This window comes from Mesoplodon bidens (genome assembly GCF_964165515.1).
Source record: "Mesoplodon bidens genome assembly, chromosome: 19".
Lineage (NCBI taxonomy): Eukaryota > Metazoa > Chordata > Mammalia > Artiodactyla > Ziphiidae > Mesoplodon > Mesoplodon bidens.
In genome coordinates, this window is record NC_138179.1 from 50,318,664 (window position 1) to 50,390,275 (window position 71,612).

Here is a 71,612-nt window from a genome sequence, read left to right on the forward strand (position 1 = left end):
TCACTTTGTTATACAGCAGAAACTAACACACCATTGTAAAGCAATTATATTCCAATAAAGATGTTAAAAAAATTGTAGATGTAATGTATGCTCATTGTGGAAATATGGAAGATACAGAAAAGATAGAAGAAAAAAATCGCATAATCTAAGAACAGTTAAGTCTCCCCTTAAAAAACGGTGTCTTCAGCTGCTGGCCTTCCACACCCCTTCCTAGCAGAAAAGGGCAGCGTGGATTTCCCCAGCAGGAGATGGGGCCGGCACTGGGGACCCCACAGTCATTTGGGCGTGAGCTACAGTACGGTGCAAATGACCAAATCAAATCCTTTTCTGGGAGTGGGAAGAGTTTTCCAGGGGTGGGAAGAGAAAAGAAAGAACGTAAGAAAATTGAGTTCTTAATGGAAAGTTGGGGGGCCCCACAGAGGGGAGACCCAGAGTCCAGGAAGTCCAAGAGAGCATGTTTTTTTTTTATTAGTTTCTGCTTTATAACAAAGTGAATCAGTCATACATATACATTTGTTCCCACATCCCTTCCCTCATGCATCTCCCTCCCTCCCACCCTCCCCATCCCACCCCTCCAGGCGGTCACAAAGCACCGAGCTGATCTCCCTGTGCTAAGAGAGCATGTTAAAATGGAGAACAGAGCCCCCAGAAACACCAGAAGGACCTGGCTCCTTCCCCACGTACTGACCCTCAGCCTCTCTGAGATGCAGTGTTTCCCTTGAGAATGGGCATCACCACATTTCATAGGGAACGGCACGTGCCACAAAATCCCTTTGTAAACTGTAGTGTCCAGCACAAATGGAAGGGCGTGCTGCTGTCCTGTGCATGTCCAGCTGGTCTGTGTCCCATATTTCAAGGACAAAGGCCACATTTATTCATATTTCTCCTCTGTGTGACTTCGTGCCCAGCACCGGGAAGGATGGGAACACAAACGTTTATTATGCACCTGCTGTGTACTAGACACCCTGCAGGGATCTCACATGAATGGGAGAAGGAACCTTGGGGTTCAGATCCACCCTCTGCACAGAAGGGGAAATCAAGGCTCACAGAGGTGACTTGACACTCCCAGGTAGTGACGGAGCCGGCACTCAGGCCCTGAGGAATGAGGGAGGGAGGGAGTGAATGGAGCATGAACAAGAGTGGATCCATAGTGAGTCTTAACCTTGCCTTTGCTCAGTGATCTGTGACCATAGCAGTACCGTTGTCTCTCCCGGGTGTGGACTTGTGCCAGTGGGCCTTGTCATGGGCTGCCCAGCTTTGTCACCCTGCTCTAGGAGCTCCAGCCTCTCCTTAGGGCGCAGGACACCACCCCCGGCCACTCTGGCCCAATTTCTTACAGGCTGCTCTGGGATGGCAGTGTCCCAGCACTGCTATAAATAGCATCTCTCCTGGGCCCCAGACGGCCAGTTGGCAAACACTGTAATTTGCTGAAAAGTTTGGAATGTGTCTAAAAATGAAGAAGGCAAATGAGACCAGCCTTGAGGGGGTGCAGCCAGCGTATCCATTTCAGAGAAGTGCTGAGCTTCTCTCCTGCCCCTCACTGACGTCTTTGTGAGGACACTGAAGGCAAGGCTTCAGGGACAGGGGACAAATGTGAGTCTAGAGAGTAAATATTATCATTTCCACCGACAGCGGCCATGTCCTGTATTGGTCTCACCCCTGACCTTCCTGTCTGAAGAGTGAGAGGGGCTGCCACCACTGGAAGGGGGTTGCCATGGCTTAACCCTTTCCTGGACGTGCGTGCTAAATCGAAGAGGGTGTGGTGAGCACGTAAGGATTATGAGAGCCAGAAGGAAACCCCCCAAATAATTTTATCCAGCTCCCCCAGTTTGCAAATGAAGAAATGATTTGACAAAAGCCAAACAGCAAATTGGAGCAGAACCAGATTTAGGCCGAGGTCTCTGGGATTCTGGTTTGGTGCCAAGTCTTGGACCCATGGCCTCCTGCGAGGGGCCACCTTTCTTAGGGAAGGGGGAGGGGTGCAGGGGAAGTGTCTGTGGCTCTCTGATCACACTGAACATTGACGAGTCTTTCTGATGTTCTGGTCGGACCCTCACTGCACTCCTGGAAGGCACAGCCACTGTTCTTCTCGTGGCCCCGGGGATGGACATTCATCCTCATCCACAAGCCAGAGAAAGGTCAAAGGGGAACTCACCCATCTGTCCTCAAGCCAGGATCAGGGTTTTTCCCAGCTCTGGATAGAACTCACTGACCCAAAAGCCATCTTTTATTGTTCTTTGTGCTGTATTCTGGGGTTTGGATTTTCCCCTGAAGGAAGAATCAGAGCACTGAAAGTAGTGGTACAACGAGAAGCAGGAACTCTGAGCTGGAGCCCCAGATCCAGCAGTGTCTCACTGTATCACCTTGCGCAAGTCACTTCGCTTCACAGAGCCTCAGTGAACCCATATATAAAATTATAATGACAACAAAAGCTTCCATTAGGGCTTCCCTGGTGGCGCAGTGGTTGAGAGTCCACCTGCCGATGCAGGGGACAAGGGTTCATGCCCCAGTCCGGGAAGATCCCACATGCCACAGAGCGGCTGGGCCCGTGAGCCATGGCCGCTGAGCCTGCACGTCCGGAGCCTGTGCTCTGCGATGGGAGAGGCCACAACAGTGAGAGGCCCGCATACCGCAAAAAAAAAAAAAAAAAAAAAAAGCTTCCATTGATGGAGGCCATAACCCTGTGCTTTACATGCATTCATTCTCTTTCTCCTCATAACAACCATACACACAAGATATATTCTTATCCCATTTTACAGATGAAGAAATTGAGGCAGCGAGAGTATATAACTTGTCCAAGACCACACCATTTATTTAAAAGTTTGAAACCCACTGCACTAGATGTTCTGAGGTCCCTTTCGACCCTCATAATTCTGCTTTTGGTGGCTCTAAACAAAATGGGAACTAGTAATAGCTCAGTTGGTAGCTCCCAGCTCTTGTCTGCTGAGAGGCTTTGAGGCAGGGGCAGGCCAGGAGCTGGGACAGTTCACATCTGTGGAGAGGCTATACATAGCGAAGGAACCGGGATACCGAGGCCTTGGTCCTTCAGCAAAGGCCATGTCTCTGCAGGGTCACATAGTGGGGAATTGTGGCTGAAAAGCTACATCTCGTGGCCAGTTTTAGAACTGCACCCCAGCAGAACTCCCTTCTTAATTTCCAGGGCGGTTCTAGAGGACAATGATGAAGTGGGGGGAAATAGTATATTATAAATATTATAGACTAGGGCGGTCATCTAAATTCTTTGTAGAGTTTTAAAAACACAGGCTTCAGGGCCTCAGACCTAGAGAACCAGAACCTCAAGATAAGGGAGGGGTGAGTCTGGTTTTTTGGCTCAGGTGATTCTGCTGCAGCCTAGCTGAGAACCCCAAGTATAGAGCTGTTAAGGGGGTGCCAGAGTGCTGGTCAGAAGACCTTCTCAGTTGCAGTGGTCCAATCTGTATCTCCCTCCTTTCTGAGCCCCTGGAATTTTCTAGGCTGCTGACAAAACTAAATCCATTAGGTATTTACAAAAGGAAGTCTAGTTGCACCTTAAATGTGACTTGTGCTTTACTAGGAAATAAAATGGCAGCTAATAAAGAAAATGTTCATATGGAAATGGAATCGGTCATTTTAGATCAATTTCAATGAATTTAGTCCATAGGCAGACGATACAGAAGTCTTTCTTTCTTTCTTTCTTTCTTTCTTTCTTTCTTTCTTTCTTTCTTTCTTTCTTTCTTTCTTTCTTTTTAATGTAGTGGTTCTCAACTGGCAGGGGGTGGCTCGATGAGTCCTTCAAACACCAGCAACAACAGAACTCGCATTGTGGTTTATACTTTTCAAAGCACTTTTCTTGTACTTTACCTAATTGATTCTTCCCAATCGTCATGACCTCCCGCTAAACCAATAAGCCTGAGTCTGAGGCTTGGGCAGTTATGACCACCTCAAGCCACAAAGTAAGTCAACAGGAGCATCTGTTTTCTCATGTGACCTGCTGCTTCTCGGTTCCTCCCTCACCCCCTAGTTGGATTGTCATCCCGCCCTTCCCCTGCTCAGGAAGCTGCTCTGGCTCCCCAGCAATCAAGTCCTAGTGCACAGGCCTGGTTTCGAGGCCCACACAGCCAGGAACGACCTTCTCTCCACCTGTATTTCCTGACTTTTCCCAGCTGGGCTCCTCCCCCCCTCCCCCTCCCCCTCCCCCCCCTTGCTGGTATGCAAGCTGTTCCTTTGCACAGCACCCCCCCGGAAGGGAATAGATGACACGGAGAGGAATAGAGGGAGTGCTCTGTGGGGTGGGGTGGGGGGGATGCTGGCAGTGGGTCCCCTTCACAGCACTCTCCAAATCCCCATGCATCACTTCTTCAGCCCCTACCAGTCCCTCCTCCTCCAGGAAGCCTTCCTGGCCTTGGTTGAATATCCACTGCCCAACAGGGCATCACAGCTGCTCATGGCCTCCTATCTGCTCTCCCCCACACGTATGTCACACATACTCCTGCCATTTGCCCTTTCTGCCCAGCACCTTAATTTTTTTGAGTTACTTCTCTTCGTCCCCTCTGTCACATGAGGGGGTGGGTGGATAAAAGAGTGCCACCGTCCATGCTGGAACCCACTGTGGGTCCGTGAACACAATGGCGGTGACTGACAGGGCCCCTCCCTCCTGCCACCCTGCATGCGGGGCATCGGCAGAAATCACTGCTGGCTACTGTGACCTCTAGGGCACTGGTCAGCACTACAGAGTGACCCAGGGGTCTGCTCTCTGGCTCTGGTTGTGAAATAATCAGAGCCAGTCTGGAGTCAGGAGGGCCAACTGGGAGTGGGGGGCTGGCATGGGGGAGGGGGCCGAGGGGCGTGGAGTACTCGCCACGTGCCACTCTCATGCCATCCCTGGGGCACAGAGGCAAATATTTTTACCCAGTACAGGTGAGGAAACAGAGGCCGGTGAGGCAGCACTGAAATTCACAGGCAGCCCTTTAACACCTGAGCTTGGCCCTGAGGCCAGTGCTTCTCAGCCCTGGCGGTGCAGTAGAGTCACCGGACGCCCTTTAAACACCCCAAGTCCCAGTCTGAACCCAGACCCTCTGTGGGTGGGACCCAGGTGACAATATTTTTCAGGTCCCCAGGGGATTCCGGTGTGCAGCCAAGGGGAGAACGGACACTAAGGGCTGAGATAGCACTTTGCAAACTGTCCCTTCGTGTCACTGTGTGGCCCCTCGTCCACCTGAGCCTCTTCCCTGGCCTGTGAAATGGGGATAATTGCAGTCCCCTGAGTTGATGAGTTGAAGTGCTTCCTTAGGTAACATCACGACCTGCACGCTTGGCTCCCTTTACCCCACTCTCCTTGCCAAAGCCCTTATCACATGCAATCATATTGTACTTTATATTTTCCAGATTTATCATGTTCACACATTCAAGATTGACACGCCTCTACCTCTGCTAGGACATGGTCCGCGTCAGGGCCGGGATCTTCGTCTTTGCATCATTTTATCTTTTGCTGGATCCCAATCACCAAGCAACTCACACAGCACTGGGCATATGGTAAGGGCTCAATAAATATTTGTTGAATGAATGAATGAATGAATCACTGTGCCTGGCACCACAGCCGGCCTCTAATAAATGTCACTGGCATCACTGCTGCTGCCATGGTGGTGGCCACAGCCTTCCAGCCTGAACTGCTCACCTCCCGAGCTGTGTGCCATCCTAAAGCCACCCAAAGTCAAGCTGACTCTCCCTTCCCCGAGAAACTTGCCTCTGTGCCCTGCTCCTCAGGCCCCTCCTTTCTGGGCACCACCTGGGAGGAGCGACAAAGTTTCAAGATTTCATCTGTAATTCTTCGTAGATGAAATGTCAGAAATATTGGAAAGGCAGAGTCATAAATCTATCCTAATATAGCATAGAGCTTATTAATGAAGAATAAATCACCGAGGGAAACCTCCCCAGAGTACTTTGCCAGGGCCTGCAGGGAGGATGGCATATTTATGTGCAAGTGTATCAGGTCTTTTACTTTCTCAGATATATGGCCAAGGCAGATTTGTCAGGGCATTAGCCTTAACATCCACCAATTATATTTTTTTCTAGTAAAAATTAATCTATTCTGTAGAAACCTCCTAAGCATTTATTGGATTAAGACCACATCCAAATGTAGAAAATTAAATATACACACACGGCACGACACACACCACTGTAGGATTTTGGCAGGCCTGGAAATAGAACGACTATACGCCCGGCCCCAAGAGGCTCCCCCAGCAAAAAAATCAGGTTGAAGGAGCTGGAAGGGCCCATCCTCACTGCACAGGTGGGGAAACCAAGGCCCAGACAGGGGACATGCCTTACTCATGGTCATGGTCACCAACTTGGCTAAGGCTGACGTGAGATGAGAAACCCTGGTCCTTATTTCTGCCCCGAAAAGATGTCCACATCCTAGGGGATTCCCTGGCGTTCCAGTGGTTAGGACTCTGAGCTTTCACTGCCAAGGGCGCGGGCTCCATCCCTGGTCGGGGAACTAAGATCCCACAAGCCATGTGGCATGGCCAAGAAAAAAAAAAAAAAAGTTCAAAAGATGTCCACATCTGAATCCTCTCAATTGCCCTAATGTGAATATGTTACTACATGGGAAGATAGACTTTCCAGGTGGGATTAAACCAAGGATGGGGAGATATCCTCCATGGGTCTAATATAATCAAAAGGGTCCTTGTAAAGGAAAGAGGGAAGCAGGAGAGTCAGAGAAGAAGTGAGAACAGAATAGAGGCCAGAATAATGTGGTGGCTTCTAGAAGCCAGAAAAGGCAAGGAAGTAGAATCTTTCTTAGAGCCACCAGAAGGAATGCAGCCCAGCTGACACCTTGGTTTTAGGACTGCTGACCTCCAGAACTGTAAGATATTAAATCTGTACTGTTTTAAGCCACTAAACTTGTGATCATCTGTTACAGCAGCAAGAGGAAATTAACATGGTGTTAAAGAGAAGCTCTGTCCCAGGAAACTGCACTGGGCAGTGTCTGCAGACAGTGCTAGACAGGGAACCCCATCCCTGAGGGTCACCCCACGTGATCGCCGGCAGCAGGTGGCTCCTCCTGTCCAGAGGCCATGGGCCACTGCCTCCCACCTGCTCTCTGTGACACTCTCACCCCTCCGTGCTGGGTTGCAATGGGCTCTTTTCCTGTTTGCTTGGTCCCTTGTCTGCAACTTTTCTGCAGCCTGACGCACCCCAATCTTGGGAGAGGAAGTCACTCCCCTCCAAGGGTTATCACTACGCCCCCCCCTTTTCTTACCTCTGAGAAGCTAAGGAAACAGCAAGATTGTCCAGGGCATCCTTCCCCCCAACCCCTGTAGCCTCTCCTGTTCTCAGCTACCAGCCCTGCCCCCCCTCACGACCTCGGGAGCCACAGAGCCACGAGGCCCCTTCTCGATGCCTCTTTGGGGACCTACTCCAGTCTGGCGATTGCTCTCTCCAACCCTGGGTCCTCAGGGACAGAGTTGTGGCTCAGGGCTCCCAGGGGGAGCACCTGGGGAACAGACCCAAATGGAGGGGAAGAGGGAAAGTGGAAATTTGTGAAAAAGAGGTTGGCAGTGGCTGTGGTAGTCGTTCTCGAAGTCTGGCCGGTGGCCTGCCTAGCCTGGCTGGCGGCTTATTAGAGTGCATATTCCTGGACACCCCTCTTTTTTATTAATTATGGAAAAGGTGTGAGGTCAGCCACTCCGGGCTGAGCCCTCCCAGTGTGGGAAAGTTAGGCAACCTCTCCAAGTCCCAGTGTCTCTTCCATAAGGAGGGGGTTCTGATTTGCACATGACAAGAATTATGAGGATTAACATAAATACATAAAGCACAGAGGCAGAGGCTGTGGTTACCTTGCCTATATCCCCCAGGGCCCCATCATCTTGGAGCCCAAAGGACCTAACTTCTGACTGTCTGCGGGCCTGGAAGTGCCACAGAATGAATGCCCCCGGCCCGCTCAGCAGGCTCACACAAGGACAGAATGGACTTGGTGTATAAATACCCCAGCTCCCTCTTCCCTCAGGCAGATCACTCTGAGGTGTGGCTCCCACACTGGCTCCCTAAGTTCCCCAGCGAGATTAAGCCCCAGTCACTCACAGGGGTAACCTGCCTAGTAACACACCCCTTGTAAGCTGCCTTCCTTCCCTGCCTCACTTCCCCATGCTCCTGCTGGAGCTGGCTGTGAGCACCTCTCGGATAAACAACTTGCCCTTCATTCCTTGTCTCAGGCTGGCATCCAGGGAACTCCAGGCTGAGATGAGCCCTAGCACAGTGTCTGGCAGCCAGGAAGTGAATTCTGTTTGACTCTCAGTGTGGAGATCAGGTTAGTCCAGATCAGGGGAAGTCACTGCAGGGCCTTAGGTAGTGCTGTGGCCTGGAGGGGGTTGTGCAATCACTGCTGTCCAGGAATCCGCAAGGATGGGCCAAATGGAAGAAAGCCATTGTGGTCCCAGGGAAGCCACTTACCCTTTCCTTTCTTAGATCCCCAGTTTCTGCTAGCCAGAGAGCTGAGCTATATTCCCAACTCCAATAAGCCCATCTCGCCTGATCCCAAACCCCTCCAACTGGATTCACCCCTAACCACCACCGTCTCTTGCCCCATCTCTTTTCTCAGTTCCTCCAACAAAGCAAACACTCTTCAGAGACACCTCGCCTCTAAATCTTGAAAGCGCCGTGCGAAGCCCCAGCTGCCTGGACCCCCAGCCACATGAATTCTAGTCCCTAGGGGCATTGAAGTCACCTCCCCGAGAAATCCCTATGATTTCATCTTCTATTTAATCTTTATTTCGCCTCATACTTTTTAGAACTTCAAATAATTTCTCATTTGTAGTAACTAGGAAGCCATAAATCGCCCCTTTATGTCTGAGGAAAATCAATTGTTATTTGACATTTTACCTTAATATTCCTGACTTCCTTCAACTGTAATAAAGCTTCCATCTGCCTTTTCTTTTACAGGCAATTAGTAAGTCACCTTTTAAAAATTTCTCCACATTTTCTATCAAATGAATGCCAGGATCAAAAGGCGAGAGCTGTTTTATGGGATTGAACTCACCGAGTAGAAGGGGTTTATCTGTAGCTTTCGAGGTAGCAACACTCATTAATGGGTTTTATTGATTCGGGGGCTTTTTAACCCTTAGCAATAATACAGGTGTCACCTGCCTGCGGCACTTGAGAGGGGGCAGGGATGCTGGGAGCGGCAGGGAGAAGCCCACAGTGTCCAGAGAAACCCTTTGAAATGTGATCACTCCCGGCCCAACTATACTCTCAGAGGTAAATCACAGACCAGACACCCTCTTTTTCCAAGAGAGAAAGTTTGGGGATTTTTTTTCTCAAATTACCCAGGGGAATGTGACACTGCTGCCCTGCCCCTGTGGGATCAAAAGAAGGAGGCCTGTTCTTGGGGTCTGAGGAGCTGGGCGTGTTTCCCGGGGCTGCCTCTTTGAGCCTTGGGCAGGTCATTGAAGGAAACGCTGAGGCTCAGTTTCCCCAGCTTCGAAGTGGGGAGAAGACTCTCCTCCCTGCCCCCTCCCAGGGCTGCTGGGGTCTGCCTGCCAGACCACATTGTGAGAAACGCTTGGAATAGCATGGAAGATGGAAGAAACTATACAAGGAACTAACCAGAACTATGGCCAAGGGTAGAAATCTCAGTCCACAAACTCCAGAATGACACTTCCTTGCTTTTCTAGAACTCACCCTAATTGATTCTTCACCTCCATTCCACAGGGCCTTTCCCCAGCATGTTCTCCAGAACCCCCAGCTGCCTTCCCCCTCATCCACAATGCCCTTTCCTGCAGGCCACTGTGTGACCCCAGAACACAGGAGGCCTTTCTTGGTCCAGACAGCAGGGCTGGAAGCTTTAGAGAGGTTAGCAAGAGATGATGAAGCAAATATAGGAAATGTTCTTGGTGGCAGGTGTTCAAGGGTGTACTCTAAAATTCTTTCAACATTGCTAGATGCTTGAGACTTTTGCATTAAAATGTTGCAGAGGAAAAAGGGCTCAGTCTGGGGCAAATCTCCCCCAGGTGGAGGGCCTGCATGTGATGGGAGAAGGGAACTGGTTTGAGCAGAGGAAGAGGAGGGCAAGGGCCTTCTGCATCCAGAGGAATCTGCTTGCGGGAACTGCTGCATTGTTTGCGGGCCCAATGCAAAATGAAAATGCAGGGTCCCTTCTTCATACATGACTAAGAATATCAAGACAGCAATAGTAGAGCATGAAACTGTAAGTGTGAGGCCCTTTTAAGGCAGGACGCACCCATGAGGCCCTGTCTGCTCGGATGAAAGGTCTGTTTTGACCACCTCTTTCCCACCCATCTCTCTATGTCTGATCTTAAAAGATCAGTACTCTGAACCTAGCATCTGATGCAAGTGAGTAGGTTGGGGCCTCTTCTAATAATAATAAGAGCTAATACTTATGCAGGCCTTGCCATGTGCCAGGCACTGTTTCAGCACTTGACATTGTATTAACTCATTTAATCCTCCCAACAACAGATGAGATTGGACTATTATGACTCCCATTTCACAGATGAGGAAACTGAGGCACAGAGAGGCTAAGTCTTGCCTCAGGTGTCAGAGCTGATAAGTAGTAGAGACAGGCTGACAGTCTGGCTCCAGAGTCTTGCTTTTAATCACTCCCCTCTGCTGCCTCTCTGAAAAGATAGCCAGGAAAAGCCCGACGGTGACAGCCCCCGGCTGGAATTTTTGCTTGTCTTTGGAGGGCCACCTTCTCAGCATTTCTAGCTCAGTGCTTCTCAACTACAATGTTACCACACACCATCTTGAAGTATGTCATAGGTGTCATATTCCTAGTTATAAAGTACCAAAGTCTGTGAAGAACTGAACTTGCCCTGCATGGTCCTTGAGGTAGATTCTCAGGGGAGTAGGGCACCAGCCAATATCATCACAAGGTGTGGCAGGGCAGGAGAGGCAAGAACTGCAGCTCTAACCTCATTAATGCAGGATTGGAGGAGTGCTGAGAGGGAGCCTCTCTCAACACAGCTGCCCTAGGGACACCACTGACACCTGGTGGCCACCAATGGAATTGCAGGCCTAGTGTCTGGGAGAGACAGGGCAGGTTCGTCCTCCGTCTGCTAGCCAGGGAGAGGAACTATATTCCCAACTCCAATAACCCCATCTCCCTTAATCCCAAATCCCTCAGTCTCAAATTGTCCCCAACCACTACCTTCTCTAACCGCATCCCCCTTTCCTAGTTCCTCAAATAGAAAGAAAATCCAGCCGTTTCCACTCTTCAGAGTCACCTTGCCTCTAAATCTTAAAGCCACCATGCCAAAGGGTAGTCAGTGCAGTCACAGAAGGGAACAGGGTATCAGCTGCGACTGGGTGAGTCAGGAAGACCCCCTGGGGATGAGGCCCTTAAGGATGGGTAAGAATTAGCCAGGAAGACAACAGGGAAGGACACTCCTGGAAGAGGGGACAGAACTGAGCCAGGCTTTGGAGGAAATTAAGATTCTGAGAGATAAACTTACCTGCACAAAGTAATCAGATATCTGAGTGGCAGGGCCAGATTGTCTGATGTGAGTTGTGGAGGATTTGAGCTGCTACAGATCAGGAAGAACTCTAGATCACCCAGGAAAAATAATTAACATTCAGGGTGGCTTTCAAGTGCCTTCATAGTCCTTGGTTCTGAAGCCTGCCTGGTCCTCAGAGGCACTGCCAGGACGATGAGGATCCCACCAAGGCAGCTGGCACTGGCTGGGCTGGGCTTCCATGCAGGACAGAGAAGGCTACAGACATTGAGATTTATGATGGTCGTGACCTTCATAACTTAATGGTCAGGAGTTGAGCTATTCCATCTCATCACACAGTTTTGCCTAGAAATAGCTGCAAGCCTGCATTCCGGGATGGCTTTCAGTCATGAGAGGGTGACCTGTGTCTCTCCTAAATCATATTAATGCTCAAGGCAGCAGGCCTGTGCTTCCTTCCCTCTGCAGTATCTTTCACCTTCCACCAGCCATATTCTTTTTTTTTTTTTTTTTTTTGCGGTATGCGGGCCTCTCACCGTCGTGGCCTCTCCCATTGCGGAGCACAGGCTCAGGACGCGCAGGCTCAGTGGTCATGGCGCACGGGCCCAGCCACTCCGAGGCATGTAGGATCTTCGCAGACTGGGGCACAAAACCGTGTCCCCTGCATCGGCAGGCAGACTCTCAACCACTGCGCCACCAGGGAAGCCCCCCACCAGCCATATTCTTCTCTGAAGGAAAGTCTCTCTGGACCAGCAATGCTGAGGAACACAGAGGAGGGGCAGGAAGCCCACCCTGGTATGACCCATCCTTGGGCCATCTGCCCCCAACACACACACAGACCCAGGCAAACCTTCGAGAAGCAGCAAATTGGCTTGGCCTCCCCCAATCTCTCTCTCTGAGGATTAACATAAATCCCCTCCCCACTTCCCTCCCTCTCTTCTTCCCTCTCCCTCCTCCCCCGGCCTCACCAAGCTGCCCTGCCAACCCTGCTCCCGCCCTCCAGGACCTCCCTGGGGTGGGACCACTTGCTGAGCAGTTCAAATGAAGGCATGACCCCTCCCAGAGGACTCAGTCCTTGAATAAGACCCTCCAGAAGACCCTGTGTGTAAGGGGGTTCCCTGTGTTCCCCTGAGCCCCCCTCCCAAGTACAGCTCCTCTCCCCACCTGCCTAGGAGTCCAGGGACTTGCTTTAGGGCTCTAGAGGTCCACCTAATGGATATAGAGAGAGCAAACTTCCCATCCTGGGTGCAGACTTGGTGATCCAATGGCAGGTCCCTGCGCACAGACTGTGGGGCCATCTCAGCCGTGGGCATTGGCTGGTGATGACTCTAGTAAACAGTGTCCTTGCTGATCCTTTTCACTGTCCACTCACAAGCACTTCCTGACTCAGGAGGGTCCTTGTGAGCCACTTCCCCAGATCTTCCCCTAAGTCCACCCCCTTGCTTACTCCCCCTCCTCTCATCCTCCCCTGGGGTCCCACTCCACACCCTCTTGGACCTCCACAGAAAAAAAGCTCCTTCACTTTTCTTTCACGGTATAGCTTAATGGCCCATTAAAAGCCAAAGCCAAAGCCAAATCATTAGCGACAGACAGTTGCCCTTCTCTAAAAGCAGGCAGGGCTGGTCTTCAAACCCTCCCTGGGAGGTGAGATTCATTTGTATCCTACCCTGAGGGAGTCATGCCCTTCCTTCACCCTCAACCCCCAGAATAAGCAGTAAATAAAATGAAGAAAATGAAAACAGACCAGTGTCCATAATGAGACACAGGATGACTCCCCTGGGACCGGTGAGCACATCCCTGCTGATTTCTGGGGGGTTTGCACCAGGCAAGGCGGGGGCTGTAGTTCTGGGATCGGCCAGCAGGGGGAGATGGGAGGCTGTGGGCGGCCGGCTGGGCGGCCGTGGGACCAGAAGTCCGCTTTCAGCCCCCAGAGCCGGGACAAATGGGACCGGCGGCTCCTCTCTCCAAGGCTCCCTGTAGCCAAAATCTGTGGGCAGGTAGGGGCCAAACACTGCCAGGGCGTTTCTCTTGCATCGGGAAACTGGGAGTCCCCGGACAGCGCCGCCGCGTTCCGGCCGGCTGCGGAAAACGGGAGATGCCCTCCCAGTGTTGCCTCCTGGGTTCTGGTCCCAGTCCGTGCTGGAAAGGCTGAGGATTTCTCGGTGCCTCTGTTGCCCCATCTGTGAAATCTCAAGGTTAACGCACCAAAGATCCCTGAAGCCCTGAAGGCAGTGTGTGTGGAGGGGAGGGCGCTTGTCCTCAGCTATTTCAGAAACCCAATGGGGGGCGCACATCTACCCTCTAGACGGCTGCCCAGAGTTGCCCAGACAAACCCAGGTGCCAAGGGCTGACCGCCCTGCAGGCACTGGTGCTTTCTGTGATCCTGAACTAGGAAGTGTCCCTGATGATCGATATGAGAGATGAAAATAAAGGCAAGTACATGCAGCTTCTTTGGTAAATAAGAATATCAACTCACAGAGTCCATAGGAATTGCCGGTTGGTGTTGGTGGTCAGCTTTCCCTTCCAGCTCTCCCAACCCTGCCAGTCTTTCATGCCTTCTCCTCTCTCCCTATGGAGAAATTATCACGAATCTCCTTAGCCTGGATGTTCCCCACTCCCCCTTGCCAAAGCCATCAAACCTCATTACCGGAAACAGGGCTTTATTCTAAGAGGAATGAAGTGGGGATGGAGGCTGAGTCCCCACAGGCCCTGTTTCCTCTGGGAAAAAAAAAATCGGAGTACTTGGGACACGGTGGCGAGGGCTCCCGTGGCAGTGACTTTGCCCAGCCTCCTCTGTTCGAGGAGGGATTCACGGTGCAAACTCTTCTCCAGGGCAGGGACAGGTGACCCAGACCTGGAAGAGGCCAACCGAGTGCACAGCGGTGGGAGCCAGCAGGACTTTGTTGTGGCCTGGGAGCTGGGAGCAGCCACCACCATGCCTTCCTTCCGGCAAGGAAAGAGGCATAAATGTCCTCCACCTGACCCTGGGGCAGTGTCTGCGTGGCCTGCCTGGGGCCTCAGAACTTCTCGAAGTGGAGCTGCCTGGGAATCTTGCTCACGCCAGGGCAGCGGCAGCAGCAACAGGACTCTTGACCTTTCACCTTGACCTTTCACCACAGCCTGACCCCTCTGAGGTGGGAGTGAGTGCAGGGGCACAAGGTGGGGGGGTGTCCATGTCAGAGGAGAAAGGGTTTTTAAACCAGAGAAGTCGGAGCACTGAAGACAGTGTTAGCAGCTGCCTCCTGGATTCGCGGGCTTACAGGAGTTAGGAGGCTCCAAGATGTCATCAGGCACGACCCTGGTCCCCGAGCCGGTGAGGGGCAAAGCCAGGCTGTGAACCTTCTTTTCTGATTCCCAAGTGAAGAAAGAAAAGCAGACGTGTTAGCAGCCAGAGGAGCACCAGGCCATGCCCATCCTCAGGGTGGCAGTGGAGGCAGGGCCTACTCTGCCCTCTGGCCCCTCCCACCTGGGATTTGATTGCTCTGCAAGTTAGTGACCTGTTCAGCGACAATAGGCAAGGCGGGCTGGACTGTTCCCGACAAAGGCAGGTGTGCCCCGCCCCTGAATTTATGAGACCCCCAGACCTGGGGGGCTTGTGGCAATAATTCAAGGAGCCATCTGCAGCCGGAGGAGCATTCCAGAGACCTGTTGAATCCAGAGCTTCTTCCCCAGGGACGATTCATGGACACAGATGCCTCCTGCAGAGTCCTCGGTGGCCCTGGCCTCCCTGCTGCCTTCCCCTCCCCCTCCTACAGCCTCCTTCCCCCTCCAGGTCCTGCCCCTAGCCCACCCTCGGGGCAGCCCCATGCCCTGTGCAAACACTCATCTCCCCTCCAAACACACACACACACACACACACACGCGCACACACACACACACACACACACACACACACACACACACACGACTTCAGCACCTTCCAGTGCCCTCTGACTCGTCACCCCGCATTCTCCATTCTGCATTCTGCCTCTCAGCGACCCTTCCAACGTCCTCTCTCCTTGCTTTCCACCAGAACCGTTCCTTCCGGCTTGTTCCTGTTCCCCACTGCCCTGACGTGAGGATTCCCCACGGGGACCCCAAGGACCCCCCGCAGGAGCTCCCGGGCCAGGGCCTCTTCTCTGATCTCCTAGGGAGAAGCTCAGTGCCTGTCTGTGGGTTGACAAGTGTTCTTACATTTACAGTCGTCTTCTCTGAGCAGCGCAGGGAGAATGAGACGGGTTCTCTGCAATTTCCACTCCTGCGTTTTGGAGGGACAAGCCTGCTTGGAAAGTGCATTGCGGGAGAGGCAGGTCAGGCCGCTTCATCCTGAGTGTGGACCCCAGCCCTGTCCTGCTGGGCCCTTTGTCCTTCCACAAACCCCACTCTGCTCACCCATTCTCAGCCTCAAGTCCCAGTCTCTATCTGGGGTTAATGGATCTGCCATCTTCCCTTCTCTGGACTGCGAGCTCCTTCTGGGCAAGCCTCCTATCACCACCACAGCACCCGGCCTGTCACTGTAGGCCCCATGGGTGCACCACCTTTGCTCGTGGTGTAGTTACCATGCTGCCTTAAGGTTCAGAGAGGTCTGTGGACTCAGCATGGGTCACCCCGCCGGGAAGGGGCTCAACTGCGGAACAGTGCCTGGCTCAGTAAATACATGTTAAATAAATGATCAAGACACTTTCTATTATTCCTGAAACGTGGCAGATTTTATTCTCAAAGTGACACTTCCCATCCCCTGCCATCTTTTGCCCAGACTGTGCCCCCTCCTGACTGCCCTCTCCCCTCTCCTCCATGCTGCCATGCCAGGCTCACACCTTCGTGTCCTCCATGATGACTTCTGGGACTACTCCAAGCCCAAATGACCTTCCAGTCCTCCAGTGCCTATGGATGCCACACTGTTTAGTGTGTTTCTTATATGCTTGGGTCTCTTATATCCTTTGTTATTATTCATATGAATATGTCTCATCTCTGAAATCGGACTCTATGACAGACCGAGGAAGGGACTTATCATTTTGTATCACCAAGTGTTCAGGGTAGTACTGAGTCCCTGGCAGTTTCTTCACGGAGAATACCCAGAGCTGCCTTAATTTCCATTTTGGAACAAGATAGGTAGCAATGCGTAGTTGTGTGCCCCTCCTCCCCCCCCCCAGCTATGTCTCTGACTACATTTCTGACCACTCTCCATCTCGCTCACTCTTTTCCAGCCTCCTTGCCATTCCTTGGGGTCTCCAAGTGCTCCTGTGCCTCAGGGCATTTGCACGTGCTTCTCTCTTGGCCCAGACTGTTTTCTGGATATCAGCATGCTCCCTCCATCCCTCATTTCCATCAGGTCTCTGCTCAAATATCACCTTTTTGGAGAGGCCATGCCTGAACTTAGGAAAACAGGAATTCTTTTCTCTATATTAGAGATTCTGCTTGTGGCAGGTACTGTGCCAGGTGATTTGTTGGGCCCGGGCAGGTGAGCAAAGCAGATGCAGGCCCTGATAGCATCTGCCTTCCAGCTCTGCCACTGGGTCTCACTGGAAGGGGACACTGCAGGCCTGTAGTGGGGACAGCTGTCCACCACTCCCTCTGGCTTTATCTTCCCTTTAAAATCCAAAAAACAGAAGCTGGGGCCGACATAAGCCTGGGGTGCTTTGGAGGGGAGGGGTTCGGTAAACAGCAGGTAGCTGTCTTCCCACCCTCTGTGTCTGCATGCACCTGTGGGGCCACAGGCACCACAGGGGCTTGAGACCCCAGCCTTCCCCCACCATTCTAGGGTCAAAAGCGGGTCCTCACACTCTGGAAGAGGTCGAAGCTTAGGCCTGGGTTCATTGTAGAATGCGCTGCAGTTCTGCTTCTCACCACCAGATAGCGCCGCAGGGCCCAGGGCCAGTCCCTAGCTCCAAAATGTTTCAACCTTAAACCCTGAACCCGTTTTTCTTACTCTTCCTTTCCTTGTATAATAGGTGGAAGCTCCTGCAGAGATTATAAAGCAGGACCCTTTGACCAGGGTGTGAGATGCTTTGAAGGTCCAAGAACTGGGACATTAACTGTTTGTGTGCCGAATGTGGGAGGTGGGTTGTGGGTTAAGCTGACAGAGGAGATGAATGCTTTTACTGTTTGAAAATGGAACCAACAAAACTAACCCAAAGGCTGTGGACACGCCTCAGTGTGCGCATGCGAGTGTGCGTGCACGTGTGTGTAAGACCAGAGCGCCCATGTACATTGGGGTTTCAGAGCTCATCTCTTGTGTCCAGCTGTCTGAGAGCTTGGACTGATAAAACCGTTTCTTAGAGGGTTGGGGAGGGTGAACATTCATATGTGTAGAGGGAGAGGGATGTGGGGACACTTCCGTCCTGACGTGCCTTCTAGTGTGTCTAGTTGTGTGTGTGTGCAGGTGGGAGTACCTAGATCAAGCATTTGTGGCTGTGCTGTGTGTGTCTGCCTCTGCTTTGGTATTTCTGCCCAGATGACGAGGGCTCTGCCCTAAGCGTGAGTAGGTCACCCAGTAGCTGCTCTGAGGGCATCCGCCACAGACACACATACAGCTGCTGGTGCGCTGAGCCGCTCTGTATTTGATTTTGCGTATGCATGTGCTCTACGTAGGGACTCTCAGGGCCCAGGCAGGAGGTGTGCAGGTGTGTCCGCATGTTGATATGTGTGGCATACCCCTTGTGACCTGCCTCCCCTGGGGCTCAGGCCAGGCCAGCTAGCTCTCTGGCTATTTTACTTCTCCATGACCCAGTGTCCTCCCAGGCTGCCCCCTCCTCAGTCAACATTGCCCCTGCCTTTCCCCTTGGCCAAGGATACCTTAGGGGAGATTGTTTATTTCTTCAATTAAAAGAAGAAGGGGGGCTTCCCTGGTGGCGCAGTGGTTGGGAGTCCGCCTGCCGATGCAGGGGACGCGGGTTCATGCCCAGGTCTGGGAAGATCCCACATGCCGCGGAGCAGTTGGGCCCGTGAGCCATGGCCGCTGAGCCTGCGCGTCCGGAGCCTGTGCTCCGCGGCGGGAGAGGCCACAGCAGTGAGAGGCCCGCGTACCGCAAGAAAAAAAAAAGGGCCCTGGGAGGCTGCACACTCAAAATTACCATATTTTAAAATGCTCTGACCTTCATGAAACCATAAATCTCACAAGGGTGTCTCAGCTACCCTACCCCCTAACCTGGGTTCCTCCCTGCCCTGAACTAAGGGGTTCACAGCCTCCCCAGAATTGGCTGGGGAGATCTGGGCTTTTCCTCTCTGTGGCCAGAGAGACCCCGTGTGTCTCTGTTTGCATGTGTAATTGTGTGTTAATCTTTCGGTTCCTACAGGTCTTTTCTGCCTCAATGTGGTATTCAGGAAAGTTTAGAAAGCAGAAAAACCAGATTCCAACACCCCTTCCCTGGCTGTGTGGCCTTGGACAAGGCCCCTAACTTCTCTGGGCCTCAGACTCCTCCCTGGTAAAATGAAGCTGATGTACCCTATGATCGGAAACTCCTTCCTGCTCTGATGCTGTGAGATCTGAGATCCTTTAAGTAGAACCTTATACAGTGAGTATAGAATGCATCAGCATTATCCCCATTTTACAGATGAAGGGAAGCAAGTTCTCTCCCGGGACACTGCTCTTTCCACAAGGCCACCCTGAAACAGGCAAAGGTGGAAAGAGCATCAGGAACACAGACACACGCTCCCCACTGTGGGCTGCGATCTTCTAGAACACCCCCAAATAGCCAGGAGGAAATTGATGAGAACTTGTCTCACAGCCCTACACAGTAATTATTAGTGTTCGTAATGATGCCCCAAGGCATTACATTCCCCTGAAATGCCTTCGGAATCATCAAAGAAAGATTAAACCATGCCTAGTATAATTGCTTTTTGAAATATCTTCTATTTTATTCTCTTGCTTGGAAAATTGATAACCTATGGATTTTCAATTAACTTTAAGTTACGAAGAACATTCAGTTTACCCAAGTATCCCATCCATTTTCTGTTCCCTTTTAGGAGGGGTTTATTATCCATCTCAGGCTGAATCCCCCAAAGATGACAGTATTTGGGGGCTGGAAAAATCATGGATCGCTCATTGGAGGCCCTAGCTCCAGCCCTTTCTAAGATTGTTGACCCTGCAAGTAACCTAGCCTCTCCCAGCCTCGGTTTCCCCACCTGTACAAAATGGATTAATGCCCGGCTCCCTCAGGGTCATTGCTAGAATCGAGTAGGTTATGGGTGTGTTTGTGAATGTCATGTCTTTGCAAATGAGAGATACATGGGAAGCACTTGAGAATTGTTTGATAAGACCTCGGGCTCAGCCAACAAAACTGCTAGCTTGGGCAAGGAACACTGGACAGGCTTCCTGGACCCATGGTTTTCCCAGCAGCAACCTGTGCAGCTCTGGGCAAGTCACTAGGCCTCCCTGGGCCTCGGTTTCATCATCTGGAAAATGGGAGCAGGCAGACTTGGAGGAGACCAGAAATTGCAAAGTGGCAGTTCAAGAACCAAATTGTGAGGGACAAAGTGAGAGAGTGGCATGGACATATATACACTACCAAACGTAAAATCGATAGCTACTGGGAAGAAGCCGCATAGCACAGGGAGATCAGCTCGGTGCTCTGTGACCATCTAAAGGGGTGGGATAGAGAGGGTGGAAGGGAGGGAGACGCCAGAGGGAAGAGATATGGGGATATACGTATATGTATATCTGATTCACTTTGTTATAAAGCAGAAACTAACACACCATTGTAAAGCAATTATACTCCAATAAAGATGTTTAAAAAAAAAAAAGAACCAAATTGTGCCCACAGGCTTTTTTTTTTTTTTTTCTGCCGCACTGCACAGCTTACAGGATCTTAGTTCTCGACCAGGGATTGAACCCAGGCCCTCAGCAGTGAAAACCCTGAGTCCTAACCACTGAACCTCCAGGGAATTCTCGGACTAGCAGTGTTTTAAATTCATTACCAATATTTAAAAACTGAGAGATCATACAATTACCACATCAGAAAAAAAAAAACACAAGAAAAAAAGCCTGATTAAAAAATCGGCAGAGGATCTGAATAGACATTTTCCCAAAGAAGACATACAGATGGCCAACAGACACATGAAAAGATACTCAACATCATTAATCATCAGGGAAATGCAAATCAAAACCACAATGAGATACCACCTCACACCTGTCAGAATGACTATCAACAAAAAGACAAAAAATAACAAGTGCTGGTGAGGATGTGGAGAAAAGGGAACACATGCACTGTTGGTGGGATCGTAAATGGGAGCAGCCACTATGGAAAACAGTATGGAGGGTCCTCAAAAAATTAAAAACAGAATTGCCATACAATCCAGCAATTTTACTTCTGGGTATTTACACAAAGAAAATGAAAACACAAATTCAAAAAGATATATGCACCCAATGTTCATTACAGCATTATTTACAGTAGCCAAGCTATGGAAGCAACCAAAGTGTCCATTGACAGATGAATGGATAAAGATGTGAAATATATATATATATATATATATATATGTCATAAAAAAATGAAATCTTGCTGTTTGTGACAACATAGATGGATCTAAAGGGTATTATGCTAAGTGAAATTAAGTCAGATAAAGACAAAACAAAACCTGTACCATCTCACTTATATGTAGAATCTAAAAATCAAAACAAACAAATAAAACAAAATGAAAAGAGACTCATAGGACTTCCCTGGTGGCACAGTGGTTAAGAATCCATCTGCCAATGCAGGGGACACAGGTTCAAACCCTGGTCCAGGAAGATCCCACATATTGTGGAGCAACTAAGCCCATGTGCCACAGCTACTGGACCTGCACTCTAGAGCCCACGAGCCACAACTACTGAGCCCGTGTGCCACGAGTACTGAAGCCCACATGCCTAGAGCCCGTGCTCCACAACAAGAGAAGCCACTGCAATGAGAAGCCTGTGCACCGCAATGAAAAGTAGTCCCTTCTCACTGCAACTAGAGAAAGCCCACACACAGCAACGAAGACCCAACGCAGCCATAAATAAATAAATAAATGTATCAGAAAAAAAGAGAGAGAGAGAGACTCATAGATACAGAGAACAAATGGGTGGTTGCCAGAAATAGGTACAGGAGATTAAGAGGTACAAATCTCCAGTTATAAAATAAATAAGCATAAGGAATATATTCAATAATATTGTAATAACTTTGTATGGGGACAGATGGTTACTAGACTTATCGTGGTGATCATCTCAGAATGTATGCAAATGTCAAATCACTATGTAGTACACCTGAAACTAACATAATATTGTACATCAACTAGATTTCCCTTTTAAAATAAATAAATATAAATAAATGAATAAAAATTGAGAGATTGCATTAAAAATCTAGAACCATGGTTTAAAAAAAAAAAGAAAGAAAGAAAGAAAGAAAAGAAAAGATCTGGTTAAACCAAGCCAAGATCTTGCAAGGCAAAAATTGGCCAGTGTCATGCAGCTGTTGGGCCCCCTCTATCTCTCACACTACCCCTGTGTCTCCCAGCTGGCTCTCCTAGCTTGTGTTTACTTGCCCACCCACCCCTCCCCGGCCCCTGTGGGTTCATGACCCCTAGACCTAGGGGTCTCGAAGCCTTTAGGCCTTGACAGTCACAGTTCCCTCAGGGATGCTGCCCTTTGTCCTAAGGAGAAAGAGTGACACGGGAGCTGCCCAGGGCCACTCTTCTCACCTGGCCCCGGGCTCTGGAAGGGCACATTCTTTTTGCACCTTCCAAGCCGATGCAGAGCAAAGCACCTTTGAGGAAACCCCCACCCCTCCACCCTCCCCAGCCCTCACAGGCCTCACAGCCAGAGCCAGTAAGTCACAGCTGTGGTTACCCGCGCGCTGATTTCTGTTTTAAAAAATACTGCTGGATAAACAGTGAGGGAAACCCGAGCTGTTCCCACACCACATAAATCCCCGGTTTGCTGTCCTATCTGGTTAGCTGGTTTTCCCCCAAATAATAGCACTGCTGCCTTGCATCAAGGGCTGGAAAAGTGCGCCGCAGGAACTGAGCCTGGGAGTCTCCCAGGCTGGCGCCCGGCCCAGGCCTCCCTCCTTCTCTCTTTCAGCACTTCCTGCCCAGGGCACTCACCTTTGTCCTCACTCCCTTCACCTGCATGCCCTTCCTCCTCCTCCTCCTCCTGTCTGCTTTGTCTCACTCCAAGGCCTCCATGGGAGACCTTCCTGGGGGACCCTGGGCTCCTCTTGCAACCAGAAAGCCCACAGCCAAAGTTAAACCTACCGGACCACCCACCCCCCCCCCCGGAATGCCCCCTTGAGAGTTTCCTTCCAGAGCCTTCTGTCAAAGTGCAAATATCCCGGCTCAGAAAGTAAGGTCAGAGCCTTCTCCAACTTGAAGATTAGTTTTGCCTTAGATTAGAGTTTCTGGACCTAGAGGGGAGAAAAAGACACCCAGTTAAATTTGAATTTCATATAAACAACAAATACTTTTCCAGCTCAAGTGTGTCCCCAGTATTGCATAGAACGTATTTAACTGGGCTCCCTGTATTTTTTCTGGCTGCCCTAACTTAGAGCCTTCCCTTGAGATCAACGTGCCTTTAACTCCTTCAGGCACAGAAGCTCTGGAAGGGGTGCATTTACTGAGCACCTACTGCACATCGTCTATACAGCCAGCTTCCACTTTTCAGTTGAGGAAACAGTGATCATGTGACCTCCGGGAGCTGGGGTCCGAATGCAGGCCACTGTGTGCATTATTGTGTTTTCCAGCCATCTGCCTACAATCTTGGTAGCAGACAAGTGACGGTTGCACCAAAGGTTTAAAAAATATGTACACAAGAGAGAAGTTTCATCTGAGGGAAATGTCTCTATTATCAGTGCAGTATTTTCTGGGATTTAGGGGAAGACCCTGTCGTCGGGTCCCTGGGACATTCCCCTGAAATGTCTTGGAAGCTTCCTGGGAGCATCTGTGACCGTTGTGAGGACTGTATTCTGTGGTTTACTCAACTCCGACCTGTCCATCCAATTGGTTGAGCCTCGCAAAAGTCCTATAGGTGAGTAGTGACCCTTCTGCCTCAAAGTTTTCTGAGACAAAAAGGATATATACATTCCAAATAATTCCCAGGACCAGCAATAAACATTGTGGTCCAAAATGATTTCCGTCATATTTAAAGCTTGTCTGTCTCCCCTCCCATCCCTCGTGGTCTTGCTAGGGATCAGGTGTCTTATCTGATTCACATGCTCTGCTACATGAGTGAATGTTAATGAGCTCACCTTGTCCCTCTCAGGTGGCCTTCTGGAGTTGTCCTCAAGGCAAAAACCTCAGGTATTTTCATCATCATCTTCCAGACGTTACCACTAAACACTGTACACCAGGCTATGGCACAAGATTTCCTACATCACCTCACTCTCTTCTCAGCAACCCAACGGGGAAAGGAGAAAAAATATATTCCCACTGTACAGATGAAGAAACTGAGGCTCAGGAATTCCCTGGCGGTCCAGTGGTTAGGACTCGGTACTTTCACTGCCGGGGCCCAGGTTCAATCCCTGGTCAGGGAACAAAGATCACACAAGCCACTCGACACGGCCAAAAAGAAAAAGAAAAAAAGAAACTGAGGTTCAAGTGATAGAGTTGCCCAAAACTATTCAGTTTATTAGTGGCAGAGGTAGGATTTGAACCCACACTCTCCTGATTCCCAAGGCTATGATCTTGACCCTCTGTTATGTTACCATAGAAGAAAGTATGGGGTGGGGGGGGCCACTAGGATGGGCTGTCTTCACCCTCCATGGAGCCATGAACTGCCCCGTAGTCCAGCTGAGTAAGGACGGGGAAGACATGATAATTCCCCAGGTACATCGCCCTTTACAGTCAGCCAGCTCTTTTTTTTTTTTTTTAATTAGTTTCTGCTTTATAACAAAGTGAATCAGTCATACATATACATCTGTTCCCACGTCCCTTCTTTCACAGACATCAGGTCATTTATCCTCATAACAGCCACAGGAGGCCAGTACTGTTATCTCTACTTAGCCATCGAAAAAACTGAGGCTCAGAAAAGGGGTGTGACTTGCCTGAGGCCACACAGCAGAAGAAGGCCAAGGCCACACCTTGAACCGGAGTCCCTGCCTCCAGGCCCCGGGTTCTCCCCTGACACCCCTTCAAGTCCAGGCACAGGTGGGAGGGGGGCAAGTGCGGAAGCAGGTCTGCAGGCGCCAAGGGCACGCCTGCTTGTCGAGCACAATGGGGGAAATTCCGAAAGTTCCTTGGGATGGCTCAGGTCTGGCCAAGCCCACCATCCTCCTCAGGGACCCTCCTCCTGATGCAGCCTTTTCCTCTTCCTCCCCTGCCTCCCCCAACCACAAGCCGAAATGGGGTCCCCTCCCTTCCTGTAAGCCCTGCTCCCCTTGGCTGCGCAGGGATCCTTTCTGCCATGTCCATCCACCTCTGTCTCACAGGCCGCGGGGCGTTGTCGGGGACACGCTGACTTGGAGGAGGTTAAAGGTGCCGGTGCCCGGCCTTCATCTAACAAATGGGTCGCCGTGAGGGGGGGACCATTGTTGTTCTTTCCCGGCCTCAGAAGAGGGGCCTGTCAGGAAGATGTAGAGACCGGCAGGCCCCCGGCTGCGCCCCGCAGGGAGGCTGACAGACGCCAGCAGCTGTTCGGGCGCCGGGGTGCCAGGGCCCTGCCTTCTCAGCACAGAGGGCCCCCCGCGCCCCTCCTGACCTCTCAGTGCCCCCCCCCGCCACGACCCAGGGCCCACCCTTCCAGGGGCAAAGGGCCAGGCTCTGGGCCTCCCTGGGATGGGGTCCCTGGCCAGATGCGGAGGCCAGAACAGGAATCCGATTACAGCACGCAGGCCAGGCCCCGGGAAGGCTTTCCTCCCTCCCAGCCCCCTGTGGATTCCTTCCAGAGCCCTCACAGCCTGCAGCCCCTCCAGGGACCTCCCAAGGCTGTTTCTGTAGAATCTCCTCAGGGCCCCCCGCAGTCCCACACTCTCCCTTTGGAATCACTGAGGTTGAGAACTGCATGTACTAGGAAGGGAGCCACATGTATCAATTACCTATTCGCACTTCACATAAACGATTTCATTTCAAATTCTCCAGCATCTGTGGGGCGGGCATTCTGATGCAGTGGGACCAGGCTGCCTGTGTATGAATCCTGGATCCTCCACTTCCCAGCTGTGTGACCTTGTGCAGGTTACATAGTCTCTCTGTGCTTCAGAATCCTCTTCTGAAAGATGGAGAAGGTGAGAAAAGCTCTTGCCTCCGAGGGCTTCTGTGGGTGTCCGCTGGGGAATGTGTGGGAGGTGCTAAGATCAGGGGATGAATGGCAGCTTTAACTACCATCCCAGGTGAGGAAATGGAAGCTCAGAGAGGTGAGGTGACTTGCCCCAGGGCACACAGTTGGGAAATGGCAAACTTCAGATTTGAACTCAGACCTGTCTAACCCCAGAGTCCGCGCTCCTTCTTCCTCTGCATCAAACTGCTCCAGACTGGACAGCCAGACACCTAAGGGCAATTCCTGCTTCTGCCATTTCTTAACTGTGTGATTCTGAGCAACTCACATCATCTGTCTGAGCCTCGGTTTCTTCATTTGTAAAATGTGGAGCATAATTCTTACTTTACCCACAATAGGAGAGTTGTGAGGTTCAGAGGAGAGATGTGTGTGCAACAGGTAAGTCCTGGACAAAGCGGAGAGGTGAGTCTGGTTTGTGGCCATGACCCCATCTCCTCTGCCAGCCGGCAACACCCTGGCCACCTGTTCTGGAAGACAGGATGCCTATTTCATGAAGAACGTGTGTGCAGCCTCCAGTCTGCAGAATTGAGACCTGTGGCCCCTTCTGGGGGAACCCTGGGCATCTTTGCAACAAGCCAGCGGGGACATTGTTCTTCTGGTCCATTCCCATTTCAATCCCAATCCTGCTGCACTGGGCCATGGAAATATTCAGTGGCAGAGGAGCTCTGGCCCCATGTGCTTAGAAAGTCACCCTCCAAGAAATTATATTAACCCACCAGAGAGGCCAGCAAGGTCATGGGGGTTGAGTAGACTGATCGCCCAGTTGAAATGGCAGTGGGTCCTCCTGTGATGGGCACCAGCCCGGAAGACCATGCAACCGTTTGCCGAAGGGAACTCCTTTGGGAATGAGAATCCCCTAGTTCCTATTTCCATGCCCAGATTCCATGGAAACCTTGGCCTCTGGGGGTGGGCAAGGGGAAGCAGGTGGGTGAAGTTTAGGGGACCAGAGAGCAGGTGGGGGAGGCCTGGAGAAACTTCAAGGAACTTATCTAAGTGTCTTTCCTTTGCCGTGGAGAAAAATGACTTGAAATGCCTCTAGAGAAGAGTGTGGCTAATTGGCATGTAAGTTGGGGGTTAAAGAGCGGAAGGAAGAATCTGATTGTTTTTTTAAGTTACTGAGAAAGTGAGAATGTCACTTTGGGCCGAGAGAAATAATTTTTTTCTGGGGTGTGTCTTTCTACTACAGACCATAGTGGGCCGCTGAGACTTGCAAAAAAAGGTTTCTTTTAATCCACCTTCCTTTTTGCAAGCAGCAGTAGAAGGGCCTTTAAATCAAATGCAATCAGCAAACTTGTCTCTTGCGCTTATTCCCACTTCACTCCCTGGAATTTGGCACTTGATGGATTCTGGATATGACTTAAGTCTTTTTCCAAATCCAAGACTTGGGGAATTTTGTTAACAGTGCAGTAAAATAACTTCATAGTGTTACAGGAGAAACATTAAAGAAATTGTGTGTGTGCTGCTCTCTTTCCTTTAAAAAAAAATACAGACAATGTTTCTTTAAAAGACTCCATCTGCAAATCCCATTAGATGTGCATATAAGGTTTCTGATGATTAATAGTTGCCTGCTCGGGTTTTGGTTGGAGGGGATCGTGTGTGTGCTGGTTAACCCCTCCCTCTCCTCTCTCACATTTCACTTCAGAAATCTGTCACTCTCTCCCCACCGCAGGATTTAAAAGTGTGTCTCAGCAGCCCTGGACCAGCTCTTTGCAGGCATTTGCTGCGGGCTCCAAGACAAGCACTCATCAGCTGGTGCGTCTGGGCTGGGACAGTGAAAATGTTTAGTGTCATCGGCGACAAATACACGTACAGGGGACCCCACTAGGCAGGTTGGTGTGTCGGAGGGGCGGACCAGGAAGCCAGGAACGAAGTCCAACATAGGTGCGGGCACACGTATGTGTGGCCAGACACATGTGTGCGTAGCTGAAAGGAACAACTTTAGCTTTGGGTTTTGTTTTGGTTCCTGGGGTGAATTTTCTGTTGAACCTTTTTCCCTCCTGTTAAAAAAAAAATTTTTTTTTTTGCATTTTTAACACTTTGAATATAAAAAGTGTAAGACTCCAGCCTTTGAAAGGACTGAGGCGTGCATCAGACAGCAGATGGATCCAGTGGCCAGCAGCTGCATGAGGGGCCCCCATCCCCCAGCCCCGGTCTGGGGCTGCCTTCGAAACCCTCACTCAGAAGGCAGTGGGGCCTCAGGCCTCCCCCACTACCCGCCAACCCCGTTCTCCTTCCACCAGAAACCAGACTTCCCAGCGACAGCAACGGCAGCGTACCCTGACTTCTCGGCCTCCTGCCTGGCGGCCACCCCACACAGCCTACCCCGGGAGGAGCGCGGCTTCACTGAGCAGCACCCCGCCTTCCCACAACCCCCTGACTGGCACTTCCCTGTCTCGGAGGCCCGGCATAGGCTCAACCCGGGCCCAGTAGGGGGCTCCAAGGAGATGGGGGCCAGCAGCCCAGGCCTGGTGGACACCATGGGAGGCCCAGGCGAGGACTACGAGGTCCTTGGGAGCACTGCCAATGGGACGGAGAAGAAGTCAACCAGGCGGAAAAAGGAGAGTTCAGGTAAGTGGCTGAGGAACAGCTGACCGTTCCTTTGCTGTGTGACCTTGAGAAGGTTGCTTGCCCTCTCTGAGCCTAGGTATCCTGACCATGAATGCGGAACAATATGATATAATCTACTCAAAGGCAGGAGACTTAGAACAGTCACCTTTGGGGTTGCTTCTACGCAGAGTTCTAGGATTCTCTGGTGATGGGGGCTATGTCTGTGTCCTCAGCTCTCCTGGGCCCTGGGAAGGATGTGCTGGCAAGAGAACGAAACCGAATCCACAAAGATTTGAAGGATATGTGGGCCGGAGCCTCTGGGTACAGGCTGGCAAGGGCTGGAGAGGGGCTTTCCTGAGCCACGCTGCCTCTGGGTCACGCTTCTCCCCACCATGCCCCAGCCAGGTCCAAATGGTCCCAGAGCCCCAGGGCTTGCTCCGCAGGGAAGTCAGCTGAGACCAAGGCTCAGAGGGCTAGGACCAAGGCTGGGACCCCGGGCAGTCAAGTAGAACCAGGACTCCATGTCTCCAGGAGTCTAGAGGGAGAGAAGCAGACATAGCACAGGGACGCAAGAGGCAGGCAGTAAGATTTGGGGCAGACTGCCCATGAGGTATTGCCCTCTGCAGCTGGGCTGTGCCCAGGCCAAGGGGCAGCTCAGCCTGCTAAGGTCTGGGTGACCCCCCCCCCAAAAGGCCACTCCTCTGAGGAGCCCTCCTGAGGGATTGCCAGTCTTGGAGAAAGTCAGGGAGGCAGGCAGCAAAAGGCAAGCACTGGACCTCAGAATGCAGGTAAAGCCCTGCTCGGCGTTGGAGCAGCAGAGGCCAGATGATGGAGCCGACCTGCTTGTTCAGATCCCAGCTAAAGTCCATCTCCTCCTGGTTGGGAGGACCTGTTGTTTCCTCATTTCCCTGTGGGACCACCCCCCCACCCCAGCCTCTCTCACTGCCCATTAACCTTTTGTCTGGTTCCCTGTCCCCACCTTGCTTGGAACAAGACAGTGCCCTTGCCTCCTCCCCCCACTGCCCCACTACGTCCTCCTGACGGCCGCCCTTGGGGCACATCTGTCTGTCTGAACCTACAGAAGACCTTACATGGGGCTAACAAGGGGCAGGCAGCAAATGAGAGGACCGACTAACCAACGAGAACACTCTCTGCTTTGCTTTACGAAGCACTTTCAAAGTAGCACAGATTTCCCGAGCTTCTTTTTTTTTGCCAAGCATTGGCAGAGGTCCTGGGACTGCAGGGATGAATAAGGTGGTCTCACCCCCAAAGAGTTCAGACTGAGAGGGAGGAGAAGCCAGCAGATACCTGTCCGGCAGTGGATGTGCTGTGATCTAGGGGGTTCGAGGTGCTGCAGGAAACATACGATAACTCTTTTGAGTCCCACAAGTTTTCGAGTTTGGTACAGCAGGTCTTGTCAGTGACTTGATTCTTTACATGTGGAAAAGGAGAGACTGAAAAGTCTGAGGGGATCTCTGCTAGCATGGAGTCAAAACAGAGTGACCCACTCATCTCGACGTACTCAGGACTTTTCTGGTTTTAGCATTGAAAGTCCAGTGTCCCCGGGACAGTTGGTCACCCTAGAAGAAAGCTCAAACCCCAGACTTCAGACCCCAAATCCCACACCCTTCAGTAGATTTCAAGCAGAATCCTCATTTTGAAATATCTGGTCTCCATGCTTAAAGAAGCCCCTCATTGTGCTCACAGTGGATGGTAAAAACCACAGCCTTCCTGGCTGCTAAACAGAAGGGCCCTTTAAATCCCCAGCCAGTTCAACCCTGAACTATTCCTAAGCCTGGATGGAGATTTGCAGAGAATGGGGCACTTTCTGCTTCTCCTCTCCAGTGAGCTGTCAGCCACTTGGCTCTGCGCCTAGTTGAAGAGCTCTCCCCTCCTTGGCGCCTGCCACTGTGGCTCCTCCATCTCTGCCCACATCCACCTTGGCTGCATCCAGCCACTTTCCAGGGAACTGAGAGCCAAGAGCATTGGGAAGGCATGGGCAAAGCCAAGGGCTGGGCTTCGGCAAGCTCATTCCATGTTTCAGCAAGACCCAAGTGCACCATCTTTCCTTTTGGCGAGTGGCCCATGGATGGCGCTGCTCACTTGCCAAGCAGCTGGCCACCCCAGAGCACCCTCTTCATAGGGTCAGCCTCTGGTGGGGGGAGGTTCCCACCCAGGAGGGAGCCTGGGTTCTTCCTCGAGGTTCCCTCAGGAGCAGCAGTCGCACAAAACGGGGCACAGCAAGCTGACTCTCATTCATTCTCTGGGGTTCCAGACCCTCTCTGGTCAGCATGGAAACCTTTATTGCATGGCTGCTTGCATCTTCCTTCAGAATTTAACTGAAGGGGAAGGAGGCAGGAAAGATCAGTTTTGTAAGAGCCTAAAGAAAAGGGAAAGCGATGGACAAGGCTCACAACCAACTCCGAGAGTCTGGAGTTCAGTTCACAAGAGACAAACCCGCAAAGACCCCCGCCCCACCCTACCAATCCTGAGCCACTGGTTGGATTCTCTATTTAAAATTTTGACATTCTGCTCATTGTGGATTTTTGTATTAATTTTGATTTTTTAAAACTTTGCATTAAAATATTCCTTCTCTTGATTACTGAGGTTTTGGACACCCCTTGCATTTTGCACTCATCGTGTCTCACGCACCTCACCCTGGCCCCTACTAAGCCATCTCTGGAAGGTTAACCAGCATTGCTCAGAAGTGTGTTTTCCATTGTGCTTCAAAATCAGGCAGTCAGGTTGCAGGGTCGGCACTGCCACTTTTGGCTGCTTGACTTTGGGAAAGGTCTTAAATTCTTGGAGCCCCTGTTTCCCCAGCTGTAAAATGGGACCATAACAAAATCACTCTCCATATGGAGTCACTGTGAAGGTTAAATTCTGTGACCTGTGAGATTAACACTGTGCCTGGCACATGAGTTCGATAAATAGCAGCTATGAATGGTATTAGGCCCATATTTCCAGATCCAGTCTTCAGAACATAGAATCTGATAAATAGCCCTATGTTATGGGGGACAGTGGAATTGAATATTTCAAATACGCTGTCTCAGAAATTCCTGAGTCTGGGGTATAAGATGTGGGAATTTCTCGCAATCTTTGCTGGTCCTGAAATCCAGTTGCCATTAATTAGGAGCCTGGAGCTCAGAGATCTGCCAGAGAGGCTGGGGTAGGGGGTGAGTCATGCCTGGTAAACGTGTCCCATACTGGCTGGCCTGGCCAGGGGGGTCTGGTAACAGAAAGTTACTGAAAGTTTGTTTCAAAAGGAACGTTCTCTGCTCTCTCCTCTTCTTCCTCTGCCAGTCCCAGCTGCTCCCCCATCACTCCCCATTACTGGAAGTGGAGCTGATTTGCTCAAGGAAATGCTCAGGAAAGCAGGGGTCCTCGGCTCCTACCCTGAGACTTTCTGTTGGTTCACAGCACAAAACTGATTTAGGAGACAGCTGTGATATTAACTCATCCCAACGACTCCCGCCCTGGGGCCAGGCGATGTTAAAGACCCCTGCTGGCAAGGACAGCTGCAAGGCCACTCTTGTTTGCCCCCAATCTGTCGTTGCTACCGTGGTCGTCTTTAATTTATGGGAATGAAGGATTTCGCGGTGATTTCCTGACGGGGTTCAAGGGAAGGTCGCGCGTGATCAGCCCGGCTACAGGTGAATCTGATCGCCCGCCTGGGAGAGTCGCGGTGGCCCGGATCAGCTCAGCGCCCCTAGCCGACACTCTGACACACTCACTCTGCCTTCATCAGACTCGCTTTGCCCCATCCTCCTGCAGCTCCAACACGCGTGCCTCCCAGGACTCCTCCTTCCCCGATTTCTCCCCTGCAAGATCTGATGTCCACCTCCCCCTGCGCAGCTTACGCGCACTCTCAATTTCCCCTGAGGTTGAAAAATCCTCCACAGACTGGCCTCTTTCCCTGCTTATTTCCTGCTACAGCCCACCCCTCCCGCCTCCATCTCCACTCACTTTGCCACGAAACCGTACCAGTTTACCTGCCTTGCAAAGACACCCCACTGTTTCTCCCCATGACCCCGCCCCCCCGCATTTGCTCAGTTCTTCGCCTTGCCTCAAACACCCTCTTCTTGCCGGACTCTTCCGCCTACTTATTTTAACATCCAGCTTGAAAGCCACCTACTCCAAGGACCCTCCCTTTCCTTCCTTCCTTCCTTCCTTCCTTCCTTCCTTCCTTCCTTCCTTCCTTTATGACTCTGCTTGTACCTAGCATCATTTCAGTGAAAGTTACAGTTTAGAAGTTTCAAACTATAGGATCGCTAGAACCTGTGCTGATTTTATAAATACAGCTTATAACTTCATAAAGGAGCTCCCCTGAGACTTCTTACCTTTGAACATCTTGCATTTGAAATCTGCTTTTTTAAAAATTGTGGTCAAGAACACAAAATGTAAGATTTACCATCATAACCATTTTTGAGTGTGCAGTTCAGAAGCATTAACTATATGCATATATTGGTGTGCAACAATCTCTAGAACTTTTTCATCTTATAAAAAGAAAACTCTATATCCGTTGAAAAACAACTCCCCTTTACCCTCTCCCCACGGGCCCTGGCAACCAGCATTCTACCCTCCGGTTTCTAAAAATTTGACTACTTTAGATACCTCATGTAAGTGGAATCAAGCAGTATCTGTCTTTTTGTGACTGGTTTAGCTCACTTAGCACAATGTCCTCAAGGCTCATCCATGTTGTAGCATATGATAGGATTTCTTTATTTTTTAAGGCTGAATAATATTCTATTGTATGTGTGTGCACATTTTCTTCATCCATTCATCTGTCAGTGGACACTTGGGTTGCTTCCACCTCTTGGCTATTATGAATAATTCTGCAATGAACATGGGTGTGCAAATATCTCTTCGAGATCCTGCTTTGAATTCTTTTGGATATATACCCAGAAGTAGGACTGCTGTGTCAGGTGGTAATTCCATTCTTAATTTTTTGAGGAACCTCCATACTGTTTTCCATAGCAGCTGTACGATTTTACAATCCCACCAACAGTGCACAGAGTTCCAATTTCTCCTTTCTCCACATCCTTGCCAACACTTGTTATTTTCCGGTGGTTTTTTGATAGTAGTCATGCTAGTAGGTATGAGGTGATACTTCATTGTGGTTTTGATTTGTATTTCCCTAATGACTGGTGATGTTGAGCATCTTTTCATATACTTATTGGCCATTTGTATATCTTCTTTGGAGAAATGTCTATTCAAGTCCTCTGTCCAGGTTTAAATTGGACTGTTTGATTTTTGTTGTTGACTTGCAGGAGTTTTTTGTATATTCTGGATATTAATCCCTTATCAGACATATGGTCCACAAGTATTTTCTCCCATTCCCTAGGTTGCCTTTTTATTCTGCTGATTGTTTCCTTTGCTACACAGAAATTTTTAAGTTTGACGTAGTTTTGTCTATTTTTGCTTTTGTTGACTGTGCTTTTGGTGTCATATCCAAGAAATCATCACCAAATCCAATGTCATGAAGCTTTTCCTCCATGTTTTCTTCTAGGAGTTTTCTAGTTTTAGGTCTTACATTTTTAGGTCTTTAATGCATTTTGAGTTAATTTTTACATATGTTGTAAGGTAAGGATCCAATTTTATTTGTTTGCCTGTGGAGATCCAGTTTTCCCAGCACCATTTGTTGAAGACTGTGCCTTCCCCACTGTGTAGCCTTGGCACATTTGTTGAAGATCATTTGACCATCTATGTGAGGGCTCACTTCTGGACTCTCTATTCTGTTCCATTGATCTAAGTGTCTGTTTTTGTGCCAGTACCATAATGATTTGATTACTGTATCTTTGTAATATGTTTTGAAATCAGGAAGCCTGAGGCCTCCAGCTTTGTTTTTCTTTCTCAAGATTGTTTTGGCTATTCAGGGTTCTTTGAGATCCCATGTGAATTTTTGGATGATTTTTTTTTTTTCTATTCTTGCAAAAAAATGCCATTGGGATTTTGATAGGGATGGCATTGAACCTGAAGATCACTTTGAGTAGTATGGGCATTTTAACAATATTAAGTCTTTCAATCCATGAACACAGGATGTCTTTCCATTTATTTGTGCCTTTAATTTCTTTCAGCAATGTTTTGTAATTTTCATTGTAAAAGTCTTTTGCCTCTTTAGTTCAGTTTATTCCTACGTATCTTATCCTTTTTGATGCTATTATAAATGGGATTATTTTCTTAATTTCCCTTTTGGATTGTTCATTGTTCATGTATAGAAACACAAATGATTTGTGCATGCTGATTCTGTAACCTGCGACCTTGCTGAATTTATTTATTAGTTCTAAGAGGCTTTTGTGGAATCTTCAGGGTTTTCCACATACAAGATTATTTCATCTATAAACAGAGATTACTTTACTTCTTCCTTTCTGATTTAGATGCCTTTTATTTCTTTTTCTTGCCTGAGTGCTCTGGCTAGGACTTTCAGTATTATATTGAATAGAAATGGTGAGAGTGGGCATCCTTTCCCTGGTTTCTGATATTAGAGGAAACTATTTCAGTTTTTCACCACTGAGTATGAGCCCATAGCTAGCTATGGGCTTTTCATATATGGCCTTTATTATATTGAGATAATTTCCTTCTACTCTTAGTTTGTTGAGTGTCCAAGAATCCATTCATGACCTCTCTCCCCTCACACATGGAGCATACTTTGCTGACATCTCCATCTCAGAATCAAACCACAGTTGGCCCGTATCCAGAGTTCTAGATGCATATGGCTGCCTTTTTCCTTAAAATTGAAGTGTCTAGAGGGTTGGAATGCTATCTGATTCACCTGTGCAGTCTCCCTAGCACCTGTTTGTACACAGGAGAAGCTCATTCAATGTCTGGCCAATAGCCTCTAGTGCAGCCCGGCATTCACTCATTCATTTTCTCACTTTCTCTCTGAGAGTGGCTCCACCGCCTGGCATGAGGGTTTTCACCATGTGTGATGTGCTTCTGTAAAATGCATCAGGATTTTTACAGTCTCACTCACAAAAAAGTGTGCAGAGAGCCAGACTTCAGTCATAAAACCAGCCCAGGGTCAGGGTGAGTGCTGGGTCAGAAAGATGTGTAAATATCCACATGCAGGCTGGACTTGCAGGAATCCGCTACAGGGTACTGGGGTTGCATCCCAAGTACTCCCATGGCTGGAGCTGCTGTGGCTGAGCAACAAAGGGGACCCACCACAGCCAGGCAGTTAGGGGGGCTCACAGCTGGGCAACGAGAGGGCCCAGCTGCCACATGGACAAGTGACTGTGCTCTCCAGTCTAGAGGAAATGGCACCTTCTTCTGACTTGCAGAGCCGTCCCTATGGCCTTGCATCAGCCTTGCCAAGCACCCCCCAGTGGCCTTGCTCCCTCTCTCTCCTCAGTGTTAAGCACGGCTATGGGGAGTTGGGGGCATCTTAGTTTGCTTGGGCCGCCAAAACAAATAGCTCAGACTGGGTAGCTTAAACAACAGACACTTATTTCCCCCCAGTTCTGGAAGCTGGAAGTCAAAGATCAAGATGCTAGCAGGTTTGGTTTCTGCCGAGGCTTCTCTCTGGCTGGCAGACAGCCGCCTTTTTGTCGTGTCTTCACATGGCCTTTCCTCGGTGAGTGCACACCCCTGGTGGCTCTCTGTGTGTCCTAATCTCTTCTTATGCAGACACTAGTCAGATTGGATTAGGGCTCACCCTAACTGCCTCATTTTAATTTAATCCCCTCTTGAAAGACCCTATCTCAAAATACAGTCACATTCAGAAGTACTGGGGGTTAGAATTTCAACATATTAATTGGTGGGGGGACACAGTTCAGCCCATAAACAGAGGGTACAGGGACAAAGTTCTAGCAGTGGGACAAATGCTCCAGTCCCGGGTCCACTGGCCACTAGAGTTTGTCCATTCAGACAGAGCGTTGCTTCTGGCCACAAGCAGATCCCCACATTCTTATCTTACACCCATCAAGAGAGAAAAAAAAAAAGTGGAGACTGTTTTACGAATGAATCTCTAACAAAGCAGGCTGTTGAACAGAGGAAGAAGGAAAGGAGGTAATAATAAAATAAATGGACAACCTCAGTGAGTGTCGCCTGGCTCACAAACGTGACACCGAGTATCAGGCTGAGTGATCTCAAATCCATACTCACCCCTTTCTGAGGGGCAGGACTCGAGGCCCCTGCAGACCCCTGGGGCCAGCTTCCCCAGTGCCCACTCCATTCATGGAATCAGGGTGCCCTGGCCTCTGGCCAGGATTCCTCTCGCAGTCCCCACCCCCATTCCAGCCTCTTCTGTGTCATGTTTTCCTTGAACTCAGTGGTGGAGGAGCAGTGTGAGCAGTGGGCCCTGGGTCCTGAAGCCTACACTTCCTTCGGTGACAGCTGAGGGTGACATCTGGAACTGATAAACACAAACAAAGCCCAGCGCTGCTCACGCCTGCCCCAACCGTCTCAGAAACTTGCTGCTGTTCCAGCCTCTCGTTTCCACCGCCCCCGTACCCACTTCTCTGCTCCCCTCTTCCATGGTCCCCACACCCCATCTCCTCACCCAGTCCATTCCACTCTCCCTCATCACTGTCCACCCTCACCCACCCCCCGCCACCTGGGACTCTCAGCAAAGACGACTCTAGCCCCAGGTATTCCCCTCCCTGAATCCCCCAGCCCCACTGCTGGGCTCCTCAAAGAGGCTGGGAGCCTCACCAGATCTCTTCAGGCCCCCATGGGAGACAGAAAGGGCCCGGACATTGAGGTGGGTCGGGGCCCAGAGAGAAAGTCAAGCCAGTCCCAGGAAGCCAGGGAGGTCTGGATGCAAACGCCCATCTGGTCTTGGGACTGGCTCCATCCAGGTCTTGTCTATTTTCAGGGCTTTGACTCCTCCCTTTGAAGTTGAAAGTATCAAAACTAACGAGCATATTAAAGGTCTGGTCTGTAGCTCAGGAAGCTGTAGACCCCATCTTCAGAGGATTTGCCAAGGGGAGTCCCAGGGAGGCAGACCTGGACCCAGACCCAGACGCCATCCCTGGAGCGAGCACAGCTCCATACTCATCACCCCTGCAGAGCAGTGTGACGTAGCCTGAACTGGTCCCAGGGGACTTCTGGCAAGCCATTTAGTCTCTGGGTCTTAATTTCCTCATCTGTTCCATGGGCTAATGTGTACCTTACCTACCTCACAGGATAATTAAGAGGATCCAGTAGGTAGCAGCCTAACAGTCAGGAAATAGCTTCCTATAAAGGAAATCTGGGTTCTCAGCCCAATTCTGCTGCTAACTTGCTGTGTGTCTTTAGGCAAGTTTCTTACCTTCTCTAGGCTCACCTGTAAGATGTAAAGGCCACATCAGATCATCTCTTAAGTCCCCTTCCAGGTCTACTATTCTATGATTCTGTAGTACAGAGGAAAGCCCAAAAGAAGTTTATCTCTGGGGGAAAGAAATCCATTGTCAATTGTCAACTGCAAAGTGCTACTTGAATGTGGGACTTGTGGCTGTCTATCTGGTCCTGGATAGAAATTTATGTTAACTGGCTGTGAGAGTTGGGGAGTAGGAATACAGGACTCCAAAAAGGCACGTTCCCCAAGGTCTATCTGAACCTCCCCGTAGTTCTGATAAAGCTGTCTGCTAACTTTAAGAAGGTCTGCCAAACGTGACAGCTATTTATGAAATAATTTACCTCGGATGGTGTAAAAGCTCATGGTGGAAACCGCAATCACACACACATCCTGTTTGCATTTCTCTGGGCGCTCTGGACCATTCCATCATGGCCCTGCTCCCTCTGAGGGTGTGCAGAGGGTGGGGCGGGGCCAGGGGGCTCCTCCTTAACCACAGAGGCAGCCAGCTGAGAACCGGCCTCCTCCCTCTGCAGTCCTGGAAGAGGCACCCGCTGGCCCTGAGGAAGAATCAGGACCAGGAGGACTGACGTGGATCGTCACGCTGATCAGTTCTAGTTACTGTGCCTGGAAGCAATAGAGACACAGATTCAAGTACAAATGTGCAAAAGTAGTGGAGAAGGGAAAACAGTTAAAAGGCCAGACATTGAAAAGGCATCCCTTTCACACAGCTCTGGAGACGCGGTACCTTGAGATGCACTGTGTTTTATCTCTGCCTGTGTCATCTCTCCAACATCCTCTCCAGTAGAACCTCTTCTGATGGTTCTCCAAAAGGAGCCTCAGCTGTGTGCCAGGCACTGTGCTGTTAACACACATTACCCATCTCGTTTTACCTTCTCAGACGCCTTCTGATCACAGTGGGTGAGGCTACTGTATTTTACAAATGAGGAAACTGAAGCTCAGAGAACTTAAGGGACTTGCCCAAGGTCAGAGAGCCCTTTCTTGGAGCCAGCTGACGCTCAGGCTCTCCAACAGGTCCTCAGAAATCTCTGCAAACACAACTCCCTTCCACGCAGCTCCAGGCTTGGGGAGCTGTGCATGTCAGAGGGAGAGAGAAATTCCCAGCATAGCCCTGATCGTTGGGCTGAGGACCTTGGGAAGGCTGCGGAGGGCCTTGGGACAGAATACACAACACGTAGTTCCTTCCTTCTGACTGAAGGGTGTAACCTGGGGCCAAGACAAGAATCCTTGAAACTGGAAAGGACCTCAGATTCCAGGCCGGGGTTTCTCAACACAAGAGGGAGTAGGGAGAGAAGAGAGTGCCAGGGTGGCGTATTGGAAAAGAACTCTGACAACAGCTCGCCCAGGGAAGAAGGCCCAGCCCAATCCCATACTTCTACCCGTGGGGAAACTGAGGCCAGAGAGGGGAGGGAGGCTCCCCAACAAAGGGATCAAACCATCTTGGGGGTAGTATGCATAGGACCTGTGCATGTGAGCCAGCAGGATGGACACTCCCTGGCCAGAAACGGTAGAAAAGTACTTACCATTTTTCTTTGTCTTTTCCTATCTTGATGAAAATGTTACAGTTTTTTATACTATTGCAGAACAAAGAGAACCATAACTTCCACTTTCGTTTTCATAGCTAACTTGCCATACTTCTGGCTCCTTTGTCATTTCTTTTTTTCTTTTTTCTTTTTTTTTTTTTTTTTTGCGGTACGCGGACCTCTCACTGTTGTGGCCTCTCCCGTTGCGGAGCACGGGCTCCGGACGCACAGGCTCAGCGGCCGTGGCTCACGGGCCCAGCTGCTCCGCGGCATGCAGGATCTTCCCGGACCGGGGCACGAACCCGTGTCCCCTGCATCGGCAGGCGGACTCTCAAACCACTGTGCCACCAGGGAAGCCCTGTCATTTCTAACAGTGATGAAAGCTCTTACCCCTCTGGGAAGCTGATGAGGGACAAGGGTTCTCCCAGTGCCAGATGCCACCCCCTTTAGTGGGTGTTGCCCCGAGGTTCACACATGGGCTCAGACACTCAGTTCCCAGCCCAGGCTCCTTCTTTCCCATCCTGAGGCCCCAGTGCCTAAATCAGGATACTAAGAGGAGAGAGGAGAGTGGATAGGGAGGGGTTTGGCCTGGTTGACAATAGTCAGCTGCCCCCATAACCAGTCCAAGACCAGCTCCAAAGGTCTCCTCCCTTTATCTCCCTTCTTCTCTCTAGGAAGGATTATGTGCAGAACTCTGTGTGTGCAGGGGGCGGTATTTGGGGGGTTTCCATAGGGGACCTGTGCACACCTCAGCAGGCCTGGGAGAAGGGGAGGGTGGGTGTGGGCATCAACCCAGGGCCCCCAGGAGCCCTGGAGGTGGAGATGAGCAGGGCTGCGATGGTCCAGGTCCAGCCGCCAGCCAGCCGACGCAAGATGGAGAACCTGACGCCAGGGTTGATGGCCAAGGCTCTAGTCAGGTGGATCTGGATTCGAATCTCGATTCTGCCGCCCAAAAGCTGCCTGGCACACTGGGCAAGTTCCCGGGCCTCTCTGAGGCTGCTTCTGCCTCTATCTACTGAGAAGGATTTAGCAAGAACCTCCTAAGTGCCAGGTACAGTAGCAAGTGAGAAAAAGCAGTTACCTCCCTGGGGAGAGAGCACTATTAATCAAATTATCACACAAATCCACATGACAAAGCTAAAGGGATAATAATACTACCTACTCCTACGTGTGGTGTATGGGGAGGATTAAAGCAGTGACTGCATCTTTGCACGTGGAAGCCTTTAAGAAACGGTAGCTATTACCCCAGCCCCTCAGATGGCATCTCAAGGAATTGAAGAATCGGAAGAATACTTTATATTTGTCCAGAGCTTTAGAGTTTTAAAAGCATTTTCCACACACAGCAGCTTGTCCTAACTTCCCAAAACCTCTGGGAGGTAGATTTTTGGATGAGAAGCCCAGAGAGGTTAAACGACTTCCTCAGAAGCTCCAGCAAGAAGATCCAGGATTCAAACCTCGGGGCAAGTCCTCTGGGTTCGACACCCCCGATGCTGCGAAAGGGAAGGGCTGGGAAATACTGAGCCCCTGGACAGGAGCGGATGGGAAACAATCCAGGTTTCCCAGCCTCGCTCTGGGCGCGCAGGCGAGGATGTGCTCCGGAATGGGCGTCCCTCCGCGGCGTGACCGTGACCGCCCCTCCCTCCCGGGCTCGCGCCAGCCAAGGCTGAAGACTCCTGGGGGACCCCAGCCAGGCGGCGCGTCCTTCCCCGCCAGCCCCGGCTCCGCTTCCGGAGGGGTCTGGGCAGACAGCCCGGCAGGAGAACTCGCCCCCTTCCTTCCCGCCCCCGGGCGCGCCCGTCAGGCGGCCCACCCGGATCCGGCACGGGCAGCCGAGCATCGGGGCTGCGGGGACCCCCGGCGGCGGCCGCTCCTCCGCCTCCTCTGCTTTCCGGGGGACGTCGGGAGGGGACGGGCGGCTCCCCCTTCTATCCGGCTCCCGGAGGCGTGGCGCGGGGGCGGAGGATGCGCAGACAGAAATACAAGGGGGACTGCGTGGAAAGCGCTAGAAAGAACCGGCGGGCTGACGTTCCCATTGGGAACGTGGGGTGGACGAGGGGGCTCCACACCCCCGTCCCGCTCGGCAATCTGGTCGCTTGACCGGGTTCCCTGTCTGTACAACAAGGGCAATGAAGTGAAAGACTTCTAACTTTTAAGAGTCCTGCGTAAAACGTGCTTCCTGGAGCCCTTCCCCGGCCACGTGGCACGCGTTGGTAGTTCATTGTGTAGGTGTGTCAGTCTCCATCCTGTGCGCTTCTCCACCCACCACCGCCCCTTCCCCTGTTCAGATCACGATACAGTCCTTTCTGGGTGCACAGCACTTTACAGTTTGTAAAGCCTTCCTACATATATTTCACTGGAACACTGTGTGAGTCAAACTGCCTGAGTTGGATTCCTGAACTGGATAAACTTGGACAACTTGCTTCACTTCTCTGTGCTTAGTTTTCTGGTCTATAAAATGAGTCTCATCCTAGAACTCGCCAGGCTGAATTACTGTGAGGATTAAGTGGCTGATGCATGTAAGGTGCTTGATTCCTGTACCCCTGTTACCAGCTATGGTTGAGCCCCTGCCCTGTCGAACTCAGAGCCTCCTTCATAAATGAACTTTCCAGACCTGGCCCCTCCTGGTGTCAGAGCGTTGCGGGGGAGCGGGAGAAACTTAAGGCAGCACTTCTCAATTTACACGTGCACACACCTCCCCTGGGGATCTGGCTGAAATGCGGACTCTGATTCAGTAGGTCTGAGGATGGAGTGAGGTGGAGATCCTGCAAGTCTGACAGCTCCCTGGCCACACTACCGCTGCCACCAGGCACCCTCTGAGTAGCCAGGTCTTAGAGCAGAGGTTTGTAACCATGACCATGTGTCAGAATCATCTGGAAGGCTTGTTAAAACAGATCGCTGGGAACAAAACAAAACAGATCGCTGGGCCCCACTCCTGTAGTTTCTGATTCAGCAGGTGTGCGGTGAGGCCCAAGGATCTGCATCTCTAACAAGTTCCTAGGCGATGTTTCTGTCGCTGAGAACAGAGAACCTCGGTTTTAGAGCATCCTGCCCCACAAACTTACAGCCACTGCTAATGTCAAGCTGTGGGTAGGTGGGGACTGAGGTGGGCTGGAGATCATTAAACAGCCAAGGGCAGCTTCTTGTGCTTTGGGAATTAAAAACAGTTGCGGGGGAGGTGTGCCTGAGGTTGATATCCAAAAATCCTTCCAGTTCTCTGGGGGTAAAGACGCTAGAATGAATGATAGAGGGACACCGTGGGTTATTCCTGAGCATCCTTTCAAAATAAGAGTGACCGGGAAAGGCTGCCCCGCTGCTTGAGGACAAAAGAAAGGGAACCAAGGCCCTTGCGGCTCACTTCTTCCTGTTTGGGGCCCTCTCTCCCCAGACAACCAGGAGAACCGAGGGAAGCCAGAGGGCAGCAGCAAGGCCCGCAAGGAGCGGACGGCCTTCACCAAGGAGCAGCTGCGGGAGCTCGAGGCCGAGTTTGCTCATCACAACTACCTGACGCGGCTCCGGAGATACGAGATAGCTGTAAACCTGGACCTCTCCGAGCGGCAGGTGCCCCTCCTCTTCTGGCCATCCCTCCCTTCCTGTGCTCTGTCATGCCCCTCTCTTCCCCCGCTTCTCCCAGAACCTTCTTCGTCTTCTCCCTCTGCCCCACTCCAGTGGTCCTCAACTCTGGCTGTACCTGACAATCACCTGTGGAGATTCTAATAACACCAGTGTCTGGACTCCACCCCTAGAGATTGTTTTCATTGGTCTGAGCTGAAGTCCAGGCATCAGAATTCATCAAAGGTCCCCGAGGTGATTCTCACATGCAACCAGGGTTGAAACCTCTGATCTGGTTATCCCCAGACTTGAGTGTGCAGTGGAATCATCCAGGCCCTGTTTAAAATGCAGCTTCTGGAGCTCCACAGAGCGATTTTCCAGTAATAATGAGTGGGACCAGGAATCTGCATTTCTAGTAAGTTCTCCAGGTGATTTGGATTTGCAGCTGGTTCCTGAACACACTCTGAGAAAAACTTCCTAGCCCTTTGTTTTGGGCTTTCTCTCAGAGCATTCCACCCATACCCGTGCTCTGATGTGGAATAAAATATTATTATTATTATTATTATTATTATTATTATTATTATTGATTGCAGCTTTCAGTTGAGAAAGCATCTGCCAAGGTGCTGGATTTAGAATCAGAGGACTTAGATTCAGATCCTTCCTGTACCCCTTCGTAGCCCTGAGACCTCTGGGACATGTCTTCTCCTAACCTCTCTTGGTCTCCATCTGTAAGGCAGTGTCATAACCCCACCCTGCAGGTTTACCTTCAGGTAAATGCTGAAGCTCAGATGAGAAAATGTCCAGACCAGAGCTATCTAAGCTGAAAAGTGCTTTATAAATGTGCCTAAGGGTGAGGCTTTTGATCCTGTGTTCCCAGAGCCTTGGGTAATAGAAGCTAGAGGGAGAGGGTCTTGGCACAGGAGGGGAGGGGCTTGTGAAAGAGGGTGGGGCCAGTGTGACTTTTAGAACTGGTTCTTCTGTCAGGCTTTCTTTATCTGGAGACCTAAGACAAGCCTCTGGGCTGATTGGTGGGTCTTCCCTTTCAATTCCTGGAGCCTTTGGAGGCGTGGGGAGGGGCAAGCAGAATTTCAAGCTGGGGAGTCCCCAGAGCTGCACCCCAGGTAGCTTGAGCATCAATATGAGGAGGTGGTCACACCTGCCGTGAAGTGACCAGGCTCTTCTGTTTCCTTCATTAGGTCAAAGTGTGGTTCCAGAACCGAAGGATGAAGTGGAAGCGCGTGAAGGGGGGTCAGCCCATCTCCCCCCCTGGGCAGGACCCCGAGGATGGGGACTCTGCCGCCTCTCCAAGTTCAGAGTGAAATTCTCCAGGGAGAAAAAAAGGACTGAGGACAGAGCCCCGTACCAACTACCCCCACCCCAACCCTACCTTCACCTTCTCCCACCCACCCAGGGCAGCCTCTCCACACCTCGCAGTGACTCTTCGATAGGAAGCTGCCCAGGGTTCCTGGGAGCCTTGAAGTTTCCCAGAAAGCTCTGTCCAGCATTGCTCTGTCTTAGCGGCCCCTTCCCCAGGGCCTTTGCTTCTCACATTTCTCATGGAGTCAGTCATACAGCAGCCAGAATGGACCCTAGTGAATCCCGGGAATAGCTCCAGGGACACTGTTTCTCGGGGTCTCAGCTGCCACTCATGAACACAGATGCCCCCAAAGAAAGGAAAGGAGACACACACACCCTAGACCACCCTTCCTTTCTGGGCTCTATATCTGAGGCTTTGGGGGACCTCAAAGGTCCCAAAACCCGAGGGAAAATCAATGTGAGGAAGTTTGAGGTCAGAAACTTAGCTGCTACAAATCAGAAGCCATCCCTGGATCCAAATTTGCTGGTGAAATGGGCAAGTTCGTGAGCACTAGCTAGAAGCAGACCGTCAGCAGAACAGCCTGGTGTAGGTCTCTGTGGTCCCCACACAGGCCTTTCACGCTGGCTTGACTGGGTTATGAGAATGGACCCAGGACAGCACCTCCTTCTTCAAAATCAATTCAGGGATACACCCAGGACTGTTGAGCAGGACCCCCAGAACACCGGAACAGCTATTCCTTTTAAATCTATAATTTCTGGATTGAAAACCTATCCAGATATGCTCACATGATTGAGGTGAGGGCTGGACAGGGTCCCCTATATTCTAGGAATGAAGTGATCACTTCATGAAGCGCTCATGAAGCGATTGAGGTAAAGGCTGCTGGGTGAGGACCTAGAAGTGTGGAACCCTGGTATGAAAGTTTCTCCAGCTGCAATGTCCTGTGCTTTCAAAGAACTCTGACCGCAAATAAGGACCAAAAAAAAGTCCCCCTATCTCCGTGGGATGCATCTGAGGCCATCCAATGTGTTCCACAAATGCTGTTATGACTGGAAGAGCTGCCACGTTTATGTGTGTGGACTGCCCAGATGCCCTGGGACTGTTGGCCAGACAACCTGGGGTGACTGACGCCTTGAGAGAGACCCCCTCCCTGCCTCAGTGCTCTGTGCCCCAGCACCAGCTGGTGTTGCAGAGGGAGGTCAGTAAGAGTTTGGAGCTCTTGTATGTAGATGTAATCATTCACGTGTACAAAAAAAAGAAAAAACCCCACCTCCCCATCCCCGAAAGGACAGACGCTGTGGAAAATGATTGCCAAGTGGCTGGTTAGAGCGTGTGTAATTTTTTCTAAAGCATACTTCATCTATTTTCTTTAGATTACATCAAGTTAACTGTGTAAGGTCAATTCACTTAGTAAGAAAACTCTTCGAGAAATAAAATCAATAAGAAAAAGCCAGGCTCCTGGCAGAGCTTTTTCCTGGCAGAGCTAAAAACCACAGCTCTGTGCGCAGTCCTCTGATGCTCATGTGATGATTGGCCAGACAAGGTCTAGAAGCAACGAAGAAATGGAAGAAATCCTCTGGGCCAAGGTATCTCCTGGTTCCTCCAAAGGTGGCGGTGCAAATGTAATTGATGTAAAAGAAAAAAGAATCTTGTCTTCCTTGCAACTGTATAGTCTGCATTTCCCGTTGAAAAATTTTAGCTTTCAGTTTCTCTAACCCATGGCTTATCAAATAGACAATGTTCTGTAAACAAAAGGTGAACTCTTTTGTTAATAAAGGAATCTTGACCATAAACTAACCAACCCTAATTTTTAAATTCAAAGTTTGAAGATTTTTGTTTTTCAGGGTACAGCAATATACACCAACGGTAATAAAAAAAAATGACACAAGAAAAAATGTCCTCAATTCTGTGTCTTTTTAATTAAAAGAGATTTGTCTCACCAAGATGTCAGCAATGGACAAAAGAGGACTGGCTAGAGAGGAGGGGAGGGAGGGGCCTCGGAGAAGAGACCTGGCCAGGATTTGGCATTGAGGCAGTCTGGGCCTGGTGTTGGCGGTGACCAGAAATGACATCATCAGGATCTGGCAGAGGAAAGCAGACCCACAAAAATCAAGGTGCCAAAGGGAAGGTTCAGGTTCAAAGCCAAGCAGAGCAGACATCCTCAGGCACTCCAACACTCCCTCCTAACTCAATTCCTGTGGCTTCGGAGGACATCAACCTCTCTTGGTTTTCTTGTGTGTCTAGAATGTTCCTTCCCTGTCTCCCGAGCAGACTTAATCTCCCTTTCGCAATGCTTTTGCCCCCACTGCTGGTTCCCAAGTTTTCCACTTTCTGCCCACCACCTTCTTCTCCTCTTCTTGCCCTTCCCAGACAATCCCATCTACCTACATTTTTTTATTGTGGTAAAATATACCCAACATAAAATTTTAACCATTTTTAGGTGTACAGTTCTGTGGCATTAAGTACTTTCACATTGTTGTGCAACCACTGCCCCTATCCGTCTCCAGAACTTTTTCATCTTCCCAAACTGAACCGCAGAACCCATTAAATAATATCCCCACCTTCCATCTTCCTTCCATCCACCTACATTTATAAAGTGTTTACTCTGTGTCGGACACTGTTCTAAGCGCTTTACATGGGCGAACTAAGTTAATTCTCTTAACAATCCTAAGAGGCAGTACTGCTATTCCTGTCTTACAGATAAGGTAAGCAAAACAGAGAGAAGTTGAGTAAATCCCCAAGGTTTTATAGCCCATTAGTGGTTGTCATAGGTCATATGGTTGGGCCCAACTATTTTCTTTTCTCTCCACTAGATGAATACTGCCCCCTGACCATTGTCATATGCTGTACCTCCGCTGGGAGGAGTGTATGTCCCCACCTGGTTGACTTCAGACTTGTCCATGTGACCTGCTTCGGCCAATAGAATGTGAGCAAAAGCACCGAGTGCCCTGTCTATGCAGGAGTTTTAGAGTCATCTCATGGCTCTGCCATTGCTCTTTTCCTTCCGCACAAGGCTGGGCTGAGACGGGGGTTCCACCATTACCCTGGGCTCCAGAATGAGAAAGACGTGGAGCAAAGCCAAAGCCAGCTCCCAGTTTTCGTCTATGTCAGTGAGGATATAAAAGTTCACTGTTGTAAGCCACTGGGATTTGGGGGTCATTTGTCACTGCTGCACCACTTTGTGGAAACTGACCACTCCAGTGATGACACTGGGATTTGCATCCCAGCATTCTGACACCAGACCAACATTCCCCTACCCCTGATGTGGGAGCTTCAAGTTTCATACTCTGCTGCCTACTGCCCTTTGCCACCTAAATGGCTATAGGCATGTCAAACTCAAAATATCTGAAGGGGAAACCTCCATTCCCCAGCTTAGGCTAGCTCCTCCGCCTGCATTCTGAATCATCTATTTTAGTTGGCGACACCACAAGCTACCCATTCACTCATGCTAGAAACCTCATTCACTCATACTAGAAACCTGGGACACATCCTTGATATTACCTAGCTGCTTTGCAGAACCAATCAGTTATCTGGTCCTGTTCATTTCACTTAACTCGTAGGTATCTCTCACACCCATGCATGCTTTGTCTTCCAACCACCATTGCCTTTGCTCAGGCTGTCAACATCTCACAGTTGAATTAGAGCCTCTAATAGCTCTCAAAGTCCATCCCCTACAGCAATCACACACACACAAATTCAACCTTGTCACCCCTGATTTAAAACCTATCAATGGCTTCCTATCACCTACAAAATGAAGTTCGAAACCCTTTATATGCCTCCAGGTTCCCCATGCTCTGGCCCCTGCCTAACTCTACAACCTCGTTACACCACCCCCTGCCACGAAACCCAGCAATACCAAGCCACTGGCCCTTCCATATACAGATACCGTGTGATTTCTTACCTACATTCCCTTGCTCATTCTCTTCTGTTTGGAAAGACCTCCCAGACCCGGGCCCACCCCCCAAGGACTTAGGCATTCTACTGGCACTTAAAGGGACAACTTGAAAGGCACACAGAGGAAGTTTTAATGGGTCAGTATGGCCCAATTTTCAACAGGAGGCCGATGCCTGACATCAGGCAGCAGCATTATCCACTTTCTAAAGTCAACAGAAGAAAATCTCTTTCGATATGAGAATTTTAATTTCTCCAATAATAGTTAATAAATCCATGGAGGAGAGTCTGATAATGAAATTAAAGGTGCACGCACACATCAGTCAAGTTTTCCGGTTTCTTTTGAAGACTCCCTGACTCTTCCCACTCTTCAGTGTTGGCGTTTGATTGAACAGTGCTAGGTGAACAGTAGCTGGGACCAACTGCTCCTCAAGCTGGTAAAAATCTGCTTTTTCTCGGGTGCAAAGCTGTACGAGGGAAGCAAGCCCACCCACTGGCGACTCCCTGATGGGAACCAGTGACTGTGACCAGAGATGGTGGCTTGGTAGGAATCCAAACAGCCAAGAATTCTCCGACAGTAACTTTTCAGTAATGGGTTTCTCCATCCTTCAGAGAACATCGAGGACAAGCAAGCATGTGGCTGCCCTTTGGAGAGAGGGAGAGAGAGGAAAGTAAGAGGAAGTACACAGAGAATCCATTTCCAAATGAAAGGGCCTGGAAGGACTCAGGGCTTCAGAAGTCTACCCCCCTGCCTGGGCCAAACCCTGTGATGGATGCATTTCTAACAGCTCTTCTATTCAAAGAGGAGAACCAGTGTCAGGCAGGAATCCACTCTTTCCTGTCTGGACCCCCAAAGTGCCACAGCTCCACTAACCAGGAAAACCCATGGTGGATGGCTTTCTTTCCTTCCATTGAGTAGAAATGTTTTCCACTGAGAGCTATATCTTCTTCAGCCAAGTAGAAGGGCCTGTGCCAGGTAATCCCATACAGCTACCAACATAACAATTGCAAGTGGTGTCCTCTCTTAGCCACCATAGCTTTAGGCTCTCACCACGTTCCTTCATTCACTGGTTGTGACTTCTCAGTCCCATTTGCTACAAACCATGAATAAACCTTCAAAAAGTATCTCATATCCATGCCCTTCTCTGATGCCACCATCAACCCTGGCCACTACTATCCTTTGATCCTTGTCTTCTCACCTTATGTGTGTTCCTTTATGGCTGTTACCACAATTTATAGTTCTTTTATTTGTTGTTTGCTTATTCATTTGTGGTCTGTGCTCCAAGCTGGAGGGAAGAAAATGAATTATGGTTCTCTGACCGTTTTATTCCCAGCTACTAGCATGATGCCTGGAATATAATAAATGTTCAATAGATAGTTATTGCATGGGTGGACAAATGGATGGATGGATAAAGGGATGGATGGATAGATGGATGGATGGACAGATGGATGGATGGATGGACAGATGGTTAGATGGATGGATGATGGATGGATGGAGAGATGGATGGCCAGATGGATGGGGGAATTGTTAAATTCAATTGGCTTCTTTTGTTAAATTTGGCTTCAATTGTTAAATTGTCAATTGGCTTCTCAGCTCACAATTGCCCATTGCGGGCCACACAGACCACATAGGGGAATCTCTGGCCAAGATACTGGTTAAACTGGCTGGCTTGATGCAGTCCAGGCCTTTACTGCCCACCAAGTTTGGCAGTCCATGCCCTTGCCAAAAAGGAAGGAATTGGATACCCACCCTGTTTCTGTGACTCAGGGAAACTGTCTCTGATTCTAGCCACAGGACCAAACCAAGATTCTCTGTCACTCCCCAACTCACAGCCCTGAGCCCTGAGGTCTAAAAGAGCCACTTCCTTTGACCTGCAGTGGACAAAAAATTAGTGTCTAGGGTCGACCACTGACGACAGCAAGACTCAGGGGTATACCTGATAAAAACTTTGTGAGATGCTCATTCAAGCCTCTGAGGGTGATGCTTAATAGCTTGAAGGTGACATCAGGGTCAGTACTAATATGCGACTGAACAAAAAGAGACATGACCTAACTCGTCTCTCACCATGGGCCTGGCTGCGAGAGCTTCTCTTTCTTTATTAATTTCCTAATTGGAGCTGTTGGCTCAGGACTCCACCCTGTCCCCAGGGCTAGGGCCCACTGATGCTGGGCTGAACTCCAGCATTACTGGGAAGGGCACAGGCTTAGCCAGGTCTGAGAGCCCCTGTGAAGAGCGTCTACTATCCAGCCTGTGCTCATCTTGGCCGGAGCCCGATGCCTGGTTTTCTCTCCGATCCAGCAGATTTACCATACTTTGAGAAAATCCAGTAGGGCAATTTTAAATCTCTAAAGATTTCTTGATGGTACCAAAGAAAAAATGGCTGCAGCCTTTCCCAGCACCTGTAAAGGATGGTTTTATTTGTGTTTTTTAAAAGGATTTAAAACCAGTTTTCCAGGAACACAAATCCTTTCTAAGGCACCCAGCACACCTGACTAGGCAGCTTCAGGTCTGTGTCTGCAGGCCGCCTGTCTGGTGGGACCAGGCTCTCTTCGGGTTGTTTTCTTCTAATATGCTCTGCATTGCAGGAGGAGAAATCCCTTACTCCTTATAACCTTCCTTCCCCCAGCTCCACCTCCCCTCCCCAACACACACACACACACACACACACACACACACACACACACACCATGTTCTAGACAGAGTTTTCTTCTCCTTCTACAGGGAGGCTGCAATGCAGCAACAACAAAAGCACAGAGCAAGAAGGAGGCCTGGGTTTTAGGATCTGCTGTCCTACTCATGTGCTGTGTGACTTTAAGCAAGCCACTTAGGCTCTCTGGGCCAATTTCCAGGTGTGAAAAAAAAAAGCAATCTTATACCTTGCTCCGCTTTGAGTATAAAAGATACGCAGACACCCTGGGCAGAATGTTTTCAAAGCACCAAGCTGTCCAGATAAGAAGCACTGCTGTGGGGCAGTAGGGGATAGTGATCAAGGTCAAGGGTTTTCAGGATGCTGGGGCTAGATCTGCTTCTGATACGTTAGCCCAGAACAGAACCCCTGTCCACTGCCACACTATGGCCTCACACCACACCCCCCAAGAGAACCCCCTATGATAGCGATTCAGTTATGAAAGCTTCCTTACCCCTATACCGCCCCCAACACATACCCAGCCTTGAACTGGTCTCGGGAAGGAGCCCCTCTGGCCCACATTTCACAGACACCCCAGACGGAGCCCGCTGTCTGGAGCGCTGTCTGATTTCGGGAGGCATCTCTCAGATCTTGACCCAGTGACCTGGCACCTGGGGTGGAGCAGCCTCTTCAGAGGTGTCCCTGGAGGGAATTAGAAAGTGGATGCCCAGGCCCCTGCTGAACGATGTTCTCTCAGCCCCATAAGTCCTCTCTTGCCAGCCCACTCTCCCTTCATTCTGTCTTCCTTGGCACTGCCCCCCAGGACCCCACTTTCCCTCCCCAGAATGTCCAACCCATGGAAACTCTAGAGCAGGAAAAACCAGACACAACTGCCTCTTCCCTGCAGCCGGCCTGGCCTTCTCCCTTCCATAAAGGAGACCAAGGACTAAGGGCTTTTCTTGTGGGAGAGGGTGGGAGGGCTCCTGTCCCCTTAAAATGCCTTTTGATCCTCAGTCACCACCTCTTCAATGGTTTCTCACCCATCTCATCCCTGAAAGGCCTGAGGAGAAGCTACTCCAGGGCCCTGGGGCACCTGGGAGGACTGGCGGGAGGGTGGGAGTGCTGCGGACTCTGAGGCCTGCGAGGCTAGGGGACCCTTCAGCCAGGACCAGGTTCTTTCTGCTCAAGAATCTGTGGCCCTTCTGTGGGCTGCAGCTCAGGATGCGGCTCCTTCATCCCCCAGATCCCCTCTGAGCGTGCCCCCCGTCAGATCTCTGTGGAGCAGATGCCAGGGGTGTGGAGGCGGACACAATGGCCCTCTTTGTGGGGGGATCTGAGCCGGCAGGCAGGGGAGGAAATCAGACAGCGCTCCTGACAGCGGGCTCCGTCTGGGGTGTCTGTGAAATATGGGCCAGAGGGGCTCCTTCCCGAGACCAGTTCAAGGCTGCCGAACACCCCCAAGCCCGCTTTCGGCCGAGGCCACTGCCTGTTTGGAGAGAAATGATATACGACACCCAGCTTCCTTCCCTCCTCCCCTGAGGGGCTTAAGGGAGCTCACGGTCTCTCCTGGGAGGTGTGGATGGACATGCATGTGTGTACACACACGTGCACGGGTGTGTGTATATGTGTGTGTGTGCGGGTGCATAAGTGTGCAGTGTGTGTATGTTTTCTCTGTGTGCGCGTGTATGTGTCTGCTCATTCCACGTCCAGAGGAGAGAGTTCAAAATGCTGGGCCTCCACAAAAAAACAGCCAAAAAAAGTGCTGGCCAAGATGGCCCCCTTTAGCCTGCCTGCTTTTGCCCAGACCAGGAGGAGGGCCCTTAGGACCCAGAGCCAAAGCAAGCTTAAAGAGAGTCGTGCTGTGAGGAGAAGGACAGGCAGCTTGCTGAGCCCCTGCCCTCTGATTTCATCCTCCAAGTAACCACCTCAGTATAAGAACTGTTTTCAAGATGAGCACAGCGCCCGCCTCACAGAGGCTCCGGGAAGGCTCCTAAGCCAGCCACAGCCTGCAGGGCCTCCAGTGGCCCCTGAACCATTTGTCTTCAGGGGAGGAAATGGGAGGATGTCCCCACCCACCCACCTCCTCCATGGCCAGCCAGACCTCCACATCTGGGCTGCAGCTGGCTGCTGAGCTGCCCTTACAGGCTAGCTCTCTGCAAATGACAAGAAGACAGAGAGCTGTCGGCAGAGGGCTCTGAAAGTCACCACAACTCCTCAGCCAGCTGGGGCTTCCCTGGTGGCAGGGTGGTTAAGAAGCCGCCTGCCAATGCAGGGGACACGGGTTCGAAGCCCTGCTCTGGGAAGATCCCACATGCCACGGAGCAACCAAGCCCGTGCACCACAACTACTGAAGCCCACACGTTCTAGGACCCACGTGCCCCAACTACTAAGCCCGTGTACTGCATCTACTAAAGCCCGTGCGCCTAGAGCCCGTGCTCTGCAACAAGAGATGCCGCCACTCGCCGCAACTAGAGAAAGCCTGCGCGCAGCAATGAAAACCCAACGCAGCCACAGATAAATCAATAAGTTCATTACAAAAAAAAAAAAGAGCAGCCTCAGTTTCCCCATCCTGTAAACTGGAGCAAAGGGCAACCGTGCCCTCTGAAAGGTCTGCTAGGAGAATTAAAGAATATAAGGTGTGTAAATATTCAGTAAATTCCAAAGGTCTGTCCAAATGATGGTGACTAATTTATACCCAACAAATATCTGCCAGCTGTAGGCTACAGGTGTCCCTGAGATGGGGGCTACGAGAGAGAGAATAAGAAAGATGGTATATTTTACATCAGAGCCAATGAAGTCTCTTCACTGTTGCTGCCTGTTGAGGTGGGTGGGGGATCTTATGCCCATTATGCAGATGAGCAAACCGAAGTTCTGATTGTTGGAGGAACTCGTCCAAGGTCACAGATCTACTCTGTGTTGGAAAAGATGGCACCTGGCCTTGTGTCATTTGGGCTGTTGTGTGGGACTCATTCTAGAGCCTTCTCTGGTAAGCCAACCTGGTCAGTGAAGCTGGCCGTGACCTGAGATGGGGAATGCGACAGGCGTGAAACCATATGCAGGGAGCCCAGGGCCCAAGTTCATTACTGTCATGTCCCAGTCGATTTCTGAGACTTGAGAACTTCCCTTCCCCGTCTGCCAAGGAGTTAGGTCTTCAAAGCAAGATCCCACGTTTGCCTACTCTGCCATTCTGCCCCCTCTGTCCTCAGGTTGCCTGGAGCCTCACCCAGGAAGAGCCCAGGTGGCTAGGTGACACAGAAAGGTGATGTAGTGAAGAGAATCTGACCTTTAGAGTCAAACCCACCTGGTCTGAATCCTGGCTCCGCCTCTTCCTGGTGTGGGAGCTTGGCCAAGCCATGGTTTCTAAGCCTCAGTTTCCCCATCTGCGATGAGACTTATCCATGACTCTGAGCTGCTGAGAAAATTAAATGAGCTAATATGTGTGAAAGGGCCAGCTTAGTCAGTGCTTAGGGGGAATGGATTGCCTTTCTCTTTCCCCAGGGAAAAAGTGACAAAAGAAAGACAAGATGGAGTGAGTCCAGGGTAGGAGGAAGGTGAGACCTCATGGGCTCTGCCAACCAAGGGGAAAGGGCTAGAGAAAGGAAAAGGAGTGATGCTTCAGTGAGATGGGCCTAGAAAAGATGGCAGAGAAGACTTCTGGCTGGGGCTGTGAGTCACCGGGAGAAACAGAGACTATGTGTTTCCTCCCTATTGGAGGAATCCTATGAACAAACACCACCATAGGGCAGAGTTGACAAGACCTTGGAGACCAGTTCATCCAGTTCCTTTGATCCACAGGGAAACTGAGGCCCAGAGAGAAGGGACTGGTTCAGGGTCATACAAGGCATTCATGACAGACTCCTGACTCCCTCCAGCGCTCAGCTAGCCTCCCAGGAGGCCTTGAGGGGGGCGGGCCTGGGGAGATAACGTGCTCCTATGAGTCGACGGTCAAGAGGGACAGGAGGAAGACCTGGGCAAGAGACAAGAGCCAAAGGCTGGGCTCCTGCCTTTCTGAGGCCTGATGTCCTCTTGACAGGTCAGATCTGCCCACGGAAGCTGGCTGGCCAGCTCTGGAGGTCCCTATCTGTCTAGACTGCTTGCTGGCCCATCCCACCGAGAAACTCGACTCAAGGCAGGCTGGGGCAGGCGGAATGGCCTTGGAGGTCCCCGACAGCTCCGGAAGTCTGCACACAGAGTCTCTGGAAGACTGAGAGGTGTTGTCTCTGCAGAAAAGCCGTCGGACATTTCTGTGTGGCGGTGACACAAACCATTCCTTCCTCCATAATCACCCTCGCTGCAGTGCTGGCTCAGGGCAGACAGCCTGCCGTGCATGGGCTTTATTTTCAAATCCCTCTTGCTTTTTAAAAAATCCCTGTGAATGCCTGAACGCCCAGGCAGAGGAAAACACTCAGATCTGTCCTTGAGTGTGCTGGTGGTGATGTGGTGGCTCAGACGGGACCCTCCGAGCTCTACGGCAGGAACAAACCCCCTGCTGATGTAATTTAAAAGAATAACCTCCCAATTTTCTCATCTCCCTTGGCTGGATACACCTTATCAAATGACAAGAGAAGCCAATGTTTGGTTAAATGGTTCAGAGGTTAATACTCAACAGATGGAAGATTTTTTTTTTCCTTTCTTTTCCCCCCTTCCAGGAGATCTGTTCTTCTCCTCTTGCTGGATATATGAGGCTGGGGGGGACCCAGGGACATTTCTCCCATCATACCCTTCGAGGGAGCCCATCTCCCACCGGCCGCCGCTGGTCCTCAGGGTGTCTCAGGCTGTGTCCACAGCCTCCACAGGGTCTCACCCCGGGACAGGGCCAGCCCGGGCTGGCCGAACTCTGGAAGCAGAACTGTCTACGCTGCAAGGTAGCTAGGTGGGACACAGGGCAGGAAACAAAGTTCCCCACCACCAGGGGAATGCTGTTCTCCTGGTTTAAAATAAATAAATAAATTTTAAAAATTCAGGGGGTTGGAAGCAGGTGGGAGAGAACATTTACCTCCCGCACCTGGTTCTGTTCCAGGCCTGCTGGGGGACTGTCAGCAAACCTCAGGCCAGCTCTGAACCCCAGCATCCTTTCTACGGAATGGGGGGAAAAAACCCTTCTTTTCTTCCTGGCTTCACTGAAGTGGAGAATGAAAGAAGCCCGTGTCTGGGGCCTCGTTCTCGCAGAAGCTGACCCTGGAGCGAGGCTTTGAGGGCAAATGGTTTATTTGGGAGTGAGGCCAGGAAGTACCAGTGGAAGGGGGGCTGAGGCAGGGAAGAGAAAGGGGTCCCTGAAGAGTGTGTCACAGCATGTTGCCCACTGTGGGCAATTGGGGGCCAATCACATGGGTGCACCAGGAGACTTGTATGGATCTCAGTGTCCAAGGCATTACCACTGGCCACTTGTGACAACTGGGCACTGAAACATGGCTAGTCTGAATCGAGAGGTGTTGTGTGAAATACGCACCAATTCAAAGACTAAGGACAGAAAAAAGATGCCTAATATCTCATTAATAATTTGTTTTGTTGTTTACACATTGAAATGATAATATTTTAGATGTATTAGGTTCCATAAAAATCTTATTAAAATTAATTTCGCCAGTTTAGGGTTTTTTTTTTTCACGTGGCTACTATAAAACTTAGAATTACAGATACACATGGTTCTACTTCCTTGGTCAGAGCTGGTACAGAAGAAGCCTCAGAGTTATCCCCCATGAACTCCAATTCAGAGCTCTGATTCTAAAACTAGTAATAAATCTAATAAGAAGAATGTTAAAATGTACAAATTGATAACTAGAGTTAACACTGCTATATGGTATTTGTTTTTGTTTTTGTTTTGTTTTGTTTTTGCGTTACGTGGACCTCTCACTGTTGTGGCCTCTCCTGTTGCGGAGCACAGGCTCTGGACGCTCAGGCTCAGTGGCCATGGCTCACGGGCCCAGCCGCTCTGCGGCATGTGACATCTTCCCGGACTGGGGCACGAACCAGTGTCCCCTGCATCAGCAGGCAGACTCTCAACCACTGCGCCACCAGGGAAGCCCTGCTGTATGGTATTTTTGAACATTGCTGAGAGAACAGATCCTAAAAGTTCTCATCACAAGGAAAAAAACATTTTTACTTTTTCTTTTTTTTTTCTTGTATCTATACAAGATGATGGATGTTAACTAAATTTATTGTGGTAATCATTTCACAATATACCTAAGTCAAGTCATTGTGCTGTACACCTTATTTTTTATTATTTTATCAATATTTTTATTGAAACATAGTTGATTTACAATGTTGTGTTAATTTCTGCTGTACACCTTAAACTTATACAATGCCGTATGTCAATTGTATCTCAATAAAACTGAAAGGAAGAAAAAGAATGTTAGCATTCATCGAATGTTCCCTCTGAGCTAAGTGCTATGCATCTTTTCATTGAATTCTCACAATAACACCACGAAGGAGACAGAACTATTATCCTTATTTGACAGATGAGTACACCAAGGTGCAGGGTGATTAGACATGGAAATGCAGGAAACAAGAGACAGAGGTAGGGGTCGAAGCCAGGTGTGTGAGCCCCCAGCTCTGGACAGCTGCTCCCCTGGCTCTCAGAATGACCGGGGCCATGGAGACTCTTCCCCTCTATCAAACACGGTACATTTAAGAGCCCAGGATTCTGAAAGCATCACATCCGTGCTCTTCCACCCCAGTGATTTTCCATGGAGGCACGGCCAGCCCCAGAGACGTGGTGAAAGAGAAGAGACCGGTGTTAATAAAAAGCCGTCTGAAGGCAACAAAAATGCTCAAAGAAACGCAAAGTCCTTCCCTCCACCCGGCTTCCCTTGGCTGAGGCTGGTGGGTGGTTCCTGGGGTAGACGGCAGCTGAAGTATCCATCTCAGGGCTAATTTTTACTCCCGTCATATTTCAGAAATAGGGTAAAGCCCAATGGAAGTGTGAGGTGCCGCAGATAGATCCCCGGGCTGGGAGTCAGGAGATCTGCTCCAGCTAGCCAACCTTAGCTCTGTGACCTTGGGCCAGTAACCGTACCTTTCTGGTTCTTTCTTCAACGCTAAAGTCAGGTCCCCTCTGCCTAGCTCTAAGAGTCTGGAAGGATGACCCTCACACAGTCCTTACCCATTCCCTCCCACTCCTCCTGGGGGATAGCACCCCCAGTCCAGAGTTGCCAAGGACTCAGGGTGGAAGGTCTGTCCCCAAGCCCCTTTCCCCAGCGCCACATTCCCCACAGTGCACCCTCGTAGCCCATCCACAGATCAGGATATGGAGGCAGAAAGTCCTTAGATATCACCCTGAAGAGAGGAAGAAATAGAGACACAAACACGGCCAGGGCCACGCACAGCGCCTTAGCCAGGAAGAGACCCACCCAACCTTCAATGGGCTCTCAATTCAGCTCTAGAAACCGTCCCCCCCCCCACTGAACATTAATTAATCAGTGATCAAGGGTCGGTCACCATCCTGCTTGAAACCCAAAAGTCATCAAGACACCCCCCCCCAATTCCTTTTCAGCCAAATCAGTACACTTCTATAAAACGCCTACTAGGTGTCAGACTTTGGCTTCTGAAGATGAACGCAGCCCAGATCCTGCCCTCAGAGGTTTCCCATCTACTGGGGGAAGAGACACAGGGCAGATACCTATAATACAAGTGACAGCAGGTGCAGGGGAACAGCTGTGGTTTTGGACACAAAACACCTGGCTTCCAGTCCCAGAGCCACCATCTACCTTTGCAGGAGGCATAACTCTCAGACCACAAACTTCAGTATGGGGAAAGGAAAGCTGTATTTTCTATAATTCAACCCAGTATCTATTTTCAGGCCTGACCCTGACAGGCTGCAGAAAACTTTAACCTCAGTGTTTCTGTTTTCTCCCCCATGCGCCCAGGGTTTGTGCCACAGAGCCAGCCTCTTACCCAGGGGAAAGGGGGGCACGTGGACTTCAAATGCTCTGTCCTCCCACGTGCCTGCAGGGATGCACATCTTCTCGGTGCCCGACGTGCCCATGGCAGACTGGAGCCCCGGAATCTCTCATCTGTGTGTCCACAGGTTTGCTGGTCTACCTACAACAGCCAGCCTTCCGCCAGGGGCTCAGCCTCTGCAGCTGCCACCCTGTCAGGAAGTTGTTTAAAAACCAAACAAACAAACAGGTATTAGAGACACTTGCTGGCGTTTTTTAATGTAATTTTTAAAATTTATTTTTTAATTGAAGTATAGTTGATTTACAATGTGGTGTTACTTGCTGGTTTTTAATGGCATTGTGATTTGCGAGGGGGAGACATTTTTATTCTTGGAAATGTACCCTCAAGTATTTTGGAATGAATTGTTATGGTGTTTTTAATTCTTCGAAATGGCTCGAATAGTTTGGCCGTTTCCTATAAAGTTAAACATACACTCACCTTATGATGGATCCAGAAACTGCACCCTGGTTTCTATTCTAGGTTTCTACCCTAGAAAAAGGAAGTCTTTCATTCATATGTAAACTTTTACACGATATTTCTAACTGCTCTATTCATGATTGGCAAACACTGGAAACAACCCAAATATCCTTCAGGAGGTGTATGAATAAACAAAGTGTGGTACGTCCACATGAGGGAGGACTATTCAGCAATAAAAAGGAAACAGCTATTGACACACTCAAACACTTCGATAAGCTCAAAGGTATTATGCTGAGTGCAAGGAGCCGGTTTCAAAAGGTGTTTCCATTTTCACGACATTCTCCCAAAGGCAAAACTGTAGGGATGGATCAGTGGTTGCCAGAGATTATCAATGGGGTGAGGGGATGTCCATACAGGGGTGATGCCAGGGGGGGTTTGGTTTGGTTTTTTTTTTAATATTTATATTTATTTGGCTGCATCGGGTCTTACTTGCAGCATGCGGGATCTTTTTTTTTTTTTGCACGGTACGCGGGCCTCTCACTGTTGTGGCCTCTCCCGCCGCGGAGCACAGGCTCCGGACGCGCAGGCTCAGCGGCCATGGCTCACGGGCCCAGCCGCTCCGCAGCATGTGGGATCCTCCCAGACCAGGGCACGAACCCGTGTCCCCTGCATCGGCAGGCGGAGTCTCAACCACTGCGCCACCAGGAAAGCCCATGATGAGGGATCTTTTGTTGCCCGCGGGCTCTCTAGTTGCGGCGCGGGCTCTAGAGCACACAGACTTAGTTGCCCGTGGCATGTGGGATCTTAGTTCCACGACCGGGGATCAAACCCGCGTCCCCTGCTCTGGAAGGCAGATTCTTAACCACTGGACCAACAGGGAAGTCCCGCCAGGGGGGTTTTGAGGTAATGGAACTTTTGTGCATCCTGATTGTGGTGTGTTACACGAAGCAATACATGTGTTAAAACTCCTAGAACTGTACACCCAAAGAGCCAACGTTCATGTATGATTTTTATCGACCTATCGACCTATTTAGGAAGAGAGGGAGAAAGTGAATGTGTGACAAAATGCCGACTGCTATCGGGTGCACGTGGCGGGATATTAGTGGTGTTGTCCTAGTCTTTCTGTTTCTCTGCACATTTGTTATTTTTCTTACTACAGAGGAAGAAGAGGTGGAAGGTTCTCTCTAAAGAGCCTGCCTGGGTCTGTCCCTCTGAAGACTGGTTCCCTCTCCCCCGGGAGCGCAGGGGAGGCAGCCACTCTGCTCGAGGCCTGAGTGGGTATGATGTTTCACCCACACCTCCTTGGCCCCCAAGAACTGACAAAGCGCTTTCCAGGTCAGCCCCCAGCCAGGCTGCTCAGTGTTTGATCAGAATCTTCTTCTATGGCCGATGCCTGCCTGGTACAGGCTTCAGGAGAATGAGTATATCTGGCCCCTTACTCTTTTTTTCTATTTATTTTTTAAAATTTTATTGAAGTATAGTTGATTTACAATGTTGGGTTAATTTCTGCCGTACAGGAAAGTGATTCAGTTATACATATATATTTGCTCTTTTTCATATTCTTTTCCATCTTGGTTTGTCACAGGATATTGACTATAGTTCCCTGTGTTATACAGCAGGACCTTGTTATTTATTCATCCTATATATAATAGTTTGCCTCTGCTAATCCCAAACTCCCAATCCTTCCCTCTCCCAACCCCTCCGCTATGGCAACCACAAGTCAGTTCTCTATATCTGTGAGTCTGTTTTTGTTTCATAGATATGTTGATTTGTGTCATATTTTAGATTCCACATATGAGTGATATCGTATGGTATTGGTCTTTCTCTTTCTGAGTTACTTCACTTAGTTACTTTTTACATGCTTATTCCAGAGACCAGATAGATAACTTCAGGACCCCTGCTCGGGGGTGGTGCTCCCTCAGGACCCCCCTCGTCCAGGTTCCTGTTTCACTGCACACATAGGTGCTCATGACATTTCTCACACCTCAAGGTCACTGCCTCTGGAACAGGAAGGAAACATCCTTGTTCCATGAGAGGGGCTGCCATCTGAGTGTGCACTGATAGGGACTGGGTTTCCCAGTGTGCTCTGGGGCCCACCTGCCTCAGAATCATCAGATGATGATGAAGAGGCAGCTTCCTTGTCCCTGCCCTGGACCCATCTGGAATTAGGCCCAGGAGTCAGCATTGGAACCAAAGTCCCCTCACAGAAATCTAAGAACCACTGGGCCAGGAGAGCAGTTCAGTTCAGTTCCTCTACAGCAGTTCAGGTCCTCTACAGATGCTCTTCTAATGGGCGCATTAGGCTGGGGAAAAAAGCTTCCTCCTCCCTCCTCCCTAACCCCCACCCAAGTCCTAGCCCACATTAGAGGTCAGAAACCTTTTCTGTCAAGGGCCATATAGTAAAGACTGTAGGCTTGAGGGCCACAGCGTCGCTGGTGCAACTACTCAACTCTGCCCTCCTAGCACAGAAAGCAGCCCTGGACAATTACATAAACAAATGGGTGTGGCTGTGTGCCAATAAAACTTTACAAACATTGAAATTTGAATTCCATGTAATTTTCACATGTCACGAAATCTTCTCTTTTGATTTTTTCAAAACCACTTCAGGGGGCCTCCCTGGTGGCGCAGTGGTTGAGAGTCCGCCTGCCGATGCAGGGGATACGGGTTCGTGCCCCGGTCCGGGAGGATCCCATATGCCGCGGAGCGGCTGGGCCCGTGAGCCATGGCCGCTGAGCCTGCGCATCCGGAGCCTGTGCTCCGCAACGGGAGAGGCCACAACAGTGAGAGGCCCGCATACCGCAAAAAAAAAAAAAAAAAAAAAAACCACTTCAGGGAGCTTCCCTGGTGGTGCAGTGGTTAAGAATCTGCCTGCCAATGCAGGGGACACAGGTTCGATCCCTCGTCTGGGAAGATCTCACATGCCGCAGAGCAACTAAGCCCGTGCACCACAACTACTGAAACCTGCACGCCTAGACCCCATGCTCCGCAACTAGAGAAAGCCCACGTGCAGCAACGAAGACCCAACGCAGCCAAAAAAACAAAAAACAAAACAAAACCCAAAATACCTTAGGGACTCCCCTGGTGGTCCAGTGGTAAAGAATCCGCCTCCCAATGCAGGGGACGGGGGTTTGATCCCTGGTCAGGAAACTAAGATCCCACATGTCACGGGGCAACTAAGCCCACACGCCCCAACTACTGAGCTTGCATGCCTCAGCTAGAGCCCACACACCACGACTACAGAGCCCGTGCGCCACGACTACAGAGCCCACGTGCCCTGGAGCCTGTGCACCACAACTAGAGAAGAGAAAACCCGCACGCCACAACTAGAGAGAAGCCCACGCACCACAACGAAGAGCCCACATGCCTCAGCAAAAATCCCACATGCCACAACTAAGACCTGACGCAGCCAGAAATAAATAAAGAAAGAATAAATGTCTTTAAAAAGGTAAATAAATAAAAGAAAAGAAAAACCACTTTAAAATGTAAAAAGTATTCTTAATAGAGATAGAAAGTAAATTAGTGATTGCTTAGGACAAGGAGGATAGGGGAGTGGGGGGCGGGGACTGTGAAAGGGTATGGGGTTTCTTATCGGAGTGATGAAAATATTCTAAAATTGACTGTGGTGATGGTTGCACGTATCTGTGACTATGCTAAAAACCACTGACATACACACTTTAAATGGGTGAATTACATGGTATGTGAATGCTCTCCCAATAAAGCTATTAAAAATATATATATATATAGGGCTTCCCTGGTGGCGCAGTGGTTGAGAGTCCGCCTGCCGATGCAGGGGACACGGGTTCGTGCCCTGGTCCGGGAGGATCCCACATGCCACGGAGCGGCTGATCCAGTGAGCCATGGCCGCTGGGCCTGCGCGTCCGGAGCCTGTGCTCCACGGCGGGAGAGGCCACAGCAGTGAGAGGCCAGTGTGCCGCAAAAAAAAAAAAAAAATATATATATATATATATATATATATATATGTGTGTGTGTGTGTATATATATATATATATATATATATATATATATGTATATATATATATATATTCTTAGCTCCTAGACTGTACACTAACAGACAGCAGGCTGGACTTAGCTCCTGATGTAGCTTGCTGATAGATTGGAAAGATTTAGCCTAACAAGATTTAAATGCTCTACATAATAAGGAAACACTGTGGGATGGGGACCTGAGGGTAGGTGGAGAGGAGATGGGAGGAAAGGTCTGGAGGAGACAACTTGAAGATAGAGCAATGCCTACACCTGACAGCTAGTTATGGAGGCAGGGAATGGCTGATGGATGTCTAGCCCAAGGGTCACTACCTACGGTCCATGGGCCAAATCCACCTGCCACCTGTCTTTGTAAGGCCCGTGAGCTAAAACTGTTTTTCACAGATGATCATGTCAATTTGATGATGGGGAACACTAACTTTGAACCAACTAAGCAAAATGTTATATGCCCCCCCAAAATAATTCCATTCTTCTCCTTAGTAGACCTGTGTTACAAAGAAATGTACTCATTTATTACCATACATTGAATTTCATTAATAAAAAATATATGGAAATTCGCTTTCTCTGTTGTTATATAAGCATACTATACATAATATGCTTGATTTTGCTTGTTGGTCCATAAGCCTAAAGTATTTATTACTTGGCCCTTAACAGAAAAAGTTTGCTGACACCTGGTCTAGCGATAGATGATTTTCAATTTCAAGTGGCTTCCTGTCTGGAAACCCCATATTATCTTAAACTTGGAGTGAGAATCTATAAGACACACACCAGCCTATGTTAGGGGAGCTCTGATGACCAGCAGCAAGTTGAACGAGGCCCCAGAGAAACCTGGGCAGGTTCAGAGAGATGGAGCCAGGTGAGAGCTGAGAGAGAAGATATACAGAGAACTGAATGACCCAGGAGCCCAAGGGAGAATATTCTCCCTGAATATTCTAGAGGAAGTTGGTTCTGGAGAGAGGAAGGGAAAGGGCTAGGTCCTTCTGTTACCTAAATGGGAACAGACAGTTGATTACTTCCCCACCAGGAGGTCAGTCCCCCAAAAGTGGGAACTGTGTCTTATTCATCTTTGTTTTCACCCTATGCCCAGACTGGCATTTAATAAACATTTGATGAATGAATGAATGAATGAAGGATCAGACTTAATTGGCCTGAGTGAAGAGGTTGCTCTAAGGGTGACTTGGACTAACCTCTGACATGTGCTCCTGTTACTGGTCAGGGTTCTTGGCCTTTCCCAATCAATAGAATGACTAGAGGCCAGACAAGAAATTCAGGCAAGGCTTTATTGGGGCCCCTGCTGCAGCAGGGGGGAGTGAAAACAAGTAACAGGTTCCCTTGCTTGTAAGGAACAAGGAACCAGGAAGCTGGTTCCTTATATGCGGTGAGGGTAGGGGTGTGTCCAGGGGTCGGACCAGAAGGGCGGCTCAGGGGGTCTGCCCACCCCTTTGGTGGTGTTGAGTGCAGGGGGCATGTGCAGTACCCTGCTTTTGCTCCCGGCTCTTCAGAAGTGGCAGTTGGGTTTTTCTTGGTCTTTTTGTATCTTGTTGTCCAGAATTTGCCCTGACCAAGCACACACACAGTTATTTTTAGTCCCTTATAGTCTCTTTGTATCTTATTGCTTTGGTCCAGGTACAAGCACTGCAGCAAACGGTCCCGGGTCCCAGCCTGTCTCACTCCCACCCCACCTCCCAGCCGCTGGCAAGTTTTAACAGCATTGCCCAAGCTATGTTGCCTCAAGATGATATAAATCTGTTTATAAAATGCTGCCTAATGAATCCCATTTGTGGACTGTCTCAATATAACTGCACATCAGCTTCTTAAAGACCCTGAGAAGTCCTGCACCACCAACTGTTCAGAGCGTGGGAGGGACCTGGGACTGTTTCTCAGATTTCCAACCCATCTGCCTGAGTTGAGCACTCACCCATCTCCCCAGAGGATCCAGAGGTTCCCCAAGGCCACCATTCCTGAAATTCAGGGCATGAAAATCAGATGGGTTCTCAGCTTTCCCCAGGGCTGGTGTAAGATTAAGTTTTCTTCTGTTGCATATTGCTTTCCTCTCCTGGTCTTCTTGTTCTTGTGGATTTATGCCTTTAACAAAAATGCAAATCCGTTGTTTACATGGGATTTGGGTTTGGGAGGGAGCAAAAGTTGATATGCATGTTCATTTGCCATCTTTTTTTTTTTTTTTTTGGCCACTCAGCAAGTCTTGCAGGCATCTATAGTTCCCCAACCAGGGACCGAACCTGGGCCCTGGCAGTGAAAGCACCGAGTCCTAACCACTGGACTGCTAGGGAATTCCCTCATTTGCCATCTTTCAACACAAGAAAAGAAAAACTCTGCAGTGGGGTCACGTCAGGCAGCAGGAAAAGACAGGGAGCAGGTAAATGAGAGACGGGGTTTGTGGGTAGAGGGCTTGCCTGGCTTCCCCGAATGGGAGGGTAAGGCTGATCGGCCAAGAGCTTTGCTAGGGCCTGGAAAAGCAAAAATGTAAAAATGTGGAGACGATTCCTCCTTCAAGGGGCTTAGTGGGTGAGAAGTTAGTAGATGATTAGAAAAACAAAATGTGGTAGGACACCATGACAACCGAGTTTGGAGAGGATGCAGGGGGAGGACAGGAGGGCCTTGAGTACCACCTAGGAGCTTGGGCTCTATCCTGTGGGTGGTGTGGAGCTTCTGAGGCTCACTTGGGCAGCTGAGTGGAGGATGGGCCCATGGTAGACGGCACTGGAGTCTGGGAGGCCCCTTAGGCAGCTGTTGCAAAATCCGGTGAGGAATGAGCGATGAGGCTCACGCTCAGGCAGCGACTGTGTTCGCGATGGAGCACTGGGGATGGAGTCAAGGAGGTGCAATCGGTGGTGCGTGGGCTTGGGCAGAGGGAAGGGGAGGGTGGCCTCCTGGAAGTCTCCCAGGTTTCCAGCTCTGGTTGGCGGCTGGGGGAGGGGATGGATGAGCCCTTCCAGCTCCCCTCCCTCCTGCCCAAAGCCCAGAATGTTCCTCCCCCCCCACCATGAAAAAAGTGTTGGCTCTCCTCCCTGCCCCACCTTCCCTCCTCCAACTGTTTGCCTGGAGCCCCCAGGGAGGAGAGAGTGAAGGAGATGAAATCATGGAACAAAGAGGATTAGAGACGCATTTCTTCCCTCCTCTACAATGGAAAACTCTCAGTTTGTTGAGAGAGGGGAGGCTTTAGGGGGGTGGAGGGGGAGCTTGATGAGGTTATGGTTTTGAAATAGGATCTGTGGGGACCTGCCAATCTGACAGGAGACAAGGTTCTCATTTTTCTTTCTTCTAAGTGGGAGCTCTACTTGGTTGACCCCAGTTTAGAGCCTCCTCTGCTGGGGTGAGTCTGTCCAGTGTATTCCCAGCCTGTGTGTGCCCCCTTCCACCTGGCTCACCACTCAGCCTGGGCACCCACAGAGGAGCAAGACACCACCTCCCAAAACAGAAGCGGCTCCCCATGGCAGGAAGGAGGTCCAGGCAGTAGGAAGAGCCAGAAGTGCAGTTGGAGGGTTTGATTTCACCTTGAAGTTCTGCCATTTTCCAGCTATGCAGACTCAGGCCAGTGTCTTAACCTCCCTGAGCCTCAGAGTCTTCATCTGGAAGTGAAAATGATCAGACCCAGCTCACAGGCTTAGAGGAGACCAGAGGTGTTTTGGAAACCAGGCCCGCCCCTAACAGTGGCAGGGCCTGGGGCCACAGTACAGATAGGGGCTCCTCTGCGTGTGTCTAAATCCTTGGGTTAAAAATCAAGTCTAGGGCTTCCCTGGTGGCGCAGTGGTTGAGAGTCTGCCTGCCGATGCAGGGGACATGGGTTCGTGCCCTGGTCTGGGAAGATCCCACATGCCGTGGAGCGGCTGGGCCCGTGAGCCATGGCCGCTGAGCCTGCGCGTCCGGAGCCTGTGCTCCGCAATGGGAGAGGCCACAACAGTGAGCGGCCCGCGTACCGCAAAAAAAAGAAAAAAAAAATCAAGTCTAACAAACTCTTAGATGAAATATGTGTTATCCTCCAAACTTGACAAATATTCTATGATAATATTTAAGAAAATATCATAATCTGGAAGACCAGGTCTGAATTCAGAGTTCCTGGACTCCTTGGAGTAGAACTTGGAACACCATGGCATGGGGAAGCCCGCCACAGCCCACAGTCCGTCCCCTCTTCCCTTCCCAGCGCGGCTCCATCCTGCACAGCGAGGGCTTCATGCAGATGCAGGAGGACGCCCAGCCCTAACCTCTAACCTACACGTACATACACACGCTGCAAACAGCTATGGACCTAGAGGTCCACACTCTGAGGGCGGCTGGGGAGGATGGATTTGGGGAAGAAGCCTGTGCAGATCCTGGGAGAGGCTCGGACATTCCTGGGTCCCAGGTACGCTCAGCACGGTGTAGAAGGGGGGCATTGGTGCTAGTGGGTGCATCCCCTTGGCCTTGCACACTGCTCGGCCCATGGAGAGACGTGTGGCAGGAGGAGGCTGAGCACACAAATCAGGGGCCCCTTTTGTCTGGTCGAAGGTGCTAGGTACTGCTCAAAACTCTAAAGTGATCACAGGTAGGAGGGATTATTATTCTCTCCCCCAGGTTTTGGTATTTCTTTCCTCTCTCTCTCTCTCTGATTCCCCACTCCTCTCTTTTCTATTTTCCTTGGGAAGAATTGGGAGATAATTTACACGCCAGCTGGTCAGAGAAGTGGGAGAGCAGATGCCTTAGGGGACAGATGAACCAGGATGCCAGGAACTCTTGGGTCAGGTCCAAATCTTCCTCGGGTCTCGGTGCTGCTGAGTTTCTTCCTTCCCAGATCTCTGGAATACTTAGAGGCTTGTAATTTATTGTCTGAAAACAGAGAATCTTTAGAGCCTTAGACAAGAGCATGGCCAAAAACCTGGGGGGAGGAAAAATGCTCCAAGCACTCACCAAGCACCATGAAATATGTAGTGCTGAATGAGGACATTTGGAGAGACTCAGTGACACCCACCTGGACAGGAGATCCAGGGGGAAGGCTGAGCTCAAAGCCTTCCTGTCCCTGCCCCCACATCGGGTGAGCCAGCGCACCCAGGCCCTCGTGAGCCTGGAATCGAGAGGAAGAAGCCACAGGAAGCAACACAGGAAGGATGGAGTCTGGACCAAGAATCAAGAACCAGGTGCCTGGGCCTGGATGAAGGGCTGATGGGCATTCTGGGGAAGAAGAACACGGACTCCAAGACCCCAGACCTATGACCAGCACAGCTAATCCCACCTACCAGCAAAGTCCCCTCCCTCTCTGAGCCTCAACTTCCTCATCTGTAAAATGGGGTTCAGGGTGTTTTCATCACAGAGTGGTGGTGAGGATTTAATTAAAGCATGAGATATGCTGAGCTCTGTGCCTGGAATGGAGAAAAGGATCAATACATGTTAACCACGTGATTGTTACTATGATCTTGGCGCCTGGAAAATATCAGTCAAATGCAAGTTGAACTTGTGTGACCTTCAGCAGATCACGTCCCATTTACAGACCTCGGTTTCCTCATCTGAAGAATTTCTGTTCTTCTCTAGACACATTTCACTGTCAATGCCCAAGGAGCTCCCTTGACCCAAAGAATAGCTAACACTCGCACAGCACTTGCTGGGGGCCGGGCGCTATCCAAAGCTCTTCACACATATGACATCATTTCATCCTCACAACCCCTTTTGAGGGGTCTTCTATTATTTTCCATTTGGCAGATGAGGAACCTGAGACATAGGACGATTAGGGAATTTGCCCCATGTCACCCAGCAAGACTCAGGCAGGCTGGCCGCGCAGTCCATCCTTCTGATGGCTAATCCATCCCCCTTCCATGGCCAGATGTGGGCCCTGCCTCCGCTGGAGCCACCAGGCAGTGCGTTTTGACTGATCCCACCAGTCAGTTCAGCCAGCTCACTGGTTTGGCTGGTATTCCTCACACTGAGCTAGTTATGGGGCCAAATTAGTCATTTTGGCCCTTGAGTCAACGATCCTGCTTCGAGACTTCCCTGGTGGTACAGTGGTTAAGAATCCGCCCGCCAATGCAGGGAACACGGGTTCGAGCCCTGATCCGGGAAGATCCCATATGCCGTGGGAGCAACTAAGCCCGTGCGCCACAACTACTGAGCCTGCGCTCTAGAGCCCTCAAGCCACAACTACTGAGCCCACGTGCTGCTACTACTGAGCCTGCAGGTCTAGAGCCCGTGCTCTGCAACAAGAGAAGCCACTGCAATGAGAAGCCCACACAGAGCAGCAAAGAGTAGCCCCTGCTCTCCACAACTAGAGAAAGCCCACACAACGAAGACCCAAAGCAGCCAAAAAAATTAATTAATAATTAATTAATTTTTAAAAAAATGATCCTGATTCAACGTGTTTAGACTTTCTGACAGTGACACATCCCTCCGCCTCTGGGTCTGAGAGAATCAGTGGTAAGAAATACTGATTTTGAATAAAAATGGGAAAATGGCCATTCCTAAGATCATTTACATCCTAACCAAGGATGCTGACCCACCTTTGTCTCCTGGGGGACCCGCCATCATGCAGTGAGATACACAGGCTGGGATTGTCACCTCATCCCACTGATGAGGAAACCCAGCTGGGGCAGAGGGGTACAGTCAGTTGCCTGGGATGGCACAGCCTGCTGGCAGTTGGGGCAGAGGTGGGATTTGAATCCACGTCTCCTGATGCACCATCCAGCATATACCCAGCTGCCTGGACAATTCGGCTGGTAACACCCTCTGCGGGCTCTGGAGCCCCCAGCCACTGTGGCATCACCCTGAAGGGTGGGAATGGCTGCAGACCATTTGGCCAGGTCTCTCCCATTTGCTCTGCCTTTTGGCAGTGATCTACAAGGCTACATTAAGCGTTCTTTTCTGCGTTGTTTGTGGGCAGGAGAAGCCTGGAAATTACAAGGAACGAAGGCACCTAGCTCCCCGGGGACAATTTCGGAGTCCATCTCTTCACCTTGTTTATTTGTAAAATAGGAACACAGACACAAATGGTGTATGTTTTACATTAAACCAAAGAAGAGATTGTGGCACTTCTGTCTGCACTTGAGATGTGTTTATACTGCTGGGTCCATTATGAATCTGTTTAATATCCTCCAAATTCTCCGAGTCCTTCCATCCCTGCAGCCAGGAAGTGGGTAATGTGCACATAGGGAAGAAATTTCCAGGCACTCAAGCCTTTAGGTAAATGAGTCTCTCTCGCGCGCGCGCTCTCTCTCTCTCTCTCTCTCTCTCTTTTAAGAAGGAAAAAGCCTGGTACAGAAAAATTAAATTCTTCCTGTTCAAAATGACTTTTCCAATGATCCTTTCCTTGTAGGAAATAGCTTAGGTCCTAAAGAGATGCCAGGGGAGCCATCAGCTAGGGGAACCTGTGGCCTATGCTGGTGAGAGCAGCATCCCTTTGCCCTGGAGAACCAGGGATGGGGACAGGAAGATGAATGACCCTCCAGGACTGAGAAAGACAGCAGGGATCCACAGCCAGAGGCTTGAGGTTGTCTGAGGGCTGCCTTGCCTGCTGGGGGGCTCCTGGGAAGCCAGCATCAGACTAATCCTGCAGGATTGGGAACAGGCTTCCCACAGGACTGCTGGCAGGCACAGCTCTCTGCTTGCTGGCAGAACAGAGAGGTATTATTTTAAGGAGAAAAATGAGAATCCTGTTATTGCTTTATTCCTCCTGCAGAAATGTTGGTGTGGCCCATCCAGGGCCAAGATGGGATGCGAGTCGGTGCCAACAGAAGAATGAGCTCATCGCATGTGGGGATGTGAGGTGTTTCCAGCAAGGCGCAGTGTGGAAAAAAACTCCCTGCCTGGAATCCAAAATCCCTTGTCAAAGCCGAACCCTTTGACCCTCCCCTCACCTCCCTCTTCCATCAGCTAGTCTGTCTGTCACCTTCCCTCTCCATCATTTCCCACCTCCATTATCTGAGTCCACTGTCATTCAATCCCTCTATCTTCCGGTATCTGTGACCAAACACCCCCTCAACACCCTTGAGCATCTGTGCACGTTCTTGTTTGGGGAACGTGAGGGAGGAAGAGCCCAGGCTTTGAAATCCGAGAGACCTCAGTTCAAATCCCAGCCCTGCCACTTGCTGGCTGTGTGGTGTTGGACAAGGGCCTGCACCTCTCTGGGCCTCTGCTGTTTCATCTGTTACCATGTAAGATGGGAAAGCAAATGGGAAAATACGCAGCACACAGTAGATATTCATTTAGTATTTCCTTCCTCCCTTCCTACCTGTGGAAGCAAATGATATTGTATAATTAAAGAATTGTAAGACTTTGGGGTTTACAAATGTCAAATTCCCCACAACTCTGGGAAATATGGGGTCACAGATTCCTGGCATGGCCTAGGGTTGACACAAGTCACTCTGAACTAAACCCAGAATTAAGAAGAGGGGTTCCAAATGTTCATAACAGCACTATTTACAGTAACCAAGACATGGACACAACCTCAGTGTCCATCGACAGAGGAATGGATAAAGAAGATGCGGTACATATATATACAATGGAATACTACTCAGCCATAAAAGAGAATGAAATAATACCATTTGCAGCAACATGGATGAACCTAGAGATTCTCATAGTATGTGAAGTAAGTCAGACAGAGAAAGACAAATATCATATGATATCACTTATATGTGGGATCTAAAAAAGTGATACAAATGAACTTATTCACAAAACAGAAATAGACTCACAGACATAGAAAACAAACTTATGGTTACCAAAGGGGATGGGGGGAAGACAAATTAGGAGGTTGGTATTAACATGTACACACTACTTTATATAAAATAGATCACCGGGGCTTCCCTGGTGGCGCAGTGGTTGAGAGTCCGCCTGCCGATGCAGGGGACATGGGTTCGTGCCCCGGTCCGGGAAGATCCCACATGCCGCGGAGC

General features: G+C 50.2%; 1 protein-coding gene across 1 annotated transcript; it reads left to right on the top strand.

The window, feature by feature from the left end:
• Positions 1-27,684: 27,684 nt before the first annotated feature.
• On the top strand, positions 27,685-43,874 carry MEOX1 (mesenchyme homeobox 1; the record flags this gene model as incomplete). Its single annotated transcript, XM_081219817.1, has 3 exons — positions 27,685-28,209; positions 42,392-42,564; positions 43,752-43,874. Exons 1-3 carry the CDS (start codon positions 27,741-27,743, stop codon positions 43,872-43,874), a joined length of 765 nt encoding a protein of 254 aa, XP_081075943.1. The 5' UTR covers positions 27,685-27,740.
• Between the last annotated feature and the right edge of the window lie 27,738 nt (positions 43,875-71,612).